Raw genomic sequence first — 72,089 nt, 5'->3', positions numbered from 1 at the left:
ATAGCTGTGTGATTAGCTGAAAGAGGATTATTATTTCAGGATGAAAAACTTAGTAGATTGCCTGATAATTAATTTACAAAGGATATTTTTCTGTTAATGCAGGTGCAACCCTGCATGAGCTAATTTTGCTCTTAAGCTGTTGGTTTAATATGTCAAGAGTAAAGTTTTGTGACCTAATTCAGTCTATCCCCAGTGTGGCCAGAATTTCCAGCCTTAAGTCCCTCCTTAGGTATGCTTTTCACAATTGGCTTCAACATCGCTGAACAGTTTTGTAGATATGCTTCACATGCCTATGCTCTGTGTAGGCAGATGGTAGTGCTTGGATAAAGTCCATACTTCATTCATTGCTTATGATGTTTCTTTGAGTTCCAGAAACATGATCTGGGACACTAATTTTCTAGTTTTTCGAGAGAAAACAAAAATCACACACACTAGTTAATGAGTGACCTCAGAGGATGTGAATGGGCTTTGACCATGACATGTCTCAGCCTTCTGGTTGCCTGACTTCACAGGCCTTTCATTATTCTTGCACCACACCACCATTCAGCCCTTCTAAGGTTCCTCAGCAACATAGAGACTTGAAACTTTGTTTATGGAAAAACAAAGTTCTTAATCAAGGTAAGTACGATAACTGATCTCTGTTAGAACTGCCCAGCAAATGCTCGTAGCCCATCTACAGAAGAGGGCAGGTTTGCCTGGCCATGCTGAGTTAGCAGCCAAGCCTGCAGGATAACATAACCCTTCTGTGATAGATGAAGTTGCATTTCTCCCACCTAAAGATATTATTTGTAATAAAACAGGTACCATGTTAAAAAAAATTAGATGGAATAATTAAGATACTATATATAAGATCTGAACAAGAAACCAGGGAATCCCTGATCATTTTAACAGAGTTTTGAGGTGACCATCACAGATTGCAAAAATACTATGATTTTACAAGTTGCAATTCATAGCTCCAGCGAGAATTCAGCTTTTCTTTGGGGGAGCAATTTAATGGGCATTTGGGCTGCGTAAAGGTAGTACTCACAGACTAGCGTGTGGAAATAAGGAGCCAAACTGCTTTGTATAGCCAGGACTGTGCTCCTTGGGTACAGAGAAAGTTGAGTGGTCACCTGATTTTCTGCCAGTGGGGAATCCAAACACAAGAAATTGGTATTATTTTGTTTGGATATCAAAAATACGTTGCTCTCCGGAAGCTAAAAACCTACAGTACAGGTGCCATACACATTGGGTCCACTGAGATAGTTTGGAACTCTGGTGCAGTAACAACATACATTTTAGACTAACAGCTTCCCTAGAACTGAGTCAAGAGCAGGTCCTCATCATGGCTACCAAATGGGTTTTCAGAATGCCCGCTGACTGGTCCCTCAGCCTCTTCTTCCACACCCCCTCTTCCCTCAGTCCTCTGTTCTCTCACAGCCTCTGCCATCAAAAGCCCTCAAATGAATCACCCCACAGCTACTATTCTCTTGGGAAATTCTAGCCCCACCTACTGAAGAAGGGACTTTTTCTTCTCTCACTCTTCCTCAGCATTTCAGGGAAATGCTCTCAGCTTTGGTTAAATGATGAAGATGACTCCTTTCCAGACTGTGTCAGCTCCTGGGATAAGGGGAACCCGCTGTTCTTTCTGGACTGAGCATGAAGAGAATGCTCCAGTTCCAATTGTTTCCCCATCAATGACAGTAACCAGTGATTTCCTATTGACTTCACCGAAAGAATGAGTAAAACTCAAACTAACCTAGTGCATTTATTTTTTCCCTTTAAGAAACATGATAAAACATTAAAGATGACTATTAATTTGGCTGCTCCTTTCAACCAACATCCCCTTAGTTATTGAAGATTTGCTTTTTCCTAGGCCTGGCTATAAATACTTCTTGTTTCCTATAAAAAGGGAGGGTGGTGCTGACTCAAATTAAGATTCTTTTCTTTCTTAGTCCAAGTTTTCTCCTGATGGTAGTCCATCCTACTGTCAATGATAGTTTTTAAGAGCAAATCGGCCTCAGTCCATGTTATAATTTAACGATTCTTAAAGGATGAAATATGTACTCACAAGGAAGAAAAGTTTTGCATATCAAGAGCAACATAGTTTTTTCTTTTGGAGCTAAACATCTGGTTTCTCCTTAAGGAACAGAATCTTCGTTGATCTTTATATAACCAAAATGTACGTCTTAGGCACTCTTCAAGTTCAGAGGGCTATAGCTTTCTCTTCTACCCCAGTAGTTGGTATGAGAAAGAATTTTTACAAATCTTAGAATCTTGGAAGAGGGCTATGATCTTCAGAGCAATAGGAGATCTATGTGTACCTCCTGAAGCTAATGTTAATACAGACACACAAACACACACAGATTGAAAGGAGAGAAGGGTAGAGGGGAAGTAGATTATGATATTATATATGTCTTTCTCTAAGTGGTATCATTATAAAATATTTCTGGAGAGAGAACTCTTTTCTGTATTGTTCAGTTTTTCAAAAACAAATGTATGTTGCATTTACAATTACAAAAAGCCCACAATCATTATTTTGAAAAGAAATAGAGCGTTAGAGAATGTATCACTCCAGTGGCCTGGTATATATGCTCAGTGAATGTAAGTCTCTTCTAATCTCTGAAGAAAAGGAACTAACTGTACTTCCAGCAGAAAAAAGTTATAATGTGATATTCTAAAGCAATAAATTTCTATGATAGTACAGAAAATCACTTCTACTGCCCTGAGCAGCCAAAATTATAAAGTGTTCTTAAGTCAGTGGCTGTTCTATGGGTTAATTCTTTGAGAATATCTAATCTATATAAAACCAGAGAGCAGTATTTCTAGCAGAAAATGTTCTTCAGAAACAAGTGTAAAACTAGACAAAATTTTCAAAAAACAATCATTTCAGGAATCTGGGAAAAGACCAAAGACAACAAATCAGGAAGTATTTACTTGTGAGAAACTGCTGAACTTCTGAACAAGCAGTGGGAGTCTGTGGTATTCTTGCCTGGGAATGTTTCCTCTTCCCCAAGCCCAAGCTTGATAGTACTACCAAGGTGGGGCTGGCTGTAAAAACCAGCGGCTTCACTGCTAGAAGGGGCTGGGTTGATTTGGATGGAAAGTGAGAAATCCGTATTCACTGGCATTGTCAGTAAAAATGGCAAATTTTATGAGAAACAAATGAGTGAATTTCATGTTCTAGAAAACTGTCCTTCAAAATGAGAGCAAAGGAAAATGAAGGAAAGTTACAAATATTCCCATATGTTAAAAAATCTTAGGAAATTTATTCCTAGTAGGCTTGCCTCCAGGAAATGCTAAAGGATATACTGCAGGCTGAAAGGATATTGTGATGCCAGATGGCAATTTGAATACACACAAAGAAATGAAGAGTATCAGAAATGGTAAATATGTGTGTAAATATGACTTTAAAATAGATTTTAATATTTCTTCTCTTAACTTTTTTTTAAAAGATCTAAGATTGTCTTTGTTCATGCACTCAGTTGTGTCCAACTCTATGACCTCATGGGCTGCAGCACACCAGTCTTCCCTGCCCATCACCATCTCCTGGAGTTTGCTCAAACTCTTGTCCATTGAGTTGCTGATGCCATCCAACTATCTCATCCTCTGTCGCCCCCTTCTGCCCTCAATCTTTCCAAGCATCAGGGTCTTTTCAAGTGAGTCAGTTCTTCGCATCAGATGGCCAAAGTATTGGAGCTTCAGCTTCACATCAGTCCTTCCAATGAATATTCAGGACTGATTTCCTCCCTTTTGGATGGACTGGTTTGATCTCCGTGCAGTCCAAGGGACTCTCGAGTCTTCTCCAATACCACAGTTCAAAAGCATCAAATCTTTGGTGCTTAGCTTTCTTTATAGTCCAGCTCACATCCATCTATGACTGCTGGAAAAACCAGAGCTTTGACTTAGACAGACCTTTGTCGGCAAAGTGATGTCTCTACTTTTTAACATGCTGTCTATGTTGGTCATAGCTTTTCTTCTAAGGACCAAACGTCTTTTAATTTCAAGGCTGCAGTCACCATCTGCAGTGATATTGGAGTCCAAGACAATAAAGTGTTATCACTGTTTCCATTTTTCCCCATCTATTTGACATGGAGTGATGGGACCAGATGCCATGATCTTAGTTTTATGAATGTTGAGTTTTAAGAGTTTTTTCACTCTCCTCTCTCACCTTCATCAAGAAGCTCTTTCGTTCACTTTGTCATTAAAGTGGTATCATCTGCATATCTGAGGTTATTGATATTTCTTCTGGCAATTTTGATTCTAGCTTGTGCTTCATCTGGATGGCATTTCGCATGATCAGTTCAGTTCAGTTCAGTTCTGTCATTCAGTTGTGTCCAACTCTTTGTGACCCCATGGACTACAGCACTCTAGGCCTCCCTGTTCATCACCAACTCCCGGAGTGTGCTCAGACTCATGTGCGTCAAGTTGGCAATGCCATCCAACCATCTCATCCTCTGTTGTCCCCTTCTCCTCCCACCTTCAATCTTTCCCAGCATCAGAGTCTTTTCAAATGAGTCAGTTCTTCACATCAGGGAGCCAAAGTATTGGAGTTTCAGCTTTAGAATCAGTCCTTCCAATGAATATTCAGGACTGATTTCCTTTAGGATTGCCTGGTTGGATTTCCTTGCAGTCCAAGGGACTCTCAAGAGTCTTCTCCAACACCACAGTTCAAAAGCATCAATTCTTTGGCACTCAGCTTTCTTTATAGTCCAACTCTCACATCCATACATAACTACTGGAAAAACCATAGCTTTGACTAGATGGACCTTTGTTGGCAAAGTAATGTCTCTGCTTTTTAATATGCTGTCTAGGGTTTGTCATAACTTTTCTTCCAAGGACCAAGCATCTTTTAATTTCATGGCTGCAGTCACCATCTGCAGTGGTTTTGGAGCCCAAGAAAATAAAGTATGTTACTGTTTCCACTGTCACTGGATGGATGGATCATTTTCACGGATCCATCCATCACATGATGTACTCTGCATATAAGTTAAATAAGCAGGGTGACAATATATGGCCTTGACGTACTCCTTTCCCAAATTTGAACCAGTCTGTCGCTCCATGTCCAATTCTATTTACTGCTTCTTGATCTGTATACAGGTTTTTCAGGTAAGGCATTCTGGTATTCCCATCTCTTTAAGAGTTTTCCACAGTTTGTTGTGATTCACATAGTCAAAGGGTTTAGCATAGTCAATGAAATAGAAGTAGATGATTTTTGGAACTCTCTTGCTTTTCCTATAATCCAGCAGATGTTGCCAATTTGATCTCTGGTTTCTCTGCCTTTTCTAAATCTGGCCTTTACATCTGAAAGTTCTTGGTTCACGTACTGTTGCAGTCTAGCTTAAAAGATTATGAGCATTACCTTGCTAGCATGTAAAATGATTGTGTGGTAGTTTGTACTATTTTTGGCATTGCCCTTCTTTGGGATTGGAGTGAAAACTGACCTTTTCCAGTCCTTTGGCCACTGCTGAGTTTTCTACATTTTCTATACATTGAGTGCAGCACTTTAACAGCATTATCTTTTAGAATTTGAAATATCTCAGCTGGAATTCCATCACCTCCACTAACTTTATTCATAGTAACGTTTAAGGTTCACTTGACTTCACAGTCCAGGATACCTGGTTCTAGGTGAGTGATCACACCATTGTGGTTATCCCTGTCATTAAGACCTCTTTTGTACAGTTCTTCTCTCTATTCTTGCCATCTCTCCTTAATATCTTCTGGTTCTGTTAGGTCCATACCATTTTTGTCCTTTATTGTGCCCATCTTTGCATGAAATGTTCCCTTGGTATCTCTGATTTTCTTGAAGAGATAGTTAGTCTTTCCCATTCTATTGTTTTCCTATATTTCTTTGCATTGTTCACTTAAGTAGGCTTTCTTATCTCTCCTTGCTACTCATTGGAACTCTGCATCCAGATGGATATATCTTTCCTTTTCTTCCTTGCCTTTTACTTCTCTTCTTTTCTCAGCTATTTGTAAGGCCTCCTCAGACAACCATTTTGCCTTGTTGCATTTCTTTTTCTTGAGATGGTTTTTGTCACCACCTCCTATACAAAAGAATAATTTTAACACTTTACTTTTGGATTTATAACATATCAATATGTAATATATATGAGAAAATGAGGCTATATTGGAGCAAAGTTGTTCAGCTTGCCAGGATTGTTACTATTAACCAAAAGTAGATTGTGAAAACTTAGAAAGCATACTATATTTCTTAAAGTATCCATAGGAAAATAGCAGCAAACAATTATAGTCAAACCAGCAGAGAAATTAAAATGCTGCACAAAAAAGTATTTAACATAGGGAGAGCAAGAAGGGAAGAGCCGAAGTCAAAAAAGACATGAGACCTAAAGAAAACAAATAGCAAAATGCCAAGTATAAATCCAACCATATTAATAGTTCCTTTAAATGTAAATGGGCTAAACACTGATTAAGTGGCAGAAGTTGTCAAACTAGACAAAGGTCAAGATACAATTATATGTTGTCTGTGAGAGATAAATTTCAGAATTAATGACACAGCTGGTTGAAAATAAAAAGATAAAAAAAAAATCTACCAACTCAATTCTTAAAAAATGAGCCAAAGACCTTATCATCTCACCAAAGAAGATATATAGATGGTTGGTGAATAAACATGAAAAAATGCTCCCCATTATATGTCATCAGAGAAATGCAAATTAAAACCATAAGATATCACTGTACTACTGATTAGAAGTATACAGATACTTAATTAGTCACCATTGTCTTTTTTAGACACATCACCGTGCAATATATGGGCTTCCCTGGTGGCTCAGCTGGTACAGAATCCACCTGCAATGCTGGAGACCTGAGTTCGATCCCTGGGTTGGGAAGATTCCCAGAGAAGGGAAAGGCTACCCACTCCAGTATTCTGGCCTGGAGAATTCCATGGACTGTATAGACCATGGGATCACAAAGAGCTGGACACTCCTGAACAACTTTCACTTCACTTCACTGTCAGGAAGCATTTAACAAAAGGCTTCCTGTGTGCTCTTTTGGATCTGTCAAGAACCGTCTGGCCCTTATTGATTCCTGAATATTCAGGAATTAAGAGGAGAGGCATGCCTTTCCCGGGGCTGAGGAATCCAGGCATTTCTCATTACAGTGATAAGTACCCTCTTCCTTATTTTGAGCCAAATGGTAAAAGGTGATCCATCGTTTGCAACTCTCTCTTTGATAGGGATCATCTTATGTTTTGTAAGTCTGGAATTTTAATCTTTGTCTTTGCTGAGAATAATCACCTTGTAAGACAGTATATATGTCCACGCCATGTTGATTAAAACACCTTTGCTCCATCAGAGCTTTGGTCCCCGTGTCTTCCTTCCTTCCTTTCTTTCTTTCTTCTCTCTGTCTCTCTCTGTATTTCTGGCTAATTCCTTGGAGCGCGGAGGTCCGCTGAGCTCACTTTCTTGCCCGGGCTTCTAAGACCCTCTTGAGAAGGCACACTGCGCCTTCACCCATTCGAGAGGGCGCCTGGTGCCCACGTGCAGCAGCGCGCGCCCTAAGAACAGGGCTCTATTGGCTTTCCGCCTAAACCAGGGGATATCAGCCAATTTCTCTCTCTTACTTTCTTATCGTCGATTCCGGATCACCAGGTTCCAGTTCATTAAAGGACCAACACTTCACTTCATGCAATATTTATCTAAATGGATGGTGAATGGTGAGAATATTATTTACTATTTTGGAAATTAAAAGGTTGGAGATATATGGATTTATTGAAATAGTGATTAAGAACATGAAATTTTTAGTCAGGCAAATATGTGATCAAATTAAAAATCTCCAACTGGTATGAAACCTTGCAAAAGCCACTTAACATTTCTAGTGAAAGTGAAAGTTGCTTAATCATGTCTGACTCTTTGCATAGTTCATGGATACTTTTACTGGATCAATCGTGAAGAGAATAGGCAATGAAAAAAATGACCAAAATAATTATTAGAAAATGTTCTTAAATTTTTGTACATATTTGGAAAGATTTCGTGTTGTTTGTTAATTGAGTGTGTACTTTCCTTATTCTAAAAATAATCCAAGCTGACTATAATCAGATGCTATAATTAATGAGTCACCAACTGCCATTTGGAAAGTTTCACTTACATTTTTTAACTTCTAAATTACTTTTTATAAAATTACTATTTCTGTGTACTAAATTGTGACCTAAAGCTGCATCTTTTATGGCTAACAATAAATATCAATCTTTAAATAGTTATTTAAACAAAAATGATCTTCAAACAAAATATTACAAGTTTTTTTTTTTTTTCATAGTTACAATAGAACCTAATAAAACCTAATACTAGTAGGGTAATATGAAAAAATAAAAGTCAGTCAGTTGTGTCTGACTCTTTGAGACCCTATGGACCCTGCCAGGCTCCTCTGTCCATGGGGTTTTCAAGGCAAGAATACTGCAGTGGTTTGCCATGTCCTCCAGGGGATCTTCCTGACCCATGGATTGAACTCTTGACTCTTATGTCTCCCGTATTTGTAGGCAGCTTCTTTAACATGAGCACCACCTGGGAAGTCCATAGGATAGTATAGTACATATAGGATAGTATAGCCCATATAGGATAGTACAGTGACAAATAAATAAAAGGAAAAGTCAACTTTCAAAAAACACAGATCAGTAGAATTCTACCCTGATGTAATTTAGTAATATTTTGGTGAGAAGATGAGAGTTTGTATGTTCATTTCAATCAAGGGTATTATGTTCTTGGGTGGCCCGTTTATATTTTAATCACTCATTCATTATAACTGCTGAAAATATAGTACAACTAAATTTGCCCTTTTCTGTCAAGAGAAAAAACCCAGAATCTTTTTTAAAATCAGCCTTATGGCCAAGACAAGACCTAGTCAGAAGTTACTTGAGTACAATGTCAGAAAGGTCATGGACTCTTTTTTTAAAAAAATTAATTAATTTATTTTAATTGGAGGCTAATTACTTTACAATATTGTGGTGGTTTTGCCATACACTGACATGAATCAGCCATGGGTGTACATGTGTCCCCATCCTGAAGCCCCCTCCCACTTCCCTCCCCATCCCATCCCTCTGGGTTGTCTCTATTTCTTTGCATCGAACTTGGACTGAACATCTGTTTCACATATACATGTTTCAGTGCTATTCTCTCAAATCATCCTACCCTTGCCTTCTCCCACAGAGTCCAGAAGTCTGTTCTTTATATCTGTGTCTCTCTTGCTGTCTTGTGTATAGGGTCGTCTTTAGCATCTTTCTAAATTCCATATATATGCATTAATATACTGTCAGTTCAGTTCAGTTCAGTTGCTCAGTCGTGTTTGACTCTTTGCGACCCCATGAATGGCAGCACGCCAGGCCTCCTTGTCCATCACCAACTCCCAGAGTTCACTCAAACTCATGTCCATCGAGTCGGTGATGCCATCCAGCCATCTCATCCTCTGTCGTCCCCTTCTCCTCCTGCCCCCAATCCCTCCCAGCATCAGAGTCGTTTCCAATGAGTCAACTCTTCGCATGAGGTGGCCAAAGTATTGGAGTTTCAGCTTCAGCATCAGTCCTTCCAATGAACACCCAGGACTGATCTCCTTTAGGATGGACTGGTTGGGTCTCCTTGCAGTCCAAGGGACACTCAAGAGTCGTCTCCAACACCAGAGTTCAAAAGCATCAATTCTTTGGTGCTCAGTTTTCTTTATAGACCAACTCTCACATCCATACATGACCACTGGAAAAACCATAGCCTTGACTAGACAGACCTTTGTTGGCAAAGTAATGTCTCTGTTTTTTAATATGCTATCTAGGTTGGTCATAACTTTCCTTCCAAGGAGTAAGAGTCTTTTAATTTCATGGCTGTAGTCACCATCTGAAGTGATTTTGGAGCCCCCCAAAATAAAGTCAGTCACTGTTTCCACTGTTTCTCCATCTATGTGCCATGAAGTGATGGGACCAGATGCCATGATCATAGTTTCCTAAATGTTGAGCTTTAAGCCAACTTTTTCACTCTCCTCTTTCACTTTCATCAAGAGGCTTTTTAGTTCCTCTTCACTTTCTGCCGTAAAGGTGGTGTCATCTGCATATCTGAGGTTATTGATATTTCTCCTGACAATCTTGATTCCAGCTTGTACTTCTTCCAGCCCAGCGTTTCTCATGATGTACTCTGCATATCAGTTAAATAAGCAGGGTGACAATATGCAGCCTTGACATACTCCTTTTCCTATTGGGAACCAGTCTGTTGTTCCATGTCCAGTTCTGACTGTTGCTTCCTGACCTGCATATAGGTTTCTCAAGAGGCAGGTCGATTGGTCTGGTATACCCATCTCTTTCAGAATTTTCCACAGTTTATTGTTATCTACACAGTCAAAGGCTTTGGCATAATTAATAAAGCAGAAATAGATGTTTTTCTGGAACTTTCTTGCTTTTTCAGTGATCCAGCAGATGTTGGCAAATTGATCTCTGGTTCCTCTGCCTTTTCTAAAACCAGCATAAACATCTGGAAGTTCATGGTTCATGTATTGTTGAAGCCTGGCTTGGAGAATTTTGATCATTACTTTACTAGTGTGTGAGATGAGTGCAATTGTGCGGTAGTTTAAGCATTCTTTGGGATTGCCTTTCTTTGGGATTGGAATGAACACTGACCTTTTCCAGTCCTGTGGCCGCTGCTGAGTTTTCCAAATTTGCTGACATATTGAGTGCAGCACTTTCACAGCATCATCTTTCAGGAGTTGAAAGGGCTCACCTGGAATTCCATCACCTCCACTAGCTTGTTCGTAGTGATGCTTTCTAAGGCCCACTTGACTTCACATTCCAGGATGTCTGGCTCTAGGTGAGTGATCACACCATCGTGATTACCTGGGTCATGGAGATCTTTTTTTGGTACAGTTCTTCTGTGTATTCTTGCCACTTCTTCTTAATATCTTCTGCTTCTGTTAGGCCCATATCATTTCTGTCCTTTATCTAACCCATCTTTGCATGAAATGTTCCCTTGATATATCTAATTTTCTTGAAGAGATCTCTATTCTTTCCCAGTCTATTGTTTTCCTCTATTTCTTTGCACTGATCACTGAGGAAGACCTTCTTATCTCCCCTTGCTATTCTTTGGAACTCTGCATTCAAATGGGAATATCTTTCCTTTTATCCTTTGCTTTTCGCTTCTCTTCTTTTCACAGCTATTTGTAAGGCCTCCTTAGACAACCATTTTGCCTTTTTGTATTTCTTTTCCATGGGGACGGTCTTGATCCCTGTCTCCTGTACAATGTCCAAACCTCTGTCCATAGTTCATCAGGCACTCTGTCTATCAGATTTAGTCCCTTAAATCTATTTCTCATTTCCACTGGATAGCCACAAGGGATTTGATTTAGGTCATACCTGAATGGTCTAGTGGTTTTCCCTACTTTCTTCAATTTAAGTCTGAATTTGGCAATAAGGATTTCATGATCTGAGCCACAGTCAGCTCCCAGTCTTGTTTTTGCTGACTGTATAGAGCTTCTCCATCTTTGGCTGCAAAGAATATAATCAGTCTGATTTCGGTGTTGACCATCTGGTGATGTCCATGTGTAGAGTCTTCTCTTGTGTTGTTGGAAGAGGGTGTTTGCTATGACACCATAATATACTGTATTAGCGTTTTTTTTTTTTTTTTTCTGACTTACTTTACTCTGGATAATAGACTCCAGTTTCATCCACCTTATTAGAACTGATACAGATGTGTTCTTTTCAATAGCTGAGTAATATTCCACTGTGTATATTTACCACAGCTTTCTTATCCATTCGTCTGCCGATGGACATCTAGGTTGCTTCCATGTCCTAGCTTTTATAAACAGTGTTGTGATAAACATTGGGGTAAACATGTCTCTTTCAGTTCTGGTTTCCTTGGTGTATATGCCCAGCAGTTGGATTGCTGTGTTGTATGGCAGTTCTATTTCCAGCTTTTTAAGGAATCTCCACACTGTTCTCCATAGTGGCTGTACTAGTTTGCATTCCTACCAACAGTGTAATAGGGTTCTCTTTTCTCCACACCCTCTCCAGCATTTATTGTTTGTAGACTTTTTGATAGCAGCCATTCTGACTGGCGTGAGATGGTACCTCATTGTGGTTTTGATTTGCATTTCTCTAATAATAAGTGATGTTGAACATCTTTTCATGTGTTTGTTAGCCATCTGTATGTCTTCTTTGGAAAGATGTCTGTTTAGTTCTTTAGCTTGTTTTTCGATTGGGTTGTTTATTTTTCTGATATTGAGCTGCATGAGTTGCTTTTATATTTTTGAGATTATTTGTCAGTTGCTTCATTTGCTGTTATTTTCTCCCATTCTGTAGGCTGTCTTTTCACCCTGCTTATAGTTTCCTTCATTATGCAATTGCTTTTAAGTTTAATTAGGTCCCAGTTGTTTATTTTTGCTTTTATTTCCATTACTCTGGGAGGTGGGTCATAGAGGATCTTGCTGATATTTATGTCAGAGAGTGTTCTGCCTGATTTCCTCTAGGAGTTTTATAGTTTCTGGACTTACATTTAGACCTTTAATCCATTTTGAGTTTATTTTTGTGTATGGTGTTAGAAAGTGTTCTCGTTTCGTGCTTTTACAGGTGGTTGACCAGTTTTCCCAGCACCACTTGTTAAAGAGATTGTCTTTTCTCCATTGTATATTCTTGCCTCCTTGGTCAAAGATAAGCTGCCATAGGTGCATAGATTTATCTCTTGGCATTCTGTTTTGTTCCATTGATCTATAATTCTGTCTTTGTGCTAGTGCCATACTGTCTTGATGACTGTAGCTTTGTAGTATAGTCTGAAGTCAGGCAGGTTGATTCCTCCAGTTCCATTCTTCTTTCTTAAGATTACTATGGCTATTTGCTTTGACTATTTGAGTCTTTTTGTATTTCCATACAAACTGTGAAATTATTTGTTCTAGTTCTCTGAAAAATACTGTTGGTAGATTGATAGTGATTGCATGGAATCTATAGATTGCTTTGGGTATATACTGATTTTCACTATAATGATTCTTCCAATCCATGAGCATGGTATATTTCTCCATCTATTTGTGTCTTCTTTGATTTCTTTCATCAGGGTTTTGTAGTTTTCTATATATAGGTCTTTTGTTTCTTTAGGTAGATTTATTCTTAAGTATTTTATTGTTTTCGTCACAATGGTGAATAGGATTGTTTCTTTAATTTCTCTGTTTTATCATTGTTAGTGTATAGGAATGCAAGGGATTTCTGTGTGTTAATTTTATATCCTGCAGCTTTACTTTTTGATTAGCTCTAGTAATTTTCTGGTGGTGTCTTTAAGGTTTTCTATGTAGAGGATCATATCATCTGCAAATAGTGAGAATTTTACTTCTTTTCCAATCCGGATTCCTTTTATTTCTTTTCTTCTCTGATTGCTATGGCTAAAACTTCCAAAACTATGTTGAATAGTAGTGGTGAGAGTGGGCACCCTTGTCTTGTTCCTGACTTTAGAGGAAATGCTTTCAATCTTTCACCTTTGAGGATAATGTTTGATGTGGGTTTATCATATATGGCTTTTATTGTGTTGAGTTATGTTCCTTCTATGCCTGCTTTCTAGAGAGTTTTTATCATAAATAGGTGTTGAATTTTGTCAAAAGCTCTCTCTGCATCTATTGAGATAATCATATCAGATGAAATAGACTTTGAAATAAAGACTGTGAAAAGAGACAAAGAAGGACACTGCATAATAATGAAAGGATAAATCCAAGAGGAAGATATAACAATTATAGATATATATGCACCCAACATAGGAGCACCTCAATACATGCAGTAAATGCTAACAAGTATGAAAGGGGAAATTAACAGTAACACAATAATAGTGGGAGACTTTAATACTCCACTCATACCTATGGATAGATCAACCAAATAGAAAATTAGCAAGGAAGCACAAGCTTTAAATGATACAATGGACCAGTTAGACCTAACTGATGTCTACAGTTTTTCTGATCACAATGCAGTAAGATTAGATATCAACTACAGGAAAAAAAAAAAAAAAACCTATTAAAAATACAAACATATGGAGGCTAAACAACACGTTTCTGAATAACCAACAAATCACAGAAGAAATAAAAAAGGAAATCAAAATATGCATAGAAACAAATGAAAATGAAAACACAACAACACAGAACATATGGGATTCAGTAAAAGCAGTGCTAAGGAGAAAGTTCATAGCAATACAAACTTACCTCAAGAAACAAGAGAAAAATCAAATAAATAACCTAACTTTACACCTAAATCAACTAGAAAAAGAATAAATGAAGAACCCCTGGGTTAGCAGAAGGAAAGAAATAATAAAAATTAGAGCAGAAATAAATGAAAAAAAAAAAAAAAAAGGAGACTCTAGGAAAAATCAACAAAACTAAATGCTGGTTCTTTGAGAAGATAAATAAAATAGACAATTAGCCAGACTTATCAAGAAAAAAAAGGGAGAAGAAGCAAATCAACAAAATTAGAAATGAAAATGGAGAAATCACAACAGACAACACAGAAATACAAAGGATCATAAGAGACTACAGTCAGCAAATATATGCGAATAAAATGGACAACTTGGAAGAAATGGACGAATTCTTAGAAAAGTGTAATCTTCAAAAACTGAAACAGGAAGAAACAGAAAATCTTAACAGACCCATCATAAGCATGGAAATCAAAAGTGTAATTAAAAAAAAAAAATCTTCAAACAAACAAAAGCCCAGGACCAGATGGCTTCACAGGTGAATTCTACCAAAAATTTAGAGAAGAGCTAACACCTATCCTACTCAAACTCTTCCAGAAAATTGCACAGGAAGGTAAACTCCCAAACTTATTCTATGAGGCCACCATCACCCTAATACGAAAACCAGACAATGATGCCACAAAAAAAGAAAACTACAGGCCAGTATCACTGATGAACATAGATGCAAAAATCCTCAACAAAATTCTAGCAAACAGAATCCAACAACATATGAAAAAGATCATACATCATGACCAAGTGGGCTTTATCCCAGGGAAGCAAGGATTCTTCAATATTCACAAATCAATCAGTGTGATACATCACATTAACAAACTGAAAGATAAAAAGGTCATGGACTCTTAAACTCCAGGAAGTCTTTTCCAAAACTTGTGCGTGAGAAGTGAGCTCAACTAGGGCAGGGTGTGGCTTCCTAAATGAAGTCAGGACTTTAGAGGGGAAGGCACTGTTCCTCTCAATTCCCTGGGGAGAATAACTGGGGTGGTGGTTTAAAAAATACTTTAACATAATTGCTAATAGGACTTGTTCTGTGTGGCAGGTTCTTGGGATGATTTTCTTTCCCTTTTCTCTTTCTATCTCTGCCTTTTCTTTCCCTTCCTCCCTCCCTCCCTTCCTTGCTTTTCTTCCTTTCTATCACTTTTTCTTTCTCCCCCTTTTCTCCTTCTCCTTTCCTCTCTCCTGCTTCCTTTCTCCCTCCTTCCTTCCATACCTCGTTTGTACGTTCCAAATTTTAATATTTATGATACTCGTATAATACAAAAGAATTAACAAAAAAAAACTTTTAAAAACACTGAAAGTTTCAGTCTTTAAATTTTCTGCTTTTAATCTTTCTTTTGGACAAAAAGGAAAATAAAAAATGAATCTCAAGCCCCGCAACAGGATCCTTTATTTCCTTGCTGGGAGCAGTAAGGCCCATTACAACAACTTCATAATAATGCAGTCTGTGATATTAATGTCTATCATTTGCCCTATGTTATAGGAAGAGAAGATAGAAAGATGGCTTATAAAACATGCCAGGGTCTTCCCAATGCCCTCAGGACTCCAGTATTCTTGCCTGGAAAATTCCATGGGCAGAGGAGCCTGGTGGGCTACAATCCATGGTGTTGCAAAGAGTCGGACATGACTGAGTGACTTTCACTCACTTCTTTATTTCATCTGCTTCTCTTAGGTCCATACCATATCTGTCCTTTATTGTGCTCATCTTTGCATGATATATTCCCTTAGTATCTCTAATTTTCTTGAAGAGATCTCTAATCTTTCCCATTCTATTATTTTTCTCTATATCTTTGCATTAATCACTGAGGAAGGCTTTCTTAATTCTCCTTGCTATTCTATGGAACTCTGCATTCAGATGGGTATATCTTTCCTTTTCTCCTTTGCCTTTAGCTTCTCTTCTTTTCTCAGCTATTTGTAAGACCTCCTCAGACAACCATTTTGCCTTTTTGCATTTCTTTTTCTTGGCGATGGTCTTGGTCGGTGCCTCCTGCACAATGTCATGAACCTCTGTCCATAGTTCTTCAGGCACTCTGTCTATCAGATCTAATCCCTTGAATCTATTTCTCACTTCCACTGTATAGTCATAAGGGGTTTGATTTAGGTCATATCTGAATGGTCCAGTGATTTTCCCTACATTCTTCAATTTATGTCTGAATTTTGCAACATGATCTGAGCCATAGTCTGCTCCCAGTCTTGTTTTTGATGACTGTAGAGAGCTTCTCCATCTTTGGCTGCAAAGAATGTAATCAATCTGCAAATCAGCAGCAAATCAATGACCATCTGGTGATGTCCATGTGTAGAGCTGTCTCTTGTGTTGGAAGAGGGTGTTTGCTATGACCAGTGCGTTCTCTTGGCAAAACCCCGTTAGCCTTTACCCTGCTTCATTTTGTACTCCAAGACCAAATTTGCTTGTTACTCCAGGTATCTCTTGACTTTCTACTTTTGCATTCCAGTCCCTATGATGAAAAGGACATTCTTTTTTTGGTGTTAGTTCTAGAAGTTCTTGTAGGTCTTCATAGAACCATTCAATTTCAGCTTCTTTGTAATTAGTGGTTATCAAGAAGAACAGCAAAGTGAAACAGTTATCTGGAAGAATTGCAAAGACTAAAGAAGTTTAGTGTATGGTGTTTGCATAATTGGGCTTCCCCGATGGCTTAGCGGTAAAGAATCTGCTGCAGTATAGGACATGTAGGCTTGATCCCTGGGTCACGAATATCCCCTGGATTAGGAAATGGCCACCAACTCAGCATTCTTGCCTGGAGAATTCCATGGACAGAGGAGCCTAGCCATCTATAGTCTATGGGGTGGCAGAGAGTCGGACATTACTGAGTGACTTTCACTGTGAATTTAAAGTGACTCCAACAACACTGAAATACAAAGGATCATAAGAGACTACTACCAGCAGCTCTATGCCAATAAAATGGACAACTTGGATGAAATGGACAAATTCTTAGAAAAGTATAACTTTCCAAAACTGAACCAGGAAGAAATAGAAGATCTTAACAGACCCATCACAAGCAAGGAAATCGAAACTGTCATCAAAAATCTTCCAGCAAACAAAAGCCCAGGACCAGATGGCTTCACAGCTGAATTCTACCAAAAATTTAGAGAAGAGCTAACACCTATCTTACTCAAACTCTTCCAGAAAATTGCAGAAGAAGGTAAGCTTCCAAACTCATTCTATGAGGCCACCATCACCCTAATTCCAAAACCAGACAAAGATGCCACAAAAAAAGAAAACTACAGGCCAATATCACTGATGAACATAGATGCAAAAATCCTTAACAAAATTCTAGCAAACAGAATCCAACAACATATTAAAAAAATCATACACCATGACCAAGTGGGCTTTATCCCAGGAATGCAAGGATTCTTTAATATCCACAAATCAATCAATGTAATACACCACATTAACAAATTGAAAGATAAAAAGCATATGATTATCTCAATAGATGCAGAGAAAGCCTTTGACAAAATTCAACACTCATTTATGATTAAAACTCTCCAAAAAGCAGGAATAGAAGGAACATACCTCAACATAATAAAAGCTATATATGACAAACCCACAGCAAGCATCACCCTCAATGGTGAAAAATTGAAAGCATTTCCCCTGAAATCAGGAACAAGACAAGGGTGCCCACTCTCACCACTACTATTCAACATAGTGTTGGAAGTTCTGGCCACAGCAATCAGAGCAGAAAAAGAAGTAAAAGGAATCCAGATAGGAAAAGAAGAAGTAAAACTCTCACTGTTTGCAGATGACATGATCCTCTATATAGAAAACCCTCAAGACTCTACCAGAAAATTACTAGAGCTAATCAATGAATATAGTAAAGTTGCAGGATATAAAATTAACACACAGAAATCCCTTGCATTCCTATATACTAACAATGAAAAAACAGACAGAGAAATTAAGGAAACAATACCATTCACCATTGCAACAAAAAGAATAAAATACTTAGGAGTATATCTACCTAAAGAAACAAAGGACCTATACATAGAAAACTATAAAACACTGATGAAAGAAATCAAAGAGGACACAAACAGATGGAGAAACATACCGTGTTCATGGATTGGAAGAATTAATATTGTCAAAATGGCTATTCTACCCAAAGCAGTCTATAGATTCAATGCAATCCCTATCAAGCTACCAACGGTATTTTTCACAGAACTAGACCAAAGAATTTCACAATTTGTATGGAAATACAAAAAACCTCGAATAGCCAAAGTAATCTTGAGAAAGAAGAATGGAGCTGGAGGAATCAACCTGCCTGACTTCAGACTCTACTACAAAGCCACAGTCATCAAGACAGTATGGTACTGGCACAAAGACAGAAATATAGATCAATGGAACAGAATAGAAAGCCCAGAGATAAATCCACGAACCTATGGACACCTTATCTTTGACAAAGGAGGCAAGGATATACAATGGAAAAAAGACAACCTCTTTAACAAGTGGTGCTGGGAAAACTGGTCAACCACTTGTAAAAGAATGAAACTAGAACACTTTCTAACACCATACACAAAAATAAACTCAAAATGGATTAAAGATCTAAATGTAAGACCAGAAACTATAAAACTCCTAGAGGAGAACATAGGCAAAACACTCTCCGACATAAATCAAAGCAAGATCCTCTATGACCCACCTCCCAGAATATTGGAAATAAAAGCAAAACTAAACAAATGGGACCTAATGAAACTTAAAAGCTTTTGCACTACAAAGGAAACTATAAGTAAGGTGAAAAGACAGCCCTCAGATTGGGAGAAAATAATAGCAAATGAAGAAACAGACAAAGGATTAATCTCAAAAATATACAAGCAACTCCTGCAGCTCAATTCCAGAAAAATAAATGACCCAATCAAAAAATGGGCCAAAGAACTAAACAGACATTTCTCCAAAGAAGACATACAGATGGCTAACAAACACATGAAAAGATGCTCAACATCACTCATTATTAGAGAAATGCAAATCAAAACCACAATGAGGTACCATTACACGCCAGTCAGGATGGCTGCTATCCAAAAGTCTACAAGCAATAAATGCTGGAGAGGGTGTGGAGAAAAGGGAACCCTCTTACACTGTTGGTGGGAATGCAAACTAGTACAGCCGCTATCGAAAACAGTGTGGAGATTTCTTAAAAAACTGGAAATAGAACTGCCATATGACCCAGCAATCCCACTTCTGGGCATACACACTGAGGAAACCAGATCTGAAAGAGACGCATGCACCCCAATGTTCATCGCAGCACTGTTTATAATAGCCAGGACATGGAAGCAACCTAGATGCCCATCAGCAGATGAATGGATAAGGAAGCTGTGGTACATATACACCATGGAATATTACTCAGCCATTAAAAAGAATTCATTTGAACCAGTCCTAATGAGATGGATGAAGCTGGAGCCCATTATACAGAGTGAAGTAAGCCAGAAAGATAAAGAACATTACAGCATACTAACACATGTATATGGAATTTAGAAAGGTGATAACGATAACCCTATATGCAGAACAGAAAAAGAGACACAGAAATACAGAACAGACTTTTGAACTCTGTGGGAGAATGTGAGGGTGGGATATTTCAAAAGAACAGCATGTATGCTATCTATGGTGAAACAGATCACCAGCCCAGGTGGGATGCACGAGACAAGTGCTCCGGCCTGGTGCACTGGGAAGACCCAGAGGAATCGGGTGGAGAGGGAGGTGGGAGGGGGGATCGGGATTGGGAATACATGTAAATCCATGGCTGATTCATATCAATGTATGACAAAACCCACTGGAAAAAAATAAATAAAAAAAAAAAAAAAAAATAAAGTGACTCCAGTCAGAATGGTTGTGTGTTTTTCTCCAACTTGTTCAGCTCCTTGGGGCATCTGGTTCAGGGTCTCTCAAAAAGCTGTGATCAAGATGTTGGCCAAGGGTTATCTTTCTGCTTCAAGGTCTCACTGGACTGCAATCAAGGTGTTAGATGGGCTGCATTCTGGATGCTCAATTGGAGTAGAGTCCACTTCCAAGCTGTCAACTTTTAGCAGAATTTATTTCCTTATGGCCGTAGGACTGCAAATTTCCGGATTTTTGTTTGTTTGTATCTTTGCTGGCTGGAGGCCATTCCCAGCTCCAAGAACATGTGTGAAGCTTCCTCCCATGTGGCTCTCTCTGTAGGCGGCTGTCAACATAGTTTGTTTCTTCAAGGCCAGTAGGAAAGTGGAAGTACGTCTGCTAGCAAAACACCTTAAATAATACAGCCTAATAATTGGTGTGACATTCCAACACTTTTGTCATATAGCATAGTGTATTCATGGGAATGATGATATCACCTTTTCCATATTCTGTTAGAAGTGAGTCACAGGTTCTGCCCACACTGAAGGGGAAGAGATTACACAATCCCAGAGGTAGGGATCACAGAGTCACTTTAGAGTCTGCCTACTGCAGCATCCTAGTCCCAATACCTGATACGCAGTAAGCCACACTGAGTAAATATTATTTTTTAAACAAAACTTACCGAGCTCTTATTCTGAGTCAGAAACTGCTGTAAGCACTTTAAAAATATTAATCCCCACAGCAACCCTAGTAGGTAGGTGTTAACATTTTCCCCATTTTACAGATTAGGGGGTAAGGGACAGAGACATCAAGTAACTCAGTTCAAGGTCATTTAATTAAATAACTAAATGGGACTCAAACTCATGCTCATTGGCTTCAGAGTCCATATTCTTACCTATTATGCTAAGTAACCAAAAACAAAGTGAATGAATAAATGAATGCTATTGAGAGATACAAGAAATAGTTACCCAGCAGCTCTGAGAACCAACTAAGTTTTGAAGCTGCATTTTGTAGTTCAAGTTTGATGCCATGCCAGTTGATACTATCAGAGAGTTTTATGATTTTAGGTCTTTTTTTCTATTAATATTAAGTAACACAGGTGGAGATGTGAAGACTGGAACAAAAAAATGTGAGGAACTTCTACTGTGCCTGAGGTTTCCTGGAAGTGACATGCCATTTTTATCTTTTCCTTAAAGATATTACCTGGAAGATATAAAGTAAATTTCAGCTATAGTAGGTTCATAAGGAAAGAACAGGTGACTAGGAGATACCTCCAACAAGAATAATACTGTCCCTTGTGTTTGTCATTTACATTGAGTTAAGAGGCATAAGAAGACAATGACCAGATAGGTGGTGAGACAGGTTTAGACCAAAACATGTTACAGTTCTGGTTTTGGTGCTGGCCAGATGCCATTCTAGGCTAAGTTTCTCTGGAATTTCCCCTGGGGACAGCCCCACTGTGCATTAGAAATATCAGTCAAGTGGCCTTTCAAGAGTGGGCATTAAATTGACCTCTCAGAATGGTAGAGAGCCATTTGGCTTGAAGAGATACTCCAGACATTTATTATGGCGATTGATGTTTTTAGTGACTGGATTATTTTTCCATTCATTAGATCCAGAAAAACCCTGTTATACAACAATAGGCTTCCAATACTGGTTCCACTTCTTAACTCTAGGGGGGAGTTATTTATTTGTTTATTCATTCATTCATTCATTCATTTATTGGCTCTGCTGCACGGTACGCAGGATCTTAGTTCCCTGATCAGGGATCGAACCCGTGCCCCTTGTAGTGGAAGCGTGGAGTCTTCCACTGGACTGCCAGGGAGGTCTCATTGTTTCCTTTTCTATGAATTAAGGGAGATGGACCAGACAATCTCTGGCTAACAGCACTGGAAGGGAATTTAAACTCCATTCTCCCACACCATAACAGGCTACTCAATTTGGAGTCCTGAGGCTGTGCACCTCTGTAAGTATCACACACCAACACTCTCATCTACTCTCTCCAGGTTCATTTCTTTCTGTTATTTATTTACCTCCTAGATTATAGTCAGTTTAGAGGGACTGTACTTTGAGTTAAAAAAACAAAACATTTAGCAGGGTGTATTCGTTATTTCACAATATTTCAAAACACACCCTGAACTACAGAAAATTTAGAGAGTGGGAGGAGTGATGAGCTAAGTCAGGATGATTCCAAGTGAGAATGAAGTGTTCAAGTCCTAGGAAACTGGCAACAGGAAAGTTAGAGCCCTAACTCCTCTACTGCTCATTTGTTTGTCTCTTGGAAACAGTGATCTAATGATATGCTCAGACTTGGCTTCAAACTGAGCCTTGAGCTAAGCCAGAGGCTCCTAGTGATCTGATAAACTGCTGGGAAATAACCTTGGTCCTTTCAGTTGTTCAATGGCCTTGCTGAGGCCATCCTGTTCAGGACAGTGAAGGGAGGACTCTGGTGTATGCTCGCTAATACCAGCCCACTGTCTGAAAAGCCTGCGTGGGTCCTCACTCACTGTACAACAATAGGAAGTATGGACAGGCTGGCACATATCTGACATGACCGCAGGGAAAAATAAGCAAGCAAATAGCCTCTATAGTTATGAAGTAACACATCTGCTTTTCTAAAATTAAAAATATATATTCTCTTAAATGTCAAACAATTTTCACTTTAGTAAATTTAGGAAAAAAGCACCCCATAGTCACCAAAATCCCATTGTCCCTAAAAGATAAAACATAAGACCTTCTTTTGACTTCTGAATTTTTGAATGTGTGTGATAATAGCCCATTTAAAACACCTCTCTTCTGAGTTCACAGTTTATTTAGTACCATCTTCTACACAGATCTCTTGCCTGCTAAGTTCTCTGAGTACAAATCCCTTGGTTTCTTCTGCTGAGCAGGCATCAAGTGTTGCCAGGATGAACACAAATAACCGTCTCGTCTTCAGCCTAGGCTGAAAACCTAGGGGTAGCCTTTGTAGAGAGTGAGGCTTCTCACCTCCTAGCTCTCTCTAAAACTCTATTGAATGCATGTCCTTTTAAGAAATGTCTTCATTTCTCTATTCTCTCTCTCTGAGCTCTGAAATCCTTCACGTGTGCATTCACCATGGCACTTATGGCCCCCTGGCTTAGAAAAGGAATCTCTCCCCCACGCTTACTTTTGCACTATATATTCCCTGGAGACCCAGACACCCTAGCTTTTGATTCCCCATGGTTTCTATCACAAGGACCCGCACAGAACTACCTAATAAACATATTCTCAAGAAGCGCCTGTTTGTTCTTGATTGAATGCTGAAAAAAATGTGTCAGTTTGTTCTTAAGAGAATAGTTCAACCCCAGGGACAGGCATATAAAATATCCAGGGGTTCCAGGCCATTCCCCACTCTGCACATGTTCCCACACCCCTCATCTAAGCCTACTGTTTTCAACTGGAAGGTTGAGAATTAGAGAAAAACACTTTCCTAGCATTATTCCTGTCCCAGGGGAGTACAGCTGCCACTCAGAACAGCACTGTGTGGTATCTACAGCTTCCCAAGTGATGTGGTTTTCCCACCTGGTGGAGGAGCTTGTGACAGAGTCTCTCATCCTTGATCCTTTCTTCCAGGGTTGAGTGCTCCACGGGATAAAGATTTTCTTTTGGGCTGACAATAACGACCCACCATTAGTTGTATTCTAATTTTTTGAACTTTAAAATTTGTATGTAATTTCAGCCTTATGGACAAATTGTTGAGCAGTATAAAGTTTCATATACCTGTTACGGAAATTCACTAACTGATAGCTCAGCCCCCGCCCCAAATACACAGTTCTCCCACATATGCACATGCATCTATGCCAATTTCTGTATTGGGATGAATAATCATGAGTTCATGCTAAGTTCAGTTCCAGTCTTCACTTAAGAGGTTATTCTAGTCTCACTCCCTTTCCATATTTGTAATTAGCTCACATGAGTGTGGTAAAAACTAAAGACTTTATAGGGCTTCTTTGGTGATCCAGTGGTTAAGGATCTACCTTCCAATGCATGGGATGTGGGTTCGATACCTGGTTGGGGAACTAAGATCCTGCGTGCTGCGGGACAACTAGAGCGAAACCTCCAAGCCTCAAGTAGCGAGCCCTCAAGCTCTAGAGCCTCTGTTCTGCAACAAGAGAAGCCCGCACGAACCAACGAAGAGCCCTCGCACCATAGCGAAGACCCAGCAATGCCAAAATTTTTAAAAAAGACGCCGTGTGCTGCAATGAAAGATTCTGCATGCCCAACCAGAACTGAGGGTAGCCAAACAAATAAATAAATAAAAATAAATATTTTTAAAAAGAAAAATATCTTTGAACAAGACTCTATAGTAGTGTCTGGAGTATTATAGGCAGTCTATTAATTTTAGATGACTGAATGAAGAGAAAAATCATTATTAAAGAGTTCATTTATTTAAAAAAAAAAAGGTAGAACTAGTCCCAACACAAGTGTTTCAAATGAACTATTGTAAACATTAATGGGAGCAATTTTGTTCTTAGTTATGAAAGGTTTAAGAGAAATGTTCTTTATAGTATCAGAGATCCAAACAATGAAAGGTTTTCCAAATGATGAGTATATCAAGGTTTCCAGGACCTGACAGCATGTGCACTCATATAAAAATTACAATTTATTTAGTATTTACTCTGTTCTACCTTGTGTTATTGTATTGACTGATTTAGTTCTCACAACAACCCTAAGGGGCATTTTTATTATTGTCTATATTTTATAGATAAGAAAACTGATCAGTAAGAGTTAATCAACTTGCCGAAGATTCCAAGCAATAAAGAAGTTGGAATTCTGTCTGTAGATGTCATGTTCATAACCATTTATACTATAAATCAAACAAATGGATGACATTCTGGGATAATGAAAGATAGAATATTCAACCTCCTGAATGTATTACTACCAGCAGTACTTATCTGGTGTAAATTTTTCTGTTACTTAATGCAGTGGAAATGTTGAAATTGATAAAATTAAAAGGTATTTTCACTTAAGGAGGCAGAAGAAAGGCACCTAAGTAGCTGAATTTCTGTCAGGTGTTTTGTTAAATCTAGATGTTTTGGTATTTCAACATATTGGACTTCTTGCAAAGGCTGTGCCGCACATAAACACAGCTTTTATATGCCAAACATGTAATCTGCAGGGCACATCCACACAAAGATATATGGTACACACCCAATTATAAACAGTTGCACTGCCTTGGAGGGCCTTGGAGGTCAGCCAGCCCAAAGACCATTTTCCTGTCATATATGGAGGCCCAGGCAGGTTAAGACCACAGTCACACAAAGCTGATGTGGGGGCTGTCTCAATGGCGCGCTTTTCATTTCCTCGGGCTACCTAATACATTTGCTTGCATTTCCTATTTGTGTGTGCTTATTTATGCAAAAGTAAATGGGCCTGCTTCACGTGCTTGGAACGTAAACCACGATTAAACAGAAAAGACGGTCAGGGCCCTGCCTATCTGGCCAGCTCGAGACGAAACAGCAGCCCCAGGTCAGAGGGCCCGCCAGGCCCGCCCCTGGTGTTCCGCGCTGAGACGCTGGCCGACGCGCTTTCGCAATCCTCCGAGTGGGAGGTCGGAAATCCGCCACCCGATGACACAGCTCCCGGACTAACTCTGCGGTCCATTTCGGGAAAGGGGGGGAACGCCCCGAGCCGCGGGGCCACTGGGCTGACTAGGAGCCACGGGAGGGGCCCTCGAGGGACAACGCGGTGAAGCCAGGGCGCTTACAACCTGGCCGCTATAGCTTCCACGGGCCTCGGGCCTCTGCCCTCAATCCGACGCAAAGGACACCGCTCCCGGCCTGGGCCCTGGGGGGCGGGGCCGCTTGCTGACAGGACCCCCGCGCTGTCCCCATTGGCCCGGAGGATGAGTGACGCGGAGGCCCCGCCCCGCCTCCCCGGCGCTCCTCCCCGCGCCCTCCGTGTCGCCTGCGCTCAGGGAGCTGACGTGTCGGGGTGGGTGGTTGCGGCCCCTCCCCGCGCGGCAGCCACTCGTCGCGGAGACGGAGGGGCGGGGTGGCCGGGGCCGGCGCTCCCCCTGGCCCCAGCTCCCGGCCCGCCCCGCCGCCCCGGCCCCCCGGATGAAGGTATATATTAGGAGCTGGCGCTGGACGCAGATGAGTGGCCGCGCCGAAGGAGCCGGAGCCGGGCGGAGCTGCGGTGGCGCCGAGAAAGGTGAGGGGCGCCCAGCCCAGTCGCTGTCTCCTTCTCCCGCCATCCTGCGGTAGACGGCGGGATTCGGGACCTGGGGCGGTCGGGGGCCTGGTGCCACCAGGCCACGCACACGCTTCCAAGGCCTCGCGCGCGACGTGGACACGCGGTGCACGTACGTGCACAGAGCCGGCGTCCGGGCACACGCGGAAGAGCCCGCCTCCTGTGCCCCGCGGCGCTTCTCAGCCTCGGCTACCTGGCCGGGAGCGCTGGCGTGAGGGGCCCCAGTGGGCATGGTCTGGAATCGGGGGCTTGTCGTGCCGTTGGGCGTGGAGCCTCACCTGGACCTGGGACGGGGGCCTTGAGGTTCTCAGCAAGGGACTTGGGCCAAGCTTGGGGTGGGATCCTACAGTGGGGAGAAGTCGTTGGAACTGTCCCGTGGGAGCGAGTTGGGGTGTCTTGAATATATGAGGAAAAGACTCTGAAAGCGTTGACAGTACACTAAGGATTCGAGATACCTGTGGAAGACGTCAGATGGACAAAACCTACCTGTCACTTTTGTTTTAATACTGGTAATGGGAGAGGGTTGAAATTTCTGGCTGTTCCCTGGCTTGGCCAAGCAGAAAGATGGGATTGGAGGGTTTAGAGCACACATGTGCTGAACATATGGTTTCCTGAAGATTTTATTAAGTTTGGCCTGACCCGTATATTTATTTGTACGTGGCTTATGATATCTGAAACCAGGTAATAGTGATTATGATACTAAGCATATGTTGTTACGTAGTGCCTTTAGTTTAAGGTCTTTCTGGTGAAATCAGGAAAGTGAAGGCAGTTTCTATTCCTTCACTGTTGCAGAACTGTCTCGCCTAGCTAAGGCTAAAAAAGATTTAATATGCTATGCTCTGAAGTATTTATAGGATTCGATGGTTATGGCCCCTCCTGTTTTTCTAAAGGTTTGAGAGGTTTACTTACCAATTTGGGAGGCATAATATAGCAGCAGAAATAGGAGTAGAAAGGAAAGCAGAAAAGGAGCTTGAAGTACTAGATAGCTTTTATTCCTGCCTGCATGTGTTTAGTCGGTCAGACTCTTTGGGACCCCATGGACTGTAGCCCACCAGGCTCCTCTGTCCATGGAATTTTCCAGGCAAGAATACTGGAGTGGGTTGCCATTTCCTACTCCAGGGATTCTTCCCAACCCAGGGATTTAACCTGTGCCTCCTACATTGGCAGGCAGATTTTTCACCCCTGAGCCATCTGGGAAGGCCAGGTATCTTTTATGCTAGGATTTAAATTCCAATAAAGGTATATTTGCTTCCCTCATAGCTCAGTTGGTAAATCATGTGCCTGCCCTGCAGGAGACCCAGGTTCAATTCCTGGGTCGGGAAGATCCCCTGGAGAAGGAAATGGCAACCGACTCCAGTATTCTTGCCTGGAGAATCCCATGGATAGAGGAGCCTGGCGGGCTACAGTCCATGGGGTTGCAAGAGTCAGACACGACTTGGTGACTAAACCACCACCAAACCACCACCATCAAAGGTATATTTGATAATGGTGGACTAGTACAAATATGTCATTGTTACTGATGCATTGGTATGGGCATATAGGAGATTTTGTCATAATTTATAGATCTTCAACTTTTTCAGATTTGGTTGTCAAAATAAAATTCCAATCTAGTCTCTTATTCACTACTGCTTACCATTACACACCTGCACACACCTCTTGTCAGAATTAATGGAGGAAGTGCTGCACTTTTTGTGGCGTGAAGGCGGTTCTATCCGGCCCATCCTGTGAAGCTCCTCTCCTGCTGTCCTGGATGTGTCCTTCCTTTTCCGTGATGGCGTATGAACTTACTTGCACAGTGAGTCAGATATGAGAACATCAAATGTGTCTATTTTTCTGAATGAAGAAAGTCCAGATTACTTCTTTTTCTTGCCGTCTCTCTGTTTTACACACACACACATATACACACATAGACATGTACATGAAGATAACGAAGTCTTTTTCTCCTGAGAGGCAATACAGCATGATGGTTAAGAGCATGCAGTTAGGAGTCAGGCTGTCAGGATCTGAGCCCTAACTCTACCACTCTCCTGGTTTTGGACTGTCGGCAAGTTATCTCTGTGGCTCAGCTTCGTCCTCTGTAGAGTAATCGCAATCACAGTACCTAAGGGTTGTTTTGAGGGTTAAGTGAACAGCTGTCTATAAAGCAGTTAGAACTGTGTTTCTGTATATCTTAGTGTTTGTTGTTATTGCCCCTTCAGGGGACACCCAGATGTAGGTTTTCTCAACCTGAGATCGTAAATGGTGTTTGATGTTTAATAGTCTTCATCATGTAGGGAGGATTATTAATCCCACTTTACTGGCAAAAGGGAACAGGGAAAATAAGCAGTTTAACTGAACTGCAGAATTTTGCTCTGAACTACATTTTACTCTTCTTAGAGGAGAAGATAGTTGGCTTTTTCCTTGGTAACTAGAGTTACCAAAAGTTTGGTAACTTTGGTAACTTTCTTTTCCTCCGTCCTTTATATCTAAGTAAAGTAATTATAATGCAGTGATGATTCTTTACCGTATGTCTCAAATTATCCTTCTCCCTTTATTTCCTCGGCAACAAATTCTGGTTCCTCTGTGGTTTCTCATGCCTGCGGATGACTTTTAACTTGTTTTCCTGCTTCTAGTTGCCTCTCCTGACCATCTCTTTTGTGCCATGCTCTTTTCTCTCATTTCTCTAAAGCATGGTGGCCCGGCCGTGTTAATAATCTGTGTTGGCTTCCTTTTACTCACTCGGTTAGATCTGAATTGCTTAGTTTTCAGGGCTCTTCGCACGTTAGCCCTACCTTAAATCATTTCCCGTCATTCTACATAAAACTTTAACTTTCTTGCCTCTCTCTGTCCTGTTCGTGTTTACTCCTCGTGGACACCAGGCTCTCCTTATTTCCTTGTTGTTGCTGTTTTTAGTCACTAAGTCATGCCCAGCTTTTTTGGACCCTGGGTGCTGTAGCCCGCCAGGCTGCTCTATCCCTGGGGTTTCCTACGAAGAATACTGCATTGGGTTGCCATTTCCTTCCACGTCTCATGCTTGGCAGATGGATTGTTACCATTGAGCCACTTGGCCCGCTTATTTCCCAATCTTATCTATATAATCTGTTCAACCCTTGAGGCATCCTGCTTCCTTTGTGAACCCTTTCTGAACAATGCCTGTCTTCTCTTGCATTTATCTGTATTAGGTGAGTAGACTAAATATTTCCCCTCATTCTCTTTTTATTGTCTGCAGTTTAACATTTTGCTGGATTATCGTGGAATACTCTTAAAAACCAAAAAAAAAAAAAGAATTACAAAAAAAAAAATAATAATAAAAAAAAGCATTGTCTTATCTCTTTTGATTGTTTTGTGTATATTGCTTGTCCTTTAGGGTTCAATTCTTAGTAAAGATGGTGGACTTATTCCTTCTTTGCAGAAGTTGCTTTGAGATAAAATTGTATTTTTTATGACTGTGTTTCTGTCTCCTTGATATTGTTGTATTCTGAATTCTCTGTTTCTGTTCTTAGAGATAAAAGGAGAAAGGTTGAAAATATTAAACAGTTAGGTATTCTTTCAGTAGTAGTTTAGTGGTCAGAGGAGTGTAAAGAGGCAACTAGAGCCTTAGAATCAGACTGCCTATATTCGCACCTCAGCTCCACGAGTCAGCTGGGTTGCTTTGCTTCTCTGTGCCTTGGTCTTCTCACCTGGAAAGTAATGATAATAGTAGTATTTGTGTCATGTGTGTGTGTTCAGTTGCTCAGCCATGTCCACCTCTTTTGCGACCCCATGGACTTTAGCCTGCCAGGCTCCTCTGTCCATGATGTTTTCCAGGCAAGACTACTGGAATGCGTTGACATTTCCTATTCCAGTAAACAGGGTAAAACACTTCATTAGGTTAGCATAAAATTTAAGTTATGTCTTTCTTTGGTTTATTTCTTGTTTTCTACATCAGTAAATATTTATGTTAGGTTTCAAGTTGGCCAGGGCCCCGGGATAGCCAAAAATAAATCACTGTATAACAGGCAAAGATCAAGGGCCATGTGTGCTGTGCTGTGCCTAGTCGCTCAGTCGTGTCTGACTCTTGGCGACCCCATGGACTGTAGCCCGCCAGGCTCCTCTGTCCATGGGATTTTCCAGGCGAGAATCCTGGAGTGGGTTGCCATTTTCTTCTGCAGGGGATGTTCCTGACACAGGGATTGAACCTGTGTCTCTTGCGTCTTCTGCATCACCAGGTGGATCCTTTACTACTGCAGCACCTAGGAATAGAGTTGTTGAAAATAAAATGAGACCACGTAAGCAAAGTACTTGGTGCAGTGCCTGGTATATAAGAATAATTAGCATTGTCTTACAAGGTTGGTCTCTTATGAGTATGATCATGATGGAAAAGCAAAATTTCCTTAACATCAAGTGTTTAATTATTATTATTTTTTATTTTACTAAAAAAATTTTTTTTGGCCGTGTTGTGCTGCTTGTGGGATCTTACTTGCCCTAGCAGTGAAAGCATTGAGTCTTAACCACCAGGGAACTCTCCAGGTTTTTTTTTTTTAATGTACTTGTTTTTAACAGGAGGAATGTCTTTGGGTTGAACTCTGACCTGCTGTTGGCTCCTTTTCTCTTTCAGTTTTACAGGTGCAGAAATTACACCTCCATTATCACAAAACTTGGCCACTCAAGCATTATGAATGTCAATGACCTCAAACTCAGGTTGTCCAAAGCTGGGCAGGAACACCTGCTGGACTTCTGGGATGAGTTGGAGGAGGCGCAACAGGTAGAACTTTATGCGGAGCTCCAGGCCATGAACTTCCAGGAGCTGAACTTGTTTTTCCAAAAGGCGATTGAAGGATTTAACCATTCCTCCCAGCCAGAGAAAGTAGATGCGCGGATGGAACCTGTACCTCGAGAGGTGTTGGGCAGTGCTACCAGGGATCAAGATCAGCTGCAGGCCTGGGAAAGTGAAGGTACTAGCCTGGAAAGATTTGCCGTTAAGGTTTTTTATGAGATACACCATTTAATGGATTTAAATCCACTAAAGTAACTTGAGTCGCATCATTAACATTTTGACTTCCTTAAGACCTTAAACCAGGTGACTGATCCGGAAGTGACAGATTGTGTGACCAGGACACTGGTGGCTCCTGTCGCCAGTCCCTCCCTTCTCTCTTCATTTCTGGTGCCTCAGTTCAGCCTCGGTCGTGTCTGACTCTTTGTGACCCCATGAACCACAGCACGCCAGGCCTCCCTGTCCATCCCCAACTCCCGGAGCCCACCCAAACCCATGTGCCTAGTTCGTGGCTTTTCTCATTCAGGTCCAGAATTAACTCCTGTCTCTTTCCTTTCTCACTATCTGTACTACTATTAGACTTCCTTTCCTGGAGCACAAGCTACATGTTTCAGTTTATGCCGGCTTATTCCGAAAACCTTCCCTCACCCAGTCCTAGCTTGTATATCTAGTCTTGTCTTTTATGTTTCTCTCTGAGTCTACTGCCCCACACATTTCAGCTGGAACCCATAATTCGTCTTTCTCTGAACACTCTGTTAGGCCCTTCCTGCCTTTGCTGGTGCTTGTCCTTAGCTGCGTCTGGCCTTTGCACCTTCTCTGTGTGACTGGGTCTCCTTGTGAGGCTACCCGTCTCCTGGAGCTGTGTAGAGCGCTGGTTCATTCTCCATGGTTCATCACACGTACCATTTGGTCCCTCACCCCTTTTTCAGTGTCCCAGACTGGAGTTATTTGTCCACACTTTTCTTTCATTCTTTCTTATAATAAGGGTTGTCTATGTCTGTCTTCACTGGCACAACGTAAACTTTTAAAGAGCAGCCCATGTCCTAGTTGTCTGTATATATCCACAGTATTTAGAACAGCATTTTGCAGTTATAAGTTGGTTGATAAATGTTTCCCGAATTACTCCAGTGCTCAGTGCTTTTTTCCTCTAAAGCATGTCATAAAATCTGTCCCCATAACAAGTACTAATGAATGCTTTTGAAAATGGTAAAATAACTAAAATTTAGTTTTTCTTTCGGTGGGGTTAAGAACTGTGGTTTTTATAATCTACTACTCTGTAAGTACAAGTGACTAAATATTACAGCCCAGGCCCTTGAGTATTTGTCCATGCTTCTTGGCACATCTGGACCTTATTTCCTCAGCTGTAGAAAGAACAGCCTGGACTAATACTTTTCTTTCCTTTTTAAAAAAAATTACTTTATGGCAAAAATATTAATAAAGTAACAGCAATAACTGTAAAGAAGTTGCTGATAACCTCATCATATTTATGTTTTTATTTGCCCACATTGCCACCTAGTAGTTGGTGATATACATATTTACTTTTATAGTATGATTTATATCCTGTATTCACACTACACTGTGGCTATTTTTATTTTGTCTTTTGCTCTTTGGCACTCTCTGCATCTTCCCAGAAAAGAAACATAACTACCATTATCAACCTTCTCTACCATTATCTTCATGTCTTTCTCTGGGCTTATAGATTTACTCTTTTTCAAACTGTATTCCAAAGACCTCTAGGGTTTTGACTGCTGGTGAGACTGTTTGATGTGGGAAGGGCAGGAACAGATGCTAAACAGATAGGTCTCCAACCCCTTCATGTCCCCACTCCAAGAGCAGTTCTGCTTTGACTTATTTTGATACATAGATAAAGCTCAACACCTGAGATCTTATTTAAAAGGGCTTGGAAATTTAAAATATTGAAATAATTGGATGATCTTCAGGGAGGGCCCTTTCAGATTTTAAAATGTTTGTTAGTGTCTAATGTAACTTCTCACTTAGAACAGGCTCGGCCACTAAGCTGTGAGAGTGACTCGCAGACGGGTCCTTCTGAATGGAGGACTGTGGTGACACTGACCCTCACTGACTTGGGATTCATTAATCCTCCTCTCCCTCCCTGGGTTTCAGAAAGGCTTCTACTTCAGACCAAAAGCCACACAAGGCCTTTTCTTACCCTCTGGTATGCCAGCTGCCTATATTTCTCCTTGTGGTTTTATGGGGGTAAAGTCTTAGAATTAACTCTTTGGAAAGATAAACTTTGACCTTGTATAATGGGGACCATGAGCAGCAATGAAGACTTATACTTTGTGCCTTCACTGTGGTCTTTTTGTTGGAATCTATGGAACAAGCCCAGTGACCTTTCATTTAAATTAAAATGTGGAATGGTTACAAGCAAGTCTAGTATAAGAAAGTACAAAGCAAACTTCCTTTTGGCTTACTGTCAAGGGAGCAATAGGTAATTGTGGCTTCAGCAGTAGGGGTGGAGAAGGAGACTTTGGAACAGACGTTACATCCTCTTCCCTTAGAAACTACCATATGTGTGAAAATTCATAACAAAATGAAGTTTCTTCAGTAAGTTATCTAAGGAAAGAGAGTTCCATTGCAAAGATTAGGATGCTTTATTTCAGACGGTAGGAGATTACTGATAATTGTATCAAAGACACCCGGACCCCAACCTCCGCACCCTTGCTGCCCCTGCCCCATCCCAGGGCCCCAGGACAGGGAAAGTAAAAGCATTCTATAGTAATTTCAAAGTGTCTGGTGACTACTGACATCAGACATTTTAAACACCTAGGGTGGAAAATTCTTGCTGAAGGATGAATACGTAAGTGACCACTGTGGCCCTTACTGAAGAGAGTTCTTGTTTTAATTTAATCTTGAAGCACAGAAAATGAAATGTAGAGGAGTCTGAAAAATCTCTATCTTATAAAACTCAGATCTTGGGATCGGGATTGGGAATACATGTAAATCCATGGCTGATTCATATCAATGTATGATAAAACCCACTGGAAAAAAAAAAAAAAAAAAAACTCAGATCTTAAGAGAATTTAGAAGCTTCGATGAGAATGTTACTTTAGAAAGGATACTTACTCAGGAAAAATATATTTGCTTAAAAAATTCCATTCTTTATTAAAAGCAACCCATGCTTAAACTGAACACAAAGCAATCTTCTAACTTTATGTATTAGTAGTCAGTATTAGCCTTTTTTTTGCCTATGAGACATTAAAAAACTAATTTATATAGCATTGTGGTAGAAAAGTAAATGGATTGTTTAGAAAAAAATGTATTAATAGCATTATTTCCTCTACATTTTCTGAAATCTAGTGCTCTGATATATCTAATAGATTTGTTTTATTTTAAAAGTCACACATATTTTGGAGAGGTTGGAAAATACTAAGAATTACAAGAGAAAAAAGATAAATCTCTGCTGTCTCACAATCCAGAGATACTCACTAGTAATATTTTATAGTATTTTCTTATATACAGACACATACATTAGGTTCATAGTTTATGTATAGTCATGTAGCCTGCCTAAGAATTTGTTATTATGAAGAAATTTCAAGCATATTTGGAAACAGATATTTGGGGACAAAAAATAGTATAATGAAATTTCACATACATATCACCTTAAATAATTTTCAAAATTTTGCTTCATATATCCCTCTTATTTTTCTCTGCTATTGTATTTTGAGGCAAGTTGCAAACATTATGTTATTTTTATCCTCATAAAGTTTAGTATGCATCTCTTAAGTATAAGGACATTTTCTTCCCCTAATTACAATGCCATCATTATATCTAATGAAATTTATAATCATCCCCCAGTATCTAAAACCAGTTCAAGTAGAGATTTCCCTTATTAGTCTACTTTTCATTCTTAATATTTTGGGCAAATAGTTAGTCTATAAAATAATTGTTGAACCTGAGAAACGTGATTACAAATTAAACACTTAGAACACCTCCTTTTTCTTGTGCAGCCTCCCTTTGTCCCCACCGGTTGACTAGCCTGTTTACCCCACCCCTTGTCCAGCAGTGCTGGCAGGTTAGACAGAAAATTCTGACGGTGCTCTCTTTCAGAAGCACCTGCGCTAGCCTCTTTGTTTTAGACACATGCCCAAAGCAAAGAGTATGTTTGAGAGGAACTAGTCCAAGCAGGAAGTTATCCAGGAAGCAGTTGACCTGGGAGAGGCTGCTGTAGACTCCTCTCTGTTTGCTGTAAGTGTTACTAGGAAAACCATTCAGACTCTGTTGGGCCCACATGCCTGACTCTCTGAGGAGAGAGCTCTACCCATGTCCTGGAAATTGCTCACTCTGGCTTGATTTCTTTCCTCTTTTCTTTTTAAACCTGTGATTTGATGTGTGTTAGGTCCTGACCCCTGTGGGAAGGTAATGAGCTCTCGTGTCGTATAATGAAAAGATGGGAAGGATGATATAGTAGTGCACTTTTCAAGTTTTTTTCCCATATTTTTGTGGAAGTTTTGAAATAAAAGTTCATAATTTCCTAATTGTCACATGGGTTAAGTACGTTTTAAGACTGTTTATAAAAACAGTCAACATTTTTCAAATAGGTGCAGTGCTGCCTGTATAGAATTAATGTGATGACGCATACAGTTTGAAATCATGTATATTGCCACGTAACTACGAGGCTTACAGAATTTTATTGGCTCACTTAATTTCAAGAAGTATTTGGTCTGTCATAAAGCAGATACTAATTTATTCATTACACACTTTTGATAAACAATGCAGTTTTATTGCAGTAACATGGATCAAGTAGATGAATACTTTAGCTCGGCAGGATTTGATATTGTTAACAACAGCTGTAGCTGCATTTAGTTCTTGAATTGCAGCTGGCTTTGATACTCTAGGGACTGCTTTCTTTCCTCTTGTTTTTCTGTCTGCTCATGAGTCAGATGTATAAGCAGGGAGAAGTTAATGCAGACACCTTTTTATCACAGATATTTATGAATTGTTATAATTCATTATGATAGTTGTGGCTAGCTGGAGATGAGTTTTACATGTAGATCTGCCTATAAGTGTACACTTGGCAAGCATGGTCTCAATGATATTTTTATTACATAGTGATTATATGCGTTATCAGGTCCACAGGTGGAAAGAAGAATTGGAGAAAGTATGGGGAAAGAATTGGAGATGTAAAGCAATTATCCTTCAATAAAAAATTAATTAAAAGAAATAAATAGATGAAAAAATTAGAAAAAAAAAAAAAGAATTGGAGAAAGTGTGGCATTGGAGGGCTTAGGAAACAAACACTTGCCACTTATTTGACTGAAGGAAGAGGCCACTACCAGCTGTTGGTTTGAAAAGCTTTAAAACAGAACCATTTGGAAATCTTGAATGAAGCAGTGGTTTCGGGAACTGATCCAAGGGAGGGAAAAGGTGATACAGGGAGAATTTCGATAGCTTGTTAGAACCTGGGGAAAGTGACGATTGATGTTGGGTGGCCATCAGGCGAGCAAGAGCCGAGACGTGGAAGTGACTCCGGGAGTGTGGCTCTTACCTCTTATAGGCAAGGGGCTGAGAGAAATAATGTGACTTTGGACTGAAGATGAAAGTGAAAAGTCAGGAAGGATGACTGGAACCACATTAACAATTTGTTGTTTAGTTGCTAAGTCACGTCCATTTCTTTTGTGACACCATGGACTATGGCTCTGCAGGCTCCTCTGTCTATAGGATTCTCCAGGCAAGAATACTAGAGTGGGTTACCATTTCCTTCTCCAGGGGATCTTCCTGACCCAGGGATCAAGCCTGTGTCTCCTACATTGGCAGGGAGATTCTTTACCACTGAGCCACCAGGGAAGCCATGTTAATAGTGCAACCAATTAAAACACATGTTCTCTATAAAGAAAGAAATAGTACAAAAAGAATAAAGACCTTTGTGTCCAGAATATTTATCTGGGACTTTTGGGAAACACATTTAGGAATATTTTTAATTCCAACACCTTTGGTGGTATATGAGGGTTGAGAAAGTAGTAGTAGTAATAGTGTTAGTCATTGAGTTATGTCTAATCCTTTGCGACCCCATGGACTGTAGCTTGCCAGGTTCCTCTGTCCACAGGATTTTCCAGGCAAGAATACTGGAGTGGGTAGCCATTTCCGTCTCCAGGGGATCTTCCCGACCCTGGGATGGAACTTGGGTCTCCTGCATTGCAGGCTGATTCTTTACCTTCTGAGCCACCAGGGAAGCCAGAGATACAATTGAAAAACTTTTTTTGTCTCAATTTGATTAGAAGGAGCTATCTCAGATCTGCTGGGTTAAAATATGAACATATTGTATATGTATTATATCTGTTTTCTAAATTTTGAAGAGTTCTGCATTCTGAAGTAAGCTTCTGAAATAAATCTAGTTTAGGTAAGAGTGTGTGGACCTGTAATTTTAGATAATGCTTTTTGGGTCAGCGACGGCAGAGTTAAATTTATTTCCTCGAAACCATGGTTTCTTTGGTAACTGAAGAAATAACCGAATGGAAAACGGTTTTCAGAACTGCTTTATATGGTTCCCTGTTCCCTTCAGATTGCTTCGTCTCAGCCAGTCTTTGTCACATGGCGGTTGTAGGGCCTGTTTAAGGGCAGCACAGAGCCGGAATGCTGTGGGAAATTCACTCTTTGACAAATTTTGGAGAATGTGGGCTCTTGGCCACCTCAGCAGCTTTTCCATGTAGGGTGATGGGTAAGAGATTTAAGAAAAGGCAGCACAACTTCTCATGAATTCAATGGAAAAGAGGAGGGGCAAGAAGGCAATTAGAATGACAGTTATACAGCACCTATAAGTTATGGTGCTGTATAATATATCTGTTAAATGTTTGGATATGACAGGAGACTGCTGGAGGCAGTGCAGTGTTGGTGAATAGGCCGCAGAGTCAGGTTCTAATCTTGGTTCACACTGTTTAGCTGTGTGACCCTGGGCAAGATCCTTAACTCAGCTGAGACTATTATGTCTAAAAAGGGGAAAATTATACTTACCTCTTAGATTATAGTTACTGTAATAATTACTGGAGTCTAGCATTGCTCTTGATATTTTATTTTCAAACTCTAGTAAGGTACAGTGAAATGGTGTGGAGAAAACAAAGACAGTCTCATCATAAGCAAGGAAGAAAGAGAGAAAATTAGTTCTCAGGAAGCTAAGCTCTCTGCATCCATATCAAAGGTGAAACTTGTGGAAGTATCTAATGTGCTTTTAAATGTATTGATTGAAAAAATTTCCAGAAACTTCCTGCATAATATCCTTGGCTATGCTTAGTTACTAGTGAAGACAGACTGTAGAATCAGGATAGTTTTGATTTTATATTAGGTTTATTAAGAATACGTCTCTGAGTTCACAGTGTACTAGTATATTAGCTGTAGGAAAGCCTAGGGCTTCCCTGGTGGCTCAGGATGGTAAAGAATCTGTCTGCAGTGCAGGAGACCTGGGTTTGAGCCCTCTGTTGGGAAGATCCCCTGGAAGAAGGGAATGGCTACCCACTCCAGCATTCTCGCCTGGAAAGTTCCATGGACTGAGAAGCCTGGTGGGCTATAGTCTGTGGGGTTGCAAAGTGTCACACATGACTGAGTGACCGACACACACACACAATATGTCAAAAACATGTAAGACCAACACACACACACAGACACACACAATGTCAGAAACATGTAAGACCAACACACACACACACACACAATGTCAGAAACATGTAAGACCAACACACACACACACACGATATGTCAGAAACATGTAAGACCAACACACACACACGCAATATGTCAGAAACATGTAAGACCAACACACACACACACACACACACAATGTCAGAAACATGTAAGACCAACACACACACACACACGATATGTCAGAAACATGTAAGACCAACACACACACACACACACATACAATATGTCAGAAACATGTAAGACCAACACACACACACAATATGTCAGAAACATGTAAGACCAACACACACACACACAGAGTATGTCAGAAACATGTAAGACCAACACACACACACACAATATGTCAGAAACATGTAAGACCAACACACACACACACAATATGTCAGAAACATGTAAGACCAACACACACACACACACACATACAATATGTCAGAAACATGTAAGACCAACACACACACACACAATATGTCAGAAACATGTGAGACCAACATACACACACACACACACAATATGTCAGAAACATGTAAGACCAACACACACAGACACACATATAATATGTCAGAAACATGTAAGACCAACACACACACACACAATATGTCAGAAACATGTAAGACCAACATACACACACACACACACACACACACACAATATGTCAGAAACATGTAAGACCAACACACACACACACACACACACACACACACAATACGTGAGAAACATGTAAGACCAACACACACACACACACAGTATGTCAGAAACATGTAAGAACAACACATGCACACACACACAATATGTCAGAAACATGTAAGACCAACACACACACACACACACACACACACACACAATACATCAGAAACATGTAAGACCAATACACACACACAATATGTCAGAAACATGTAAAACCAACACACACACACAATATGTCAGAAACATGTAAGACCAACACACGCGCACACACACACACACAATATGTCAAAAACATGTAAAACCAACACACACACACACACACACAATATGTCAGAAACATGTAAGACCAACACATGCACACACACACACACAATACGTCAGAAACATGTAAGACCAACACACACACACACAATATGTCAGAAACATGTAAAACCAACACACACACACAGACAATATGTCAGAAACATGTAAAACCAACACACACACACACACACAATATGTCAGAAACATGTAAAACCAACACACACACACACACACAATATGTCAGAAACGTGTAAGACCAACACATGCACACACACACACACAATATGTCAGAAACATGTAAGACCAACACACACACACACACACTATGTCGGAAACATGTAAGATTAACACACACACACAATATGTTAGAAACATGTAAGACCAACACACACACACACATACACACACACACACACATTATGTCAGAAACATGTGAGACCAACACACACACACACATACAATATGTGAGAACCATGTAAGACCAACACACACACACACACACAATATGTCAGAAACATGTGAGACCAACACACACACACACAATATGTCAGAAACATGTAAGACCAACACACACACACACAAACAATACGTCGGAAACATGTAAGACCAACACACACACACACACACAATACGTCAGAAACATGTAAGACCAACACACACACACACACACACACACACACACACACAATATGTCAGAAACATGTAAAACCAACACACACACACAATATGTCAGAAACATGTAAGACCAACACACGCGCACACACACACACACACAATATGTCAAAAACATGTAAAACCAACACACACACACACACACACACAATATGTCAGAAACATGTAAGACCAACACATGCACACACACACACACAATACGTCAGAAACATGTAAGACCAACACACACACACACACAATATGTCAGAAACATGTAAGACCAACACACACACACACACACACACACAATATGTCGGAAACATGTAAGACACACACACACTGTATGTCAGAAACATGTAAGACCAACACACACACACACACAATATGTCAGAAACATGTAAGACCAACACACACACACACACAATATGTCGGAAACATGTAAGACACACACACACACACACACAATATGTCAAACATGTAAGACCAACATCCACACACACACACAATATGTCAGAAACATGTAAGAACAACATACACACACGATATGTCAAAAACGTAAGACCAACACACACACACACACACAATATGTCAGAAACATGTAAGACCAACACATACACAAACACACAGTATGTCAGAAACATGTAAGACCAACACACACACACATACACAATATGTCAGAAACATGTAAGACCAACACACACAATATGTCAGAACCATGTAAAACCAACACACACACATATATGTCAGGAACATGTAAGACCAACACACACACACACACACACACAATATGTCAGAAACATGTAAGACCAACACACATACACACACAATATGTCAGAAACATGTAAGACCAACACACACACACACAATATGTCAGAAACATGTGAGACCAACATACACACACACACACACAATATGTCAGAAACATGTAAGACCAACACACACAGACACACATATAATATGTCAGAAACATGTAAGACCAACACACACACACACAATATGTCAGAAACATGTAAGACCAACACACACACACACACACACACACACAAAATGTCAAAAATATGTAAAACCAACACACACACACATACTATATGTCAGAAACATGTAAGACCAACACATGCACACACACACAATATGTCAGAAACATGTAAGACCAACACACACACACACACACACACACAATATGTCAGAAACATGTAAGACCAATACACACACACAATATGTCAGAAACATGTAAAACCAACACACACACACAATATGTCAGAAACATGTAAGACCAACACACGCGCACACACACACACACACACAATATGTCAAAAACATGTAAAACCAACACACACACACACACACACAATATGTCAGAAACATGTAAGACCAACACATGCACACACACACACACAATACGTCAGAAACATGTAAGACCAACACACACACACACAATATGTCAGAAACATGTAAAACCAACACACACACACAGACAATATGTCAGAAACATGTAAAACCAACACACACACACACACACAATATGTCAGAAACATGTAAAACCAACACACACACACACACACAATATGTCAGAAACGTGTAAGACCAACACATGCACACACACACACACAATATGTCAGAAACATGTAAGACCAACACACACACACACACAATATGTCGGAAACATGTAAGATTAACACACACACACAATATGTTAGAAACATGTAAGACCAACACACACACACACATACACACACACACACACAATATGTCAGAAACATGTGAGACCAACACACACACACACATACAATATGTGAGAACCATGTAAGACCAACACACACACACACACACACACAATATGTCAGAAACATGTAAGACCAACACACACACACACACACAATACGTCAGAAACATGTAAGACCAACACACACACACACACACACAATATGTCAGAAACATGTAAGACCAACACACACACACACACACAATATGTCAGAAACATGTAAGACCAACACACACACACACACACACACACAATATGTCGGAATCATGTAAGACACACACACACTATATGTCAGAAACATGTAAGACCAACACACACACACACACAATATGTCAGAAACATGTAAGACCAACACACACACACACACAATATGTCGGAAACATGTAAGACACACACACACACACACAATATGTCAAACATGTAAGACCAACATCCACACACACACACAATATGTCAGAAACATGTAAGAACAACATACACACATGATATGTCAAAAACGTAAGACCAACACACACACACACACACAATATGTCAGAAACATGTAAGACCAACACACACACACGCACAATATGTCAGAAACATGTAAGACCAACACACACACACACACACACACAATATGTCAGAAACATGTAAGACCAACACATACACAAACACACAGTATGTCAGAAACATGTAAGACCAACACACACACACATACACAATATGTCAGAAACATGTAAGACCAACACACAAAATATGTCAGAACCATGTAAAACCAACACACACACATATATGTCAGGAACATGTAAGACCAACACACACAATATGTCAGAACCATGTAAAACCAACACACACACATATATGTCAGGAACATGTAAGACCAACACACACACACACACACAATATGTCAGAAACATGTAAGACCAACACACACACACACAGTATGTCAGAAACATGTAAGACCAACACACAGACACACACACACACACACACAATACGTCAGAAACATGTAAGACCAACACACACACACACAGTATGTCAGAAACATGTAAGACCAACACACAGACACACACACACACAATATGTCGGAAACATGTAAGACACACACACATGTCAGAAACATGTAAGACCAACATACACACACACACACACACAATATGTCAGAAACATGTAAGACCAACACACATACACACAATATGTCAGAAACATGTGAGACCAACATACACACACACACACAATATGTCAGAAACATGTAAGACCAACACACACACACACATATAATATGTCAGAAACATGTAAGACCAACATACACACACACACACATACAATATGTCAGAAACATGTAAGACCAACACACACACACACACACACACAATATGTCAGAAACATGTAAGACCAACACATACACAAACACACAATATGTCAGAAACATGTAAGACCAACACACACACACATACACAATATGTCAGAAACATGTAAGACCAACACACACAATATGTCAGAACCATGTAAAACCAACACACACACACATATGTCAGGAACATGTAAGACCAACACACACACACACACACACAATATGTCAGAAACATGTAAGACCAACACACACACACACACACACACACACACACAATACGTCAGAAACATGTAAGACCAACACACACACACACACAGTATGTCAGAAACATGTAAGACCAACACACACACACACACACACACAATATGTCGGAAACATGTAAGACACACACACACAATATGTGAGAAACATGTAAGACCAACATACACACACACACATACAATATGTCAGAAACATGTAAGACCAACACACACACACACAATATTTCAGAAACATGTGAGACCAACATACACACACACACACAATATGTCAGAAACATGTAAGACCAACACACACACACACAGTATGTCAGAAACATGTAAGACCAACATACACACACACACACATACAATATGTCAGAAACATGTAAGACCAACACACACACACACACACACACACAATATGTCAGAAACATGTAAGACCAACACATACACAAACACACAATATGTCAGAAACATGTAAGACCAACACACACAATATGTCAGAACCATGTAAAACCAACACACACACACATATGTCAGGAACATGTAAGACCAACACACACACAATATGTCAGAAACATGTAAGACCAACACACACACACAATATGTCAGAACCATGTAAGACCAACACACAGACACACACACACACACACACAATACGTCAGAAACATGTAAGACCAACACACACACACACAGTATGTCAGAAACATGTAAGACCAACACACAGACACACACACACACAATATGTCGGAAACATGTAAGACACACACACATGTCAGAAACATGTAAGACCAACACACACACACGCACAATATGTCAGAAACATGTAAGACCAACACACACACACACACACACACAATATGTCAGAAACATGTAAGACCAACACATACACAAACACACAGTATGTCAGAAACATGTAAGACCAACACACACACACATACACAATATGTCAGAAACATGTAAGACCAACACACAAAATATGTCAGAACCATGTAAAACCAACACACACACATATATGTCAGGAACATGTAAGACCAACACACACAATATGTCAGAACCATGTAAAACCAACACACACACATATATGTCAGGAACATGTAAGACCAACACACACACACACACACAATATGTCAGAAACATGTAAGACCAACACACACACACACAGTATGTCAGAAACATGTAAGACCAACACACAGACACACACACACACACACACAATACGTCAGAAACATGTAAGACCAACACACACACACACAGTATGTCAGAAACATGTAAGACCAACACACAGACACACACACACACAATATGTCGGAAACATGTAAGACACACACACATGTCAGAAACATGTAAGACCAACATACACACACACACACACACAATATGTCAGAAACATGTAAGACCAACACACATACACACAATATGTCAGAAACATGTGAGACCAACATACACACACACACACAATATGTCAGAAACATGTAAGACCAACACACACACACACAGTATGTCAGAAACATGTAAGACCAACATACACACACACACACATACAATATGTCAGAAACATGTAAGACCAACACACACACACACACACACACACAATATGTCAGAAACATGTAAGACCAACACATACACAAACACACAATATGTCAGAAACATGTAAGACCAACACACACAATATGTCAGAACCATGTAAAACCAACACACACACACATATGTCAGGAACATGTAAGACCAACACACACACAATATGTCAGAAACATGTAAGACCAACACACACACACAATATGTCAGAACCATGTAAGACCAACACACAGACACACACACACACACACACAATACGTCAGAAACATGTAAGACCAACACACACACACACAGTATGTCAGAAACATGTAAGACCAACACACAGACACACACACACACAATATGTCGGAAACATGTAAGACACACACACATGTCAGAAACATGTAAGACCAACACACACACACGCACAATATGTCAGAAACATGTAAGACCAACACACACACACACACACACACAATATGTCAGAAACATGTAAGACCAACACATACACAAACACACAGTATGTCAGAAACATGTAAGACCAACACACACACACATACACAATATGTCAGAAACATGTAAGACCAACACACAAAATATGTCAGAACCATGTAAAACCAACACACACACATATATGTCAGGAACATGTAAGACCAACACACACAATATGTCAGAACCATGTAAAACCAACACACACACATATATGTCAGGAACATGTAAGACCAACACACACACACACACACAATATGTCAGAAACATGTAAGACCAACACACACACACACAGTATGTCAGAAACATGTAAGACCAACACACAGACACACACACACACACACACAATACGTCAGAAACATGTAAGACCAACACACACACACACAGTATGTCAGAAACATGTAAGACCAACACACAGACACACACACACACAATATGTCGGAAACATGTAAGACACACACACATGTCAGAAACATGTAAGACCAACATACACACACACACACACACAATATGTCAGAAACATGTAAGACCAACACACATACACACAATATGTCAGAAACATGTGAGACCAACATACACACACACACACAATATGTCAGAAACATGTAAGACCAACACACACACACACATATAATATGTCAGAAACATGTAAGACCAACATACACACACACACACATACAATATGTCAGAAACATGTAAGACCAACACACACACACACACACACACAATATGTCAGAAACATGTAAGACCAACACATACACAAACACACAATATGTCAGAAACATGTAAGACCAACACACACACACATACACAATATGTCAGAAACATGTAAGACCAACACACACAATATGTCAGAACCATGTAAAACCAACACACACACACATATGTCAGGAACATGTAAGACCAACACACACACACACACACACAATATGTCAGAAACATGTAAGACCAACACACACACACACACACACAATACGTCAGAAACATGTAAGACCAACACACACACACACACAGTATGTCAGAAACATGTAAGACCAACACACACACACACACACACACAATATGTCGGAAACATGTAAGACACACACACACAATATGTGAGAAACATGTAAGACCAACATACACACACACACATACAATATGTCAGAAACATGTAAGACCAACACACACACACACAATATTTCAGAAACATGTGAGACCAACATACACACACACACACAATATGTCAGAAACATGTAAGACCAACACACACACACACAGTATGTCAGAAACATGTAAGACCAACATACACACACACACACATACAATATGTCAGAAACATGTAAGACCAACACACACACACACACACACACACAATATGTCAGAAACATGTAAGACCAACACATACACAAACACACAATATGTCAGAAACATGTAAGACCAACACACACAATATGTCAGAACCATGTAAAACCAACACACACACACATATGTCAGGAACATGTAAGACCAACACACACACAATATGTCAGAAACATGTAAGACCAACACACACACACAATATGTCAGAACCATGTAAGACCAACACACAGACACACACACACACAATATGTCGGAAACATGTAAGACACACACACATGTCAGAAACATGTAAGACCAACACACACACACGCACAATATGTCAGAAACATGTAAGACCAACACACACACACACACACACACAATATGTCAGAAACATGTAAGACCAACACATACACAAACACACAGTATGTCAGAAACATGTAAGACCAACACACACACACATACACAATATGTCAGAAACATGTAAGACCAACACACAAAATATGTCAGAACCATGTAAAACCAACACACACACATATATGTCAGGAACATGTAAGACCAACACACACAATATGTCAGAACCATGTAAAACCAACACACACACATATATGTCAGGAACATGTAAGACCAACACACACACACACACACAATATGTCAGAAACATGTAAGACCAACACACACACACACAGTATGTCAGAAACATGTAAGACCAACACACAGACACACACACACACACACACAATACGTCAGAAACATGTAAGACCAACACACACACACACAGTATGTCAGAAACATGTAAGACCAACACACAGACACACACACACACAATATGTCGGAAACATGTAAGACACACACACATGTCAGAAACATGTAAGACCAACATACACACACACACACACACAATATGTCAGAAACATGTAAGACCAACACACATACACACAATATGTCAGAAACATGTGAGACCAACATACACACACACACACAATATGTCAGAAACATGTAAGACCAACACACACACACACAGTATGTCAGAAACATGTAAGACCAACATACACACACACACACATACAATATGTCAGAAACATGTAAGACCAACACACACACACACACACACACACAATATGTCAGAAACATGTAAGACCAACACATACACAAACACACAATATGTCAGAAACATGTAAGACCAACACACACAATATGTCAGAACCATGTAAAACCAACACACACACACATATGTCAGGAACATGTAAGACCAACACACACACAATATGTCAGAAACATGTAAGACCAACACACACACACAATATGTCAGAACCATGTAAGACCAACACACAGACACACACACACACACACACAATACGTCAGAAACATGTAAGACCAACACACACACACACAGTATGTCAGAAACATGTAAGACCAACACACAGACACACACACACACAATATGTCGGAAACATGTAAGACACACACACATGTCAGAAACATGTAAGACCAACACACACACACGCACAATATGTCAGAAACATGTAAGACCAACACACACACACACACACACACAATATGTCAGAAACATGTAAGACCAACACATACACAAACACACAGTATGTCAGAAACATGTAAGACCAACACACACACACATACACAATATGTCAGAAACATGTAAGACCAACACACAAAATATGTCAGAACCATGTAAAACCAACACACACACATATATGTCAGGAACATGTAAGACCAACACACACACACACACACAATATGTCAGAAACATGTAAGACCAACACACACACACACAGTATGTCAGAAACATGTAAGACCAACACACAGACACACACACACACACACACAATACGTCAGAAACATGTAAGACCAACACACACACACACAGTATGTCAGAAACATGTAAGACCAACACACAGACACACACACACACAATATGTCGGAAACATGTAAGACACACACACATGTCAGAAACATGTAAGACCAACATACACACACACACACACACAATATGTCAGAAACATGTAAGACCAACACACATACACACAATATGTCAGAAACATGTGAGACCAACATACACACACACACACAATATGTCAGAAACATGTAAGACCAACACACACACACACATATAATATGTCAGAAACATGTAAGACCAACATACACACACACACACATACAATATGTCAGAAACATGTAAGACCAACACACACACACACACACACACACACAATATGTCAGAAACATGTAAGACCAACACATACACAAACACACAATATGTCAGAAACATGTAAGACCAACACACACAATATGTCAGAACCATGTAAAACCAACACACACACACATATGTCAGGAACATGTAAGACCAACACACACACAATATGTCAGAAACATGTAAGACCAACACACACACACAATATGTCAGAACCATGTAAGACCAACACACAGACACACACACACACACACACAATACGTCAGAAACATGTAAGACCAACACACACACACACAGTATGTCAGAAACATGTAAGACCAACACACAGACACACACACACACAATATGTCGGAAACATGTAAGACACACACACATGTCAGAAACATGTAAGACCAACACACACACACGCACAATATGTCAGAAACATGTAAGACCAACACACACACACACACACACACAATATGTCAGAAACATGTAAGACCAACACATACACAAACACACAGTATGTCAGAAACATGTAAGACCAACACACACACACATACACAATATGTCAGAAACATGTAAGACCAACACACAAAATATGTCAGAACCATGTAAAACCAACACACACACATATATGTCAGGAACATGTAAGACCAACACACACAATATGTCAGAACCATGTAAAACCAACACACACACATATATGTCAGGAACATGTAAGACCAACACACACACACACACACAATATGTCAGAAACATGTAAGACCAACACACACACACACAGTATGTCAGAAACATGTAAGACCAACACACAGACACACACACACACACACACAATACGTCAGAAACATGTAAGACCAACACACACACACACAGTATGTCAGAAACATGTAAGACCAACACACAGACACACACACACACAATATGTCGGAAACATGTAAGACACACACACATGTCAGAAACATGTAAGACCAACATACACACACACACACACACAATATGTCAGAAACATGTAAGACCAACACACATACACACAATATGTCAGAAACATGTGAGACCAACATACACACACACACACAATATGTCAGAAACATGTAAGACCAACACACACACACACAGTATGTCAGAAACATGTAAGACCAACATACACACACACACACATACAATATGTCAGAAACATGTAAGACCAACACACACACACACACACACACACAATATGTCAGAAACATGTAAGACCAACACATACACAAACACACAATATGTCAGAAACATGTAAGACCAACACACACAATATGTCAGAACCATGTAAAACCAACACACACACACATATGTCAGGAACATGTAAGACCAACACACACACAATATGTCAGAAACATGTAAGACCAACACACACACACAATATGTCAGAACCATGTAAGACCAACACACAGACACACACACACACACACACAATACGTCAGAAACATGTAAGACCAACACACACACACACAGTATGTCAGAAACATGTAAGACCAACACACAGACACACACACACACAATATGTCGGAAACATGTAAGACACACACACATGTCAGAAACATGTAAGACCAACACACACACACGCACAATATGTCAGAAACATGTAAGACCAACACACACACACACACACACACAATATGTCAGAAACATGTAAGACCAACACATACACAAACACACAGTATGTCAGAAACATGTAAGACCAACACACACACACATACACAATATGTCAGAAACATGTAAGACCAACACACAAAATATGTCAGAACCATGTAAAACCAACACACACACATATATGTCAGGAACATGTAAGACCAACACACACAATATGTCAGAACCATGTAAAACCAACACACACACATATATGTCAGGAACATGTAAGACCAACACACACACACACACACAATATGTCAGAAACATGTAAGACCAACACACACACACACAGTATGTCAGAAACATGTAAGACCAACACACAGACACACACACACACACACACAATACGTCAGAAACATGTAAGACCAACACACACACACACAGTATGTCAGAAACATGTAAGACCAACACACAGACACACACACACACAATATGTCGGAAACATGTAAGACACACACACATGTCAGAAACATGTAAGACCAACATACACACACACACACACACAATATGTCAGAAACATGTAAGACCAACACACATACACACAATATGTCAGAAACATGTGAGACCAACATACACACACACACACAATATGTCAGAAACATGTAAGACCAACACACACACACACATATAATATGTCAGAAACATGTAAGACCAACATACACACACACACACATACAATATGTCAGAAACATGTAAGACCAACACACACACACACACACACACAATATGTCAGAAACATGTAAGACCAACACATACACAAACACACAATATGTCAGAAACATGTAAGACCAACACACACACACATACACAATATGTCAGAAACATGTAAGACCAACACACACAATATGTCAGAACCATGTAAAACCAACACACACACACATATGTCAGGAACATGTAAGACCAACACACACACACACACACACAATATGTCAGAAACATGTAAGACCAACACACACACACACACACACACACACACACAATACGTCAGAAACATGTAAGACCAACACACACACACACACAGTATGTCAGAAACATGTAAGACCAACACACACACACACACACACACAATATGTCGGAAACATGTAAGACACACACACACAATATGTGAGAAACATGTAAGACCAACATACACACACACACATACAATATGTCAGAAACATGTAAGACCAACACACACACACACAATATTTCAGAAACATGTGAGACCAACATACACACACACACACAATATGTCAGAAACATGTAAGACCAACACACACACACACAGTATGTCAGAAACATGTAAGACCAACATACACACACACACACATACAATATGTCAGAAACATGTAAGACCAACACACACACACACACACACACACAATATGTCAGAAACATGTAAGACCAACACATACACAAACACACAATATGTCAGAAACATGTAAGACCAACACACACAATATGTCAGAACCATGTAAAACCAACACACACACACATATGTCAGGAACATGTAAGACCAACACACACACAATATGTCAGAAACATGTAAGACCAACACACACACACAATATGTCAGAACCATGTAAGACCAACACACACACACACAATATGTCAGAAACATGTAAGACCAACACACACGCACACATAGTCACACACACACAAAGCATAAAGTTGGTAATTTAGACAGACAAATCGATCCTGGCCACCCTGCCCCCTCTGGCTTGACCTGCAATTATGGGTAGTGACTTGCCTCATTCATAGAATTTCTGAGAAATTTAATGAAAGTGTGAAATTCAGAAAATAGAACAAAACCTATCAACCATTGCTTTATCACATTTGACCTTTTACAGCTTTTCTAGCTTCTCAGAGATCCACTCTATATGTTACCTCTTCCCACAGGTTTTTCTCCCTTCTAGTGTTGAAACTGTCTACCTCAGAGAGATGAGGTAGTTCCTAGAAGTGGTATATGGCAAGATTTTATTTTTATTTTGCTTTTTTCAAATCCAAACTGAGAGTCTCTTTTAATAACATTTTTAGTTTTATTGTTTCACTTGCAGTTTCAAAAGAACTGTTTCACATCCTTCTGAGCTGCAGTAGATGGCCCCCCCCAAAAAAGGCATTTTAAACAAATTTATTAAAGTATAATTACATGCAATAAAATGCACTAGTTTTATGAGTTTTAAAAAAAATTTATACATCCATAAAACTACCACCCCAATCAAAATATAGAACATTTCCGTCATCCCACAGAGTGTCCTAATGCCCTTTTGCAGGCGCATTCCCTAAGCTCATTCAGTTGGGTTTGGTTTCATACCCAGGTGTCCTCACTTCAGTACCTGGCTTCTTAACCATTGTTCTACACTGCTTCCCCAACTCAGGATTTCTTGTCTTTCCATTTACTGGATGGTAGTTTGTCTAGTATGTTTATATGCTAATTGATTAATCAGTTATTATTGATTGATTTGTAGGCTGGAGATAATTTAATAGCCTCATCACTCATCTTGAAGTCTGGGGATCTTCTGCTGTCCTTTTTCTTGACCTGCCACAACTAATAAGTTGTCAGGTGCTTATAAAACATTTGCAACGTCTCTTGGTCTTTGCCTTCCAATCTTATCTGAATAACAATTATTGGTTCATTACAGCATATTATTAATTGTCTGGTGTTTGGTTGGATTATAGAAACTTCATTTTTTAATAATAAAAATGTTTTTATTAACAATGTAGTCATCCATGATTACTTGTGAATTCCTTGTTCTTTATGCCTTGTGCAGTTAGGGTGACCCTTTGCAGCTACCTTTGTATATGTAACCCTGAAGTGTTGAATTATAGAGTGATACAAGTGTTTTCTTTTTTAGGACTTTTCCAGATTTCTCAGAACAAAGTGGCAGTTCTTCTTCTAGCTGGTGGGCAGGGGACAAGACTCGGTGTTGCATATCCGAAGGGGATGTATGATGTTGGTTTGCCATCCCATAAGACACTTTTTCAGATTCAAGCAGAGCGTATCCTGAAGCTTCAGCAGTTAGCTGAAAAATATCATGGCAACAAATGTATCATTCCATGGTAAGATATATCTCATTCATTATGGGAGAGTGTCTGAACATACATTGGCTTATCATATTCAAAATGCATATATACTTTATTCATAAGCAGAGGTATTTCCTGTTACTACAGATTTTCCTGGGAACTGTACTTTATATGTTAAAATCAATCTGTATTATAGCTAGGTAGATAATCACTATAGCCTTAATGAGCAATATATACTTCTTTCCAACTTTAACCCCTACCTGAGTTTTTGGATCCTCAGAGGGTTCTCTCAGTCTGTAAACGTCATACTTTTGGTAGTTTGTCTGTATACAGAATATGATTGAAAATCAGCTTCCCTCTGGAATTTGGAGGCATTGGTCTATTGTTCCAGCATTGCTTTTGAGAGATCTGTTGCCATTCTGATTCTCAGTCTTTTTTTCTCCCGTTTTCCTCTGAAAGCATTTGGAGTCTCTTCTTATCTTTAGTAACTGGAATTTCATGATGACATGTGGATCTGTCTCCAGTCACTGCTGTGGGCACTCAGTGGGTTCTGTCACTCTAGAAACTCATGTCCTTAAGTGTTGGGTTATCTTGTTCTCCTGAAACGCCCCCCACCCAAAAAAAAAAAAAAACAAACCAAAACCTGAAAGCCTCACTGATTTCTCTGCTGTGGGCCAAACTTGGCTTTTGTCTCTGCTTGTATGCCAGCTCCCCAGGGCCTATCTCAGCCATTGTTCATCTTCTGAACACCAAGAGATTATGGGAAATTCTGCTCTGTTTTTAAAAGGTTTTGATTTAGCTCTTGAATCTGTTTCTCAGAGCAGCTTTGCAAATTGTCATGTTTTGAGGGGGAAACCAGCTGTGTGTTTGAAATCCCTGAAGTCACTCATCTTGTTATTTTAGCCCCAGGTGACTAACAAAAGCTCTGCTGGTTTCTCTGTCCAGCCTGGTCCAAGCTCAGATTCCTTACCACTGGCCTTTGCCCCAGATCAGCAAATACCCCCAGGAAAAGGCAGCTGTGTATCCAAAGGTCTCCTTTGAAAGATTCTCACTATCTTAAAATTTTAAGTTCTAATCCATGTTGCTTTTGTAGCTCTCTGATTCCTTTAAAAATAGGCTTTTTATAATTACCTCAGCTTTTCTAGTTCTTAAGAAGGGTATTGGCCAGCTGTGAACTGTTTTTTTTTTTTGTTTGTTTTTTTTCGTCTTGGTTCCCTGGGGGACTTTTGAGGGACATCTGTGTTTTAAGTGGCCAAAATTCTACTTACAAGCCTTACTCTCCCACTTTCATGTTGGATTTTCTTCTCTTTCTTTCTCCTCACAACTCAGAATTTTTCTTACATGGAACAGTTTAGTCCCTTTTCATTTGAATCATGATGCCCAAAATTTTTCTGCCCAGAGTTCAAATATCCAGGATAATTTGTTAATCAGGCAGATACTGACTGTCCTGGAAATTTTACAGTTTTCCTCATTTTTGCATTTAACAGGTATTAAGTGAGTACCTGTCTCTAGGTGCCACCAGGGAAGTCCCATTTTTTTCTTGTTTTATTTTTTAAGTGAGTACCTGCCTCTAGGTGCTGGGAATATATCAGTAACCAGAACAGATAAAAATCCCTACTCACACATAGTTTACGTTTCAGTAAGTAAGGGCAAAAGCTATCGTAGTCACTAATTACAATTTTAGACAGAATTTTTTTCTCTTTTACTACATTGGCATGGGTTGGATTTTTGTGACAACAGAGTATATATTTATACTTTTATGATTGTAAATAAAGGGTGAGCAGAGCCCGGATGTCATTTCAAAATTTTAGTAAAAAGAACCATAAGAGGTAATTAGAATGTATTGCATTTATGCCTTTATCCCTTTTATTAGAATAGGAGAGATTTTGACTTAGAATATACTCTTCACAGAGTTCTGAAATGTTTTCTTGAGCCTCTCTGTTGCAGGCTCTCTGTTACAGGAGGTGTGTTTTAATATTGTGGTGCAGAGTTATTTTACAGCTCAAGCAGCAGAACTTTATTAACAGGCAGCAGATAGTATACTTCGGAGACATGGGAGCAGGCCAGCCCCCGAGAGGAGGCCACAGATTTATTTTATACATAAGGATTAATGAAGTTACTAGAAGAAATTCCCATTGGGTAGCAACTAATGCTGCCTTATTCAGGAAAAGGATGAAGGAAGTGAAAACAATAAACAGTGCTCTCAAAGATTTTCTTTGTCTTAGGAAATAAACTTTATTTTGCCCTAATTCACATAGCATTATTGCTTAGAAGATCTGCTTTTCTCTTGCAAGGTATATAATGACCAGTGGCAGAACAATGGAATCTACAAAGGAATTCTTCACAAAGCACAAGTACTTTGGTTTGAAGAAAGAGAATGTAATCTTTTTTCAGCAGGGAATGCTGCCTGCTATGAGTTTCGATGGGAAAATTATCTTGGAAGAGAAGAATAAGGTTTCTATGGCTCCAGGTTTGTAACTGTGCTTACTTAATGGTGAATAGAAATGGACTTAACACAATTCATTAACTTTTTTTTTTTTTTTAAGTATGGTTGATTTACATAGTGTAGGTCATTAAGTTTTGATTTTTTCACTATGGTGATTTTGATGTCAAAAATTAATATTTTGCTTAATATAATTAAATTTGTCAGTGATTTTAAAAAATGGAAATGCCCAGGGGTGAAATGAATATGCTTTTATACTTCCTGTGCTCTTGACAGCAATTTGAGCATCATTCAGAGTATTTATTCTCTTTACTCAGTATTTTATATACAGTATTGTTCATAGCCTCATTATTTATCATAGCGAAAAATTGGAAACCATCTGCTATTTAAAAAATGAGGCTAGATTATAGTTTATCTGTAGCATTCATTCTTAAGCAGTATTAAAGTAATCATTTGTAGGTATCAAATGACAGTGAAATAGTTTCAGTAAGTTAAGTAAGAGAATGGGAAATACAGAACTCACAGATTCTCATCTGTGTGACTCACTTCTTGGAGAAAAGGGTGAAAGGAAATAAAAAATAGTATTTACAGGGGTGCTCTGCAGATGTAGACTTTTATTTCATCTCAACTCTTTTTTTTTTAACCCCTGATTAATTCTTTTTAATTAATGGAAGAGTTTATTATTTTTAGCTTAGTTTTGTGAAGTTGTCTAATTTTTTTTGTCATCATTTAGGCTGTAACTGAGGTTGTTATGGAAGAAGTATATTAAAGCAGCACTAAAAATAGATGGAGAAAGAAGACGCTTTGACCTGTATTTAGTTTAAATCACCGTAGACCTTCATATTAATCTGCTTTCTTAACAAATTGTTTGTTATAGATGGTCATATATTTTTATTATTGAGGTATATGAAATTGGCAGTGTTGGGGCTATAAATACAGAGCTAATTTGAATCATGCAAATAAAACTTGAAATGTTATAAAATAATCATTGCCTGATAAAGAATTTTATGTTTCACTGTGTATTATGGGCCAGATTGTTAAAAGAACTGAGTTAAAAGTATGTTCTTCAGGATTGCCTAGTCTTATATTAATAATGTTATTCTCTGTATACTTATGGTAAATTATCTTCAAAATCACATAGTATAACTTTTTGATCTCTGAATCCTTACTTATGGATACTCAGTTTTTCTTGGCCCTGTCATGTAAAACTGGGTTTTAGAGATCTTCTGCCCTGTTTAGAAACATTGAACTATCTTTGAGTTACCTTCAGAGTGAATTTTGGTTTGCTACTAATAGGCAGTTGTTTTTTTTTTTCCCCCAGATGGGAATGGTGGTCTTTATCGGGCTCTTGCAGCCCAGAATATTGTGGAGGATATGGAGCAAAGAGGCATTTGGAGCATTCATGTCTATTGTGTTGACAACATATTAGTAAAAGTGGCAGACCCACGGTTTATTGGATTTTGCATTCAGAAAGGAGCAGACTGTGGAGCAAAGGTAATGCCTTGTTCAACTATAATGAGGCTTTATGTGGCCTTTCTCTTGTCAGTATATATGTTCCAGGAGTCAAGCTAGACTTTTTAGGGTGATTTGGATGTTTTAAAACCATTCATCTTCTAAAGTAGCTAAATTGTCCCATACCTACTTTTTCTTTAATTTTGCAGCATTTGATTCTATAAATAATGGTGTATGCTTAGTTCATAAGTATGAGATTACAATATGCGAGGATGATTTGTAAGTACCTGGGAAAGTGAATGGTCATCACTGGGTCTGGGATGGACTTTTAATAACATCAAGTTGTTGGATTCATTAATATCAAGTTTCTTCCTATGGCAAAGTTACTGGAGTAGTAAGTAAAAGAAATATGGTAGAAATAGCACATGAAGACTTCAACAAGGCATTTGACAAGGTAACTCATGATAGTCTTGTGCATTAAGATGGAAATATGCAGATTGGGTGGAAGGCAAGTTAAGGAGATTAAATAACTGCTTGAGTGCTCACAAACATACGGATAGTGAAACAGAGGGAGGTTTGTAATGCTGTATAAGACTGTCCTTGCCATAGTAATCTTTAGCATTTTTTTCTTAGTTGCACAGATGATAATGTAAGAGACTTGACTTTGTGACATGAAAGGCCTTAATAATACTTTTGGAAGATTTTAAAATGCTAATGTAAATATTACTTTCCTGGAAATCTGTAAAGGTATCAGGTCTTACTGAATTAAAGTATAACATAATCCTGATCAAAGTCCCAATGAGACTATATTGGGGACATTTGAAAAAATTATTGTAAAGTTTAGAAAAAACATGTAAAGATGACCAGGAAAATGTTGAAAAAATGATAATTAGGAAGGAAGAGTTTTAACAATCTATCAGCTATTAAAATGGGTTGTAAATAAAAAGTAACTAGGAGTGTAGTGCTGAAATCAGAATAGAATGACAAAATAATGGAACAGATAATCAGAAACAAACTCACATATATATAAGAATGTACTGTATACAAAGATGGCATTTCAAATCGTTGCAGGGAAATTAATGGGAAACTGGCTTAAAATAAACTAAGATGTCTCCCTCAGAGCTCATATCAAATCAATTTCAAATGGATTACAAAGTGAAAAACCATAAAGATGTTAGAAGAAAGTTTAAAATAATTTTATTTATTTATTTACTGCAGTTAGTTGATTTACAGTATTGTTGGAATAATTTTATAATTGACATGAAGGGGGCCCTTTCTGCCAAAAGCAAAAGCCACATATAAGTTTCTGATAAAAGCAAATTAAGCTACATATAAATTTTAAATATATGAATTTAAAAAGAAGTGCTGCACTGTTGGGAATGTAAATTGATACAGCCACTTTGGAAGACGGTATGGAGATTCCTTAAAAAACTAGGAATAAAACTACCATATGACCCAGAGGTCCCATTCCAAGGCATATGCCCTTAGGAAACCAAAATTGAAAAAGACACATGTATCCCACTGTTCATTGCAGCACTATTTACAATAGCTAGAACATGGAAGGATACTAGATGTCCATCGACAAATGAATGGATGAAGAAATTGTGGTACATATACACAATGGATAAAAAGGAACACTTTTGAGTCAGTTCTAGTGAGACGGATGAACCTAGAACCTATTATGCAGAGTGAAATAGGTCAGAAAGAGAAAGATAAATATCGTATTCTAACGCATATATACAGAATCTAGAAAAATGGTTCTGAAGAATTTACTTACAGGGCAGCAATGGAGAAACAGACATAGAGAACAGACTTAGGGACATGGGGAGAGGGAAGGAGAGGGTGAGATGGATGGAGAGAGTGAGATGGAAATTTCCATTACCATATGTAAGATAGATAGCCAACGGGAATTTGCTGTGTGGCTCAGGAAAGTCAGACAAGGGCTCTGTATCAACCTAGAGGGGTGGGGTGGGGAGGGAGATGGGGGGGAGCTTCAAAAGGGAGGGGATACATGTATACCTATGGCTGATTCATGTTGAGGTTTGACAGAAAACAACAAAATTCTGTAAAGCAATTATCCTTCAATAAAAAAAATAAAGAAAAAAAGAAGTGCTACCATAAGAGATGTATCTTTGTTTGGAGATTTTCTGTTATAAAGATGCCATTTCAAAATTAATCTACAAATCTAATGCAAAGTCATAGAAGCTGAAGTCTTAAACTTTCCAGTATAAGTTTTGAGAGATTAAGCTGATAGACCTAGTAAGACTCCTCCTGACTCTGAAAATTAAGGGTTTAGCTCACTGATTGCAGATCTCTGTCTCTTTCAGTACTCTAATGAGTATCTGTGCCCTATTGTGAATAGCTATTGAACTGTAATAGTGCGTTGGATTGTATTCACTGAGGTTTGCTCCACCTCGAAGATTCTAGGTTTGGTGTTCAGTCCTCCTGCCTGTTCTGGGGTGGGGCTCAGCTCTGAGTGGTTTCAGGGTGCTCTCCACTTTGGAGAGGAGAAGGGTGAATATCAGAAACTGTACTCACCTGTGCCCTGCCAGGGGCGCCCGCTGGTGACCAATAGCAGCCCACAATTCCTTCTTCAGAACGGCTCTCCCCTCCCCTAACAGGAATAGTATGTTAACTTTAGTTAACATAATAGTATGTTAACTTCTCTATGTCTGTTTCTCCATTGCTGCCCTCAAAGCTACTAAGCTTTGAAAAAGAAAACAAAACTGTATTTCTGACTTTGTTCCACGTGGTGTCACTCTTCTTTCTAAGACAGAAGCTTAAAGTTTTACTGCTCTGAGTTTCAGCGTGTGCGTGCTCAGTCATGTCTGACTCCTTGTGACCCATGGTCTGTAGCCTGCCAGTCTCCTCTGTCCATGGAGTTTTCTGGGCAAGAGTACTGGAGTGGGTTGCCATTTCCTTCTCCAACTCAGCTTCAGAATCAATTTAAATTCTAAATGATCAGAGAATGCTGAACCTGGGAGGGACCTCAGAGATCATCTGGTCAGCCCCTTTGATCTAGAAATGAACACTTTGAGTTCCAGTACTAAATGCATTCCAGGCTCTAGGTCCATCATCACATTAGCAGAGGCAGAATTAGAAATGTTTCCCAACTCTTAGTTTGAGTGTTATATCACTTTAATAAATCAATTCGTTAATTTTGTTTTTGCTGGCAGCTCAAAAAACTTTGAATTGGTCTGCTCACTTTTTTCAGTATTCTAATCCTACAGGGATGTAAATATAACCATTCTCTCTTTACACCCCGTGGGTCCTCTAGGACAAATCCGTTCTCAGTCTTCTTGCTTGTTCTGTGTCTAGCATAAAATGTAGTGGTCTCTCAATGAATGAATAAATAAATATTCAGATGGAACTGAAATATTAAGAGACTGGTATATGTTAACAAATTTTAGAGATGTTAGAAACCATTTATTTAATCTGTTCTCCCACCCTTTTAATTTAAAAAATCATAGATGTTAAAATATACTTTAAAAAACACCTAAATTAGGGAGTGATTCTTAGAGGGTAGTAGACTTCTTTGCAGAGAATTCATTTTAGTTCTTATTTAATAGTCTCCTGCCTTGGGGAATGAAGCATCTTTAATGAAGTGAGAGCCTTGAGAAAAGACTTAGTGGAGTGCTTTACAGAAGTCTGTAGCTGAGAGAGTAGGAATGATTGTTAACTAAAGATAATTTTGTAGAACACTTATAGTAACTTTGAGGTTAAAGTTATTATTTTGAGCTCAGCTTTTCAGGACTTCACTTGTAGGAAATCAAGAGACCTCTTAATTCTATGCTGCATATCTTTTCTGTAGAATATAAACTGACTTCCAACTTCATGTACTTTACAAATACTTTCTTTTATAATCTAGACTTTTACAGTATTTGGAGGTTCATAGTTGTTATAAAAGCAAACCTTTCACTGGCAGATTAACACTTGGAAAGTTATGAATATGCTTATTTTTATTTTCCATGGCTGGTCAGGAGTAGGGTTATATAGAAGTGATTGGAAAACTAACCTTATGTGTGTGTGTGTGTGTGTGTGTGTGTGTTTTAATGTGGATGGGAGGAATCTATTCCAGATGCCCTGTATACTGAGATACCCACTGTATAGAATGTGAAGTCAGAGGTGGTGATGGCTTGATAGACTGGAATTGGAAATAGGCTCATGATTGGTTTGAATCATTTTGCTGCATGTTCTCTCAGTTTTATCCACTTCTGTGGTAGAAGGGTTCTTTTCACTGGATACTGTACCCCTCTCAGGGTGGCAGACAGTGAAACTACACAGCAGGCCAGCGCCTCCAGTAGCCCAGCCTCACTGCGTACACTCAGCGCCTGTGTCTCTAATTGCAGTGTAAACGAAGGGCTCAGTAGTGACTTTAGTTGTCTGGAAGGGACTGACTGGCTGTATTTATTTTATGAAATCAGTTGCTGAAGAAAAGCTTTAATTTCGTTGGTATAATTTCATGTATACTTTGGAGAGACTTTTCAAGTTGGGGACAGTTTTTTTCAAAATACTCTGGAGTATGCTGAATTGTTAATAGAACAAGGCAAAACAAATATTTTCAAACCTTTTGATTGTTTGATTCTTCTGCTGAATATTCATCTCATCTGAGGCTTGAGTTTTCTATTAGTGCATTACTTAGGGTTCCTTTATAATTTTATTTGAAACACTGAATTTAGGTCAGTGATACATAAATAGGGTGGTGGGGTATCAGAATCACCTGTGAGGTTTTTTAAAAATTATTTACTCTTATGTTTTACCTCTGATTTTGACTAAATACTTTTCTCTCAGCTCCCTCACCGTCCTAGAGCCTTTGCTAGATTATCAAATCACTGGTTTTCAGACTTTAAAAAAACATAGAATCTCTTACTTCAAATAAAACCAAGCCTGCAAGACATAAATTTGAGTGGACTTTTCTGATTCAAGTTGGAGTGGGAACCCTGTGACCTGCCTGCTCTAACCCTGCTACCATCTAGCCAAGTGCCTGAAAAATAAGGAATTTACTATATTCATGAATGAAAATGAAAGCAACACTGTTTTCAAATGAAATAATGACCTGTGCAATATAAAATGAGAGGCAAAATGCCTTACTTCTTTTGTCTTGTGAATCTCAGAGAGATTTTGTTTCATTTATTCTCAAAGTAGTTGAGTGTGACTGAGGATCAATTCAACAGTGAAAATACATTAGATGGGGGGATATAGTTATTCACAGTCCGGTGTGATTTCTTCTGGGCCCTATGTGTGTGATGGAATTTCTACTCTGCAGTTAGTTGATAAATAGGAGGGAAATAATTTACCTCTTTCTAGTTGAAAAGTAGCCTATCAAATATAAAGATAGATGATTATCTAAAGATTCCTCTTGATTTTATACCTTAAAAGATAAAGTAAGCAGAATTGTAAACATGATCTTGGAAAATGACAGATCTCCAGCATAGCACCTGATCAGATTTCTTTCTCTACTGTTTCTTCCTTTGGTGGGTAGGTGGTGGAGAAAACAAACCCTACAGAACCAGTTGGAGTGGTTTGCAGAGTGGATGGAGTATACCAGGTGGTGGAGTATAGTGAGATTTCTCTGGCAACAGCTCAGAAACGAAGCTCAGATGGACGACTGCTGTTCAACGCTGGCAACATCGCCAACCATTTCTTCACCGTACCGTTTCTGAGAGATGTTGTCAAGTATGGGCAAGCTGGGGGCTTTTAAAAACTTTATTTATTGTTAAACAGAAGCTAAGTCACCTGAGAAGTAGGAAGAAACTTCAGATCCACAATTCATCTTCCTTCCTGAAGCTCTCCTTTATCAGATAGAAGTTTACTTGACACTGTGGTTGTTTTTAGTAAGCTGTATCACCAGGTGCAAATTTGTAGTAGCCCATTCTCCTTCTGCATTAACTGGAGTCCAAAGGACTTCTCCCTTTTCTTCTCCTTCCCTCCAGCTGTGCTCAATTCTGGTGAAGTAGCGAGTAAGAAAGGCAACACCCTATCTCTCTACAACTGGAAACCTCAAAAGATACACATATCTACCCTACATCTACTGAATCAGAATTTCTGAAGGTCGATGTAGACATCTATATTTTTTAAAAAGCTGCCCATGCAATTTAATTTAACTGGTTCTCTGACTAGCATTTAGGAACTAGTAGATTGGAAAGTGAAGAAAAAAGAGCTTGAGACCAAGCATGGAAATCAGCATAGTGGTGTCAGCTAATAATAAAGAGTTGTTTTAAAAAAAAAAAAAAAAAAGAGTTGTTTTATCCCACCAGATTTTTAAATGAAGGACCTTCTCAATATCTGACTCTTCACTTGATTGCTTTTTGGATCAAGATGACTGCCTACTGTTTAAAAAGTTACTAGCTTTACCTCACAGTTTCAGCTCCAGTTCCAAAATACTTCCTGCTGGGCTTTTCGTGGCTGTGTTACTAATTCACCCATAGTAACTATAAATACTCATCTTTCCATCTAACACCTGACAGGATCCCAGTTGGGAAAATTGGGGCTGAGAGTGGAACATTTTTATATAAGACATGGAAATTATGGGAGAGACGTTGTTATGAGCTGTGTGTATTTTTTTTATTGTAGAGATCATCATTTGATTTTTCAAAAAAATGAATAGGGAAATCTGTTTATTTAATATTTAAATATGAACTGAAATTTAATGAATGCCCTTCCCTTTGAAAGTCTTAGTATTTGTTGATGCATTAGCTCCTGAGTGTGATTATTAGATTCTTTGACATTTTAAATTTAGAAAGTGATTGTCTTTTTTTTTTTTCTTTTTTTCCCTCCATAGTATTTATGAACCTCAGTTGCAGCACCATGTGGCTCAAAAGAAGATTCCATTTGTGGATTCCCAGGGGCAGTTAATTAAGCCAGACAAACCAAATGGAATAAAGATGGAAAAATTTGTCTTTGATATCTTCCAGTTTGCAAAGTACGTTTTGAATAGCATCAGTAAGATTAAGTATGTCTTGCGATGTTGCTTTTTGCTCTTCTAGGCAGGACACTGTTTTCAGAAAACAGTTGACAGCAGGTATGTCAGGCATGGTGTTTTCACTGTGAGTATATAGTTTAGATTCATTATCATTCTCTGGTATGAAACCACCAAGGCATGAATATGGTTTTAGTTGCCTTTGAATGCTTTTTAAAAAATTTCAATTATTGTATTATCTGGCTCTCCTGAAAACTTGTTAAAGTCTCTTATTTTGGCTGAGAGATAAAAAAGATTGAGATAGAGAATTGGCCCATTTTGTGGTTAGGCCTTTACTGGCCTATGAGTAAATGTTTCAGTGAGCATGTTTTTAACTTATGATTGCTCTCTGTTCTATTGATTAAAGATCACATTAGCTTGAGTTGAGATTTGTGTCATATATATATATTGTTGGGGAAGGATTTTTCATTTTGTGTGAAGAAGATAATTCCAAATTTATTTCATCCAAGGATGAACATTATTTCTTTCAGCATTCATTTGAAATTGCATTAAGAGAGACTGTAATTGACTACCAAAGGCTCCGCTGTGTGGAGAAAAGTCAGAAGCTGTGTGCAGTTTTACTTCATAATAAAGCAGTGTTTGTATGGTTTCACTCTAGGAAGTTTGTGGTATATGAAGTATTACGGGAGGATGAGTTTTCCCCACTGAAGAATGCAGACAGTCAGAATGGGAAGGACAACCCCACTACTGCAAGGCATGCTTTGATGTCCCTCCATCATTGCTGGGTCCTCAATGCAGGGGGCCACTTCATAGACGAAAATGGCTCTCGCCTCCCAGCAATTCCCCGGTAGGTTGCTATCTTTGCTTCTTTGTGTGGCTGCCTCCTGTACTTGTCCTCTTGGGCTTCTTTCTCCTCTATGTCTGATGTACACCTAGAACTTTTAAAAGAGCTGAATATTGTTGTGGCAGTTCATGATGTGAAGTAATGAAGGCTTGGCCCCTTACAGAGAGAGCAGTAGCTTTACTTCCCCTGAAAGAGGAACCTTCTAAAGCTTTTGTTTTTTTGGATGCCGCTCTACCATGTCCATGAAATGACTCCTACTGAAGAACGGTCAGAAGGAAGTTCTTTTGGTATGCCACAGGGTTAAGACCATCAGCAGCCACTGTGCCACAGGGAAAGAGGATTGATTATTGCTGCCCATATATCTGTGGCCTCAAGTGTTATCTACGAACCCCCCACCCCAAAAGACCTGGCACCCACAGGCTGCCTCTGAGACACGCATACTTCAGTTCTCCCTGTGGCATTTTAAGATTGCAGAGGGAGGTGCCAGGAAGGAATGTGCATGCTACTTATATTCACTGATACTCAAACTGTTGAAATGTTTAGGATTTTAGAAGTTTAAAAAAAAAAAAAAGAAGATCATCTTTGGAGCTATTCAAATATGAGATAAAGTGCTTTTCAGCTGTCTTATATTTTATGATAAAACCTCCCTTGATACTTAGAATTCCCCCCTTCTAAATTATTTGATGTTTCTATACTTTTGTCAAAAAACGTTTTGCCATATAATATATAATTCTTAAGGGATAAAAAGACTGTATGCACAAAGTGCTAGAATGCCTTTTAAATGTTTGAACACTGGGTATTGGAACTTACTGGGTACGTTATAAACACCTGTCTTTATTAAGAAGGAGCAGTGGTTGACTGTCTCAGTCCAAGGCCACTTTCAGGCTCTGTCTTGTCAACAAGCTAGCTCTGTGGCATGTCAGATGGTCCTCATGCTTCATCTTTGACCACTGAGGGTTTTTTTTGTTGTTGTTGTTGTGGGCTTTTTTGTTTGTTTGTTTTGCCCCCTCAGATCTCCTTTGCCAAGTTTATAATTGACCGTGAATACATGCCTTTCAGTCAAGTATATTTTGCAGTTCCACTTCATTTTTATTGTTTGGTTTGTTTCCATTCCCATTAATGCTTATTTATTCCTACATAGCGGTGCTACACATGGAAAGTCAGAGGCCATGACAGCTGATGTCAATCACAAGTAAATATGCCAGCCTGCCTGCAGTGCATGGTGGTGGGGCTGTGCTTCCCTCGGTACTAACTGGCGGCGTAGTTTAGTGCTCTCTGCCTCTCGGTGGTCTGGGGTGAAGGGCTGAAGCTGTGGTGGGGTTACTGCTTCCTTGGTGGCAGGTCTGTCTGGATGGCACTAACCCAGAATCTCAGTGCATGCTAGAAAGGGGGAGCATGCTTTTCTAAGGACTCTCACCATAGGTATTTGAGCCCGTACTGACAAGTTTACAAGTGAAAGATAAAATCTAAAGCAGGTTACAGGCCAGGAAGAACAAATGTGGGTCCGAGTACCCTTTTTAGCATAAGCATCAGCTGGATAAAAATGATATTCTATGGATGTGTCTTATTGAATTAGATATCTTCTCTCAGTACAAAGGCTAACTGCTCCTGACATATTGGATGGCTCTTAATGTGGAAAAAACTGTTCTTTTGATTTAGTTTCATAGTAACCGCTCCATTTTTGGTATCTCTGTGTATATTTTAGTCAGTTATTATCCTGCTCCTAAAGAAAGTACCTTTTTGTCTTAACAGTTGATAATTTTTAGCTAGGAGTAGCATACTCCTTCTCTTACTTGGGTACTGACAAAGTTTGAAAAAGTCATTATCTTTATAGCCAAAGAGACAGCTTGATATCCTTATTACACTTTGAAAGTTATTGGGTTTAGTGTGAATTTCAAATTTTTAGGATAATGTGGGACATGTGTGCAGAGCCACGGATCTGGAGATGGTGTTTATCTCAGAAATAGAGTAGCAGGGATGTCCGTTTCATTGTTGTGTTTTCTCCTGCCTGTGCCACTCATCCTGACCCTGCAGAGACAAGTCCCTGTGAGTGTCAGGTGTTTCCGGGACGTGGCCCTGGACGTAAGGACGTAGACTCAAAGCTGGCTAGTTCTTAGAGCAGCCGTAGGTGACTGTTGCCCCTAGTGCCATGGCGGCTGGGACGTAGAGCCTTTTGTCATTTTCTGTCCCATCCATCATTTTTAATATGTGGAAGCAAGCTGCTTTTACAATTTGAAAAAATAAAGTTTTGATCCTGAATTTCCTTTTCATTGAAACACAGCTTTCAATCTGTTAAGTGAGATAGCTGCTTAAGTATATAGCTGAAAACAACATGCAGCTATCTCAGCTAAGATACAAAATGTTTTAAACATTATTTATTTCTTGTTTGAGTTCTCTTATTTCACGCTCCCTCACCCTCATTTACTTCATTTGTAGTCATTTCTTGATAGTTAAACTGAAATAAAAGTTTGGCCCAAAATGAGATCATGGACTTAAAAATAGGTCTTCCTAAATTCTTAGCACTAAAGGATACCCTCAAAGAATAGAAAAAGATTATTTAAAAATGAGAGATGAAAGGGAAGTATTTTTTATAAAAGTGGGAGGAAGCAGCTTGAAGGTATTCTGAAAGAAGGGAAGCCGAGATGCTAAATTTTGACAAAATGAAATTATTTTTATTTTTCACCTTAACACCTGCTCAGCAGTGTTAGCTACCAAAACTAAAGAATAGGGGACAACTAATTTGCCTATCCCCTGAGATTTTACATTTGGTAATGGTAGCTCCTGTCGTCTTCTCTCTGGCATCCAACTTGCTGAGTTTTGTGGGGGATATCTGTGGTATGGAAGGGAAGTTATATTCAAGTTGGTTATGTGTTCCTTGGGTTCAGAAACACTTTCAGTTAATTATTGGCACATCAAATCCTTTAGGGGTTCAGGTGGGACTGGGCTATATACATCTTATCAATGGAATGGGCCATCATTTTCCCATCTGGTTTTATGTGACTCCAAGCTGTCCCCAGAGGGTCTGGACCTCTTGAGCTCTTTTGATAGAATCTGACACAGCTACATCTCAGGCTGCAGACACAAGTGCTCCATTTCTTAATTCATCTTTTACTTGAATTAGTCTCCCATCTGTCTACCCTCATAGTTCATTTGTTCCTTCTGCCAACATGCATTTGCAGGCCTGCACACAGACCTTCAGGTACTGAAACCCCAGGGGCTGAAGTAGCATACATAAGAGAAATTAGTCATTTCTTACAGCCTCCTGGGAGATTCAGGATGCACATACATTAAAGTTAAGTAAATCATCAGACAGTGATGTTGTTTATGTGTTAAATGTGTGGTATAAATAGTAATTACCCTAGGAGGCATGTGACTTATGACATGTCTAATAAATTTATTTATTTGTTTTTATAAATAAATGAATGAGAACAATTACTGTAAAATGCAGTGGTCAAAGGAAGGTTGGGGCTTGAGTTAAGTCTTGGAGGGTGGTTATGATTTGAATAGTTAGAGGGACCATAGTTGAGAATGACTTGCAGTAATCTAAAGTGCCTGTGTCTGGTCTGGTTTGACTGCGAAGTAGCAGGCAAGTGAGTTGGAGTAGGGTATAGAGTGCCTGGAAGGCTCACTAAATGGTTGTTTGGAGAAAGATTGGGTGTGGCTGACCTCAGAAGGTCTCTGATTTTCTTGACCCCACCAAAGCGTCAGACTTGCATATTTGGTGAAACAAAGGAGAGCTAATGGTTTGAGGCTGCAAAAGATTAGATTTTTTGTGTGCCCTGTATCTTACTGGTAAAATTCTCAAAATGGTGAAAAATCTCGAGGTTAGTGACTTTAGGAATATTAAAAGCACTCTTAATTGACTTTTGTGTTATGTAATTTAGGAACTCAGTATTGCAAGTGGATGTAAATGTTAGAATGTGATCTAGAGGAAGCAAGTGGTGACTTCAGATTTGCCTTCACTGGGGTGCAGTAAAGGGACTTTGGTCCTTGAAACACTGAATAAGTCAGCTCAGCTAATCTAGGAGATGTGGGCTGTACTGGGAGATAATCTAACTCACCTTTTAGTCCAATTAGAATTTTCTGCAGTGAAGGAAATGTTCTATATCTGTGCTGTCCAGTTTGGTAGTCGCTAGCTGTTCATGGCTACTGAGCACTTGAAATGTGGTTATTATGAATGAGAGACTGAATTTTGAGTTAATTTTTAAAATTTTAATTAATCCAAGATTAAATAACAATATGTGGCTAGTGGTCATTGTACTGGACAGGGTAGCTTTAGAATGCTGGTCAGCATTAGCACCTACCACGCGAGGTTGTGGCAAGGATTAAAATGAAATCCGAAGGATTCAAATTGTCTAGCTGTGAGCCTGGAATACAGTGTATACTCAACAAATAGTCCTTTCTTTATGGAATTAAAATTTGGAAATGATAAAAGATAGTGTGTACATTAAGGGATAAGTATATCAGGGTTGGTGAGATACTGTGAAGAGCCCTTGCTGATTACTGGCACATATCCCAAGTAGTGCCCTTTGAACCATGATGAGTTTGTGTTAACTTATTCCCCAGGAAGTTTAGTAATCTTGAGGGTAGGAGCTATTCTAATTGTTTAGGAGAATTTTGTTACCTGCAGGCTTCTCAGAGGGAAGTTACAATGTGTATTTTCACTCTGGCAAGCAACATGGGAAGCAGAATCTTTAACATGTCTGATTGTTTTCTTAGCTTGAAGGATGCCAATGATGTGCCAATCCAGTGTGAAATCTCTCCTCTTATCTCCTATGCTGGAGAAGTAAGTCTGCTTTGTTCTTTTCCCTATTCTTTTAAAAGTAGGATTGTGATGTTGTTTTATGATGAAGTAGAGTTGTCCTTAGGCTTCCATGGTAGCTCAGCTGATAAAGAATCCACCTACAATGCAGGAGACCCGGGTTCGATACCTGGGTTGGGAAGATCCCCTGGAGGAGGGCATGGCAACCCACTCCAGTATTCTTGCCTGGAGAATCCCATGGACAGGGGAGGCTGGTGGGCTCCAGTCCTTGGGGTCCCAAAGAGTCGGACATGACTGAGCGACTAAGCACAGCACAGAGTTGTCCTTGGAGAAGATACGACATTTTCCAGTGGGCGTCCCCTGAGGAGCTCATCCTGAGAGTGAGAAACCTCTCGGGAAATTCCCGGTATGGCTTTGTACCAGTGCCTTCGTTGCCATGAACAGAATGTTTAATGTTTAGTTCATTTCACCTGTACATCGAAATATAGTGGTCTTTTAAAAATAAGCCTTGCTTTTTTTTTAAGCCTTGCTTTTTCGGTAAATCTTCTGGCTTTTTTCAGTGCAATATAATTTTTTCTTATTTTTTTCAGTGGGTCTACTTTGTTCATATGCTTAGTACTTTCACTTTTAAGACCAGGGGATGTAGGGGTCCTTTTATTCTAATATGTACTGTTTTTTTTTTTGTTTGTTTTTCTGGAGATCCTTGTCAGCTTGCTTAGTTCTAGCATCAGAAATAGCCACCTTGCTTAGAATGTTAACTGTTGGGTGATGATTATAGGAAGAATGACTGTCATCTTATTAACTTTAAATATTATGTTATAATCAGAATGCTTTTCCCTCTTTTTGTTGTTTTATGCCTCCATAAATAGGCCATTAAACCCAGTTTTAAAAGTAAACTAGAGTTTTTTATTGACTTTTAAATTTCTGTATCTCAATCCAACTTTGAGCATTCATGCTTTATGTCATTATTATAGCCACTAAGTCCAGCACTGCGTGACGTGTTGATCCGTTTTCTAACTGTGTTTTTATTTCGACCCTCCTTTTAGGGACTAGAAAGTTATGTGGCAGATAAAGAATTCCATGCACCTTTAATCATTGATGAGAATGGAGTCCATGAGCTGGTGAAGAATGGTTTATGAGCCAGATACTAAATAAGTTCCACCACGATAAGAGTAGCTTTTATTTTTGATAGACTGACTGTGAACCTACAGGACCTCTCCTGGAATACTCATGTTTGAATATACACAGGCTTTCGTTTTGCTTGTTCAACTCTTGTAACTACTACATATTTCATAAGATCCAGGTGACTGAACTTCAGAAAGCATTTTTATGATTCACAGCTGATGGAAGGTATTATTTATATTTTTCAGTTGTATTTTTTTCCAAGCTAAGGAAAACATTGGCTATCTTGGATATTTCTTACAACTTAAGTATAGTCATGGTGTTCAACATCACTTTACTTGGAAGCATTTGTTTTGAAGTTGTACATAGTAATAATATGTCATTGTACATGTCGAAAGGTTTCTATGGTACTAAAAGTTTGTTTTATTTTATCAAAAATTAAATTTTTTTAAGAAAATAATTGGACAGTAAAATAAACTTTTCTTCTTGTCTCAAGTGTCATTTGTACTATGAAGAAATTATTCCATTGGGAAAATATGAAACTTTGGAGAAACTTTGAGATAGTACAAGAAAAACCAAATTAATACTGCTGTTGCACTCTTCCAGCTTTTTATTGATTATCGAACTTTGGACTTTATCCTCCTATCACTTTATAATAGTAGCCCTCAGCCAAAGATGGCTTTGCCCTTCTCCAGGACATATTTGGCAGTGTCCTGAGACATTTTTTGTTATCATGACTGGGAGGATGGAATGGTTG

General features: G+C 39.3%; 1 protein-coding gene across 5 annotated transcripts; it reads left to right on the top strand.

Annotated features, from left to right (window-relative positions):
• Nucleotides 1-26,003: 26,003 nt before the first annotated feature.
• UAP1 (UDP-N-acetylglucosamine pyrophosphorylase 1) lies at nt 26,004-71,827 on the top strand. 5 transcript variants are annotated; one of them, XM_061120235.1, is made up of 11 exons: nt 26,023-26,160; nt 30,776-31,112; nt 53,622-53,826; nt 56,085-56,260; nt 57,555-57,727; nt 63,168-63,361; nt 64,467-64,607; nt 65,263-65,451; nt 66,590-66,640; nt 70,168-70,234; nt 71,257-71,827. In XM_061120235.1, exons 2-11 carry the CDS (start codon nt 30,833-30,835, stop codon nt 71,347-71,349), a joined length of 1,569 nt encoding a protein of 522 aa, XP_060976218.1. In that variant the 5' UTR covers nt 26,023-26,160; nt 30,776-30,832; the 3' UTR covers nt 71,350-71,827. The 5 variants fall into 5 exon arrangements, with proteins under 5 accessions (XP_060976220.1, XP_060976221.1, XP_060976218.1 ...); XM_061120234.1 differs by lacking the exon at nt 26,023-26,160 and adding an exon at nt 26,591-26,708; XM_061120237.1 differs by lacking the exon at nt 30,776-31,112 and having other exon boundaries at nt 26,004-26,160.
• Nucleotides 71,828-72,089: the final 262 nt, after the last annotated feature.

This window comes from Dama dama, chromosome 20 (assembly GCF_033118175.1).
Source record: "Dama dama isolate Ldn47 chromosome 20, ASM3311817v1, whole genome shotgun sequence".
NCBI classification, from domain to species: Eukaryota; Metazoa; Chordata; class Mammalia; order Artiodactyla; family Cervidae; genus Dama; species Dama dama.
This window is presented reverse-complemented; position numbering and strand designations above follow the sequence as displayed.

Excerpts from the sequence above, each read along its gene's own strand:
- UAP1 (XM_061120235.1), top strand. The coding sequence starts at position 30,833 with ATGAATGTCAATGACCTCAAACTCAGGTTGTCCAAAGCTGGGCAGGAA. Across the intron at positions 57,728-63,167 it reads GAGCAGACTGTGGAGCAAAG|GTGGTGGAGAAAACAAACCC; the intron begins GTAATGCCTTGT and ends TTTGGTGGGTAG. Across the intron at positions 63,362-64,466 it reads TTTCTGAGAGATGTTGTCAA|TATTTATGAACCTCAGTTGC; the intron begins GTATGGGCAAGC and ends TTCCCTCCATAG.